General features: G+C 58.9%; 9 protein-coding genes across 10 annotated transcripts; all 9 read left to right on the top strand.

The window, feature by feature from the left end:
• Positions 1 to 7770: 7770 nt before the first annotated feature.
• On the top strand, positions 7771 to 11786 carry LOC138918875 (ral guanine nucleotide dissociation stimulator-like). The gene is made up of 6 exons (XM_070242446.1): positions 7771 to 7970; positions 8377 to 8487; positions 9426 to 9619; positions 10266 to 10325; positions 11025 to 11218; positions 11483 to 11786. Exons 1-6 carry the CDS (start codon positions 7833 to 7835, stop codon positions 11644 to 11646), a joined length of 861 nt encoding a protein of 286 aa, XP_070098547.1. The 5' UTR covers positions 7771 to 7832; the 3' UTR covers positions 11647 to 11786.
• A 2213-nt stretch (positions 11787 to 13999) lies between these two features.
• On the top strand, positions 14000 to 18015 carry LOC138918874 (ral guanine nucleotide dissociation stimulator-like). The gene is made up of 6 exons (XM_070242444.1): positions 14000 to 14199; positions 14606 to 14716; positions 15655 to 15848; positions 16495 to 16554; positions 17254 to 17447; positions 17712 to 18015. Exons 1-6 carry the CDS (start codon positions 14062 to 14064, stop codon positions 17873 to 17875), a joined length of 861 nt encoding a protein of 286 aa, XP_070098545.1. The 5' UTR covers positions 14000 to 14061; the 3' UTR covers positions 17876 to 18015.
• Positions 18016 to 20225: 2210 nt separating this feature from the next.
• LOC138918873 (ral guanine nucleotide dissociation stimulator-like) lies at positions 20226 to 24256 on the top strand. Its single transcript, XM_070242443.1, has 6 exons — positions 20226 to 20440; positions 20847 to 20957; positions 21896 to 22089; positions 22736 to 22795; positions 23495 to 23688; positions 23953 to 24256. Exons 1-6 carry the CDS (start codon positions 20303 to 20305, stop codon positions 24114 to 24116), a joined length of 861 nt encoding a protein of 286 aa, XP_070098544.1. The 5' UTR covers positions 20226 to 20302; the 3' UTR covers positions 24117 to 24256.
• Positions 24257 to 26486: 2230 nt separating this feature from the next.
• LOC138918872 (ral guanine nucleotide dissociation stimulator-like) lies at positions 26487 to 30511 on the top strand. Its single transcript, XM_070242442.1, has 6 exons — positions 26487 to 26695; positions 27102 to 27212; positions 28151 to 28344; positions 28991 to 29050; positions 29750 to 29943; positions 30208 to 30511. Exons 1-6 carry the CDS (start codon positions 26558 to 26560, stop codon positions 30369 to 30371), a joined length of 861 nt encoding a protein of 286 aa, XP_070098543.1. The 5' UTR covers positions 26487 to 26557; the 3' UTR covers positions 30372 to 30511.
• Positions 30512 to 32738: 2227 nt separating this feature from the next.
• Positions 32739 to 36752, top strand: LOC138918871 (ral guanine nucleotide dissociation stimulator-like). The gene is made up of 6 exons (XM_070242441.1): positions 32739 to 32936; positions 33343 to 33453; positions 34392 to 34585; positions 35232 to 35291; positions 35991 to 36184; positions 36449 to 36752. The coding sequence occupies exons 1-6, from the start codon at positions 32799 to 32801 to the stop codon at positions 36610 to 36612; spliced, it is 861 nt and encodes a 286-aa protein (XP_070098542.1). The 5' UTR covers positions 32739 to 32798; the 3' UTR covers positions 36613 to 36752.
• A 2225-nt stretch (positions 36753 to 38977) lies between these two features.
• Positions 38978 to 42990, top strand: LOC138918870 (ral guanine nucleotide dissociation stimulator-like). The gene is made up of 6 exons (XM_070242440.1): positions 38978 to 39177; positions 39584 to 39694; positions 40633 to 40826; positions 41473 to 41532; positions 42232 to 42425; positions 42690 to 42990. Exons 1-6 carry the CDS (start codon positions 39040 to 39042, stop codon positions 42851 to 42853), a joined length of 861 nt encoding a protein of 286 aa, XP_070098541.1. The 5' UTR covers positions 38978 to 39039; the 3' UTR covers positions 42854 to 42990.
• A 2234-nt stretch (positions 42991 to 45224) lies between these two features.
• Positions 45225 to 49241, top strand: LOC138918869 (ral guanine nucleotide dissociation stimulator-like). Its single transcript, XM_070242439.1, has 6 exons — positions 45225 to 45424; positions 45831 to 45941; positions 46881 to 47074; positions 47721 to 47780; positions 48480 to 48673; positions 48938 to 49241. Exons 1-6 carry the CDS (start codon positions 45287 to 45289, stop codon positions 49099 to 49101), a joined length of 861 nt encoding a protein of 286 aa, XP_070098540.1. The 5' UTR covers positions 45225 to 45286; the 3' UTR covers positions 49102 to 49241.
• A 2226-nt stretch (positions 49242 to 51467) lies between these two features.
• Positions 51468 to 55515, top strand: LOC138918868 (ral guanine nucleotide dissociation stimulator-like). Its single transcript, XM_070242438.1, has 6 exons — positions 51468 to 51698; positions 52105 to 52215; positions 53155 to 53348; positions 53995 to 54054; positions 54754 to 54947; positions 55212 to 55515. Exons 1-6 carry the CDS (start codon positions 51561 to 51563, stop codon positions 55373 to 55375), a joined length of 861 nt encoding a protein of 286 aa, XP_070098539.1. The 5' UTR covers positions 51468 to 51560; the 3' UTR covers positions 55376 to 55515.
• A 2228-nt stretch (positions 55516 to 57743) lies between these two features.
• Positions 57744 to 61776, top strand: LOC138918867 (ral guanine nucleotide dissociation stimulator-like). Of its 2 annotated transcripts, XM_070242435.1 has the most exons (6): positions 57744 to 57958; positions 58365 to 58475; positions 59415 to 59608; positions 60255 to 60314; positions 61015 to 61208; positions 61473 to 61776. In XM_070242435.1, exons 1-6 carry the CDS (start codon positions 57821 to 57823, stop codon positions 61634 to 61636), a joined length of 861 nt encoding a protein of 286 aa, XP_070098536.1. In that variant the 5' UTR covers positions 57744 to 57820; the 3' UTR covers positions 61637 to 61776. The 2 variants fall into 2 exon arrangements, with proteins under 2 accessions (XP_070098536.1, XP_070098537.1); XM_070242436.1 differs by lacking the exon at positions 60255 to 60314 and having other exon boundaries at positions 57759 to 57958.
• Positions 61777 to 63425: the final 1649 nt, after the last annotated feature.

Below are 63425 nucleotides of genomic sequence, written 5' to 3'. Positions count from 1 at the left end.
TGGCCAGCTTTTCAGAGCTCTTCATTGAGCTCTGGTGCGGGGGCGTGTGTGTGTGTGTGTTTGTGTGTGAGGGCGGTGTGGGTGTGTGGGTGTGTGAGGGTGTGGTGCGGGAAGGAGCCTGGGGCTGTTCCTTCCTGGTACCTGATGCCCCACAGTGGGCTGTGAGTAGTCACACCTATCCCCTTGCGCGTTCTCAGGGACCACTGACCACATCCAAATCTCAGTAGTGACACGGCATCGCTTTGCCGTCCTCTGTGGAATCGCTCCAGTCAGTCCACACTCAAGAGGAGGGGATTACAGCAGGAGGTCTAGACCAGGAAGTCCTGATCCCAGGTGGCCAGTGACGGGAGAAGGAGAAGACCCCAGAACTTCAATGCCTTGCCCAGAATCCCAGATGAGGAAGAAGGCGGAGCCAGGGAGGAAGCCAGCTCTGCGTCCTCAAGGCTGGGGCTCTGGCTGCACACAGGCATTCCCAGGGGCCTCTGGAGAAGGCTGTGTTGGTGGAAGTGCATACAGATCTGGAGATGGCATGGGGGTGAGGGGGAGTATTCGGCAGTGTACACGGGCATTTGGTCAGTTCTTGTTTGAGGAGGAGCCCAGGTCCGGGGCACCCTGGATTGTAGCCCTGCCCACATCACACCCACGGTGGAGGCAGTGGCGGCCACTTTTCTGCTGAGCTCAGGCCTATGCAGTCCTGAATTGAATCTCTCACTGGAACATTGGGAAACTGAGGCCCCTAGAGGGGTAGGGAATGGCCCTCGACAGGGTGAGTCCAATGGGTAAGTGTGTGTTCTGACCTTCTAGGGCAAGACTGGGACCCCACGCGGAGGCTTGGCTTCTGAAATTAGGAACCCTGAGACCTTGAGAAGCTCTTGCCAATCCCTCCCTTTTGTGGGAGCTGTTTTCTTCTTGGCCTCCACAACCTGAGCACACAACACGCGGACGCACACAAACACACACACACACGCGCATGCACACACACACAAACACACACACACACACACACACATTGACCTTGGATGCAAGGATGGACTCTAGGCTGGGATCCGAAGAGAAGCAGACACAGGGCAAGTGGCAAGAGGAAGAAACACGAGGTGGGAGGCATTGCCTGCAAGTGACACCCGCCTGCAGTTTGAGAGGTATCGTCCTCTAAGGTAGGACACACGCCAGAGGACATGTCTAGCAAGTCCACGCTCCGGTCCTCCCCAGTGTGCAGACAGGAGGCCGACAGGCCCTGAGAGACACAACGGCTTATGCAGGATCCAGAAGAGGTAAGGAAGAGGACTTGTTTCTGCGTCAGTCTCAAAGCTGGGACCTCGGCCGCACCCAGACCCTCTAGGGAGCCTGTGAGACGGGTGTGTTGGTGTTCCTGGGTACGCCTACGACGTCGCATGGAGAAGGGGGGTGAGCAAGGCCATGGCCAGAGGACTGTTTGCATGGGTGGTATCTGAGGGGGGCACTCAGGTAAGGGCACTGCAGGAAATGAGGTCACTTCCTTGACAACAGACCCCAACAGACTTGGAACCCCCGCAACTAGGCAGCCACGTGCGCAAAGCCAGCTCACTTGGCTGGAGACTCTTGATAGAGAAACATGTTCTCCTGCTTTCTCCCGCCTGACCAGGGCTCTGGTTCCCAGAAAGCCCGGAGGGAGAACCTTTGGAGACGTTGTGGACGCTGGCTCAGCTCCCACGCCCCCCACCGCTGGACCTTTGGCAGGAGGTCCTCTCAGGTAACATGAGGAAGCCTAGAGGAGCCCAATCGAGGCCAGACCAGCTCCCCGAGCCCTCCCAGGGCAGCCCTCATCCCGTCCTCGTGAGTGTGGGGGCCAGAGGGACGTGTGGGCAGGATCTGCCCTTGGCCGCAGAAGGTTGGTGGGCTGGCAATAACCTGCTTTTCCCGTCACGTTCCCAAGGCAGGACAGGGCTGGCAGGACTGAAAGGGGACCCCTAAGCTGCCTCCTCATTCCAGGCCCTCAGGCTGCCGTGTGTTTCCCTCCTCGGTGGAGGTCTGTGTGGACCGTGGGGCGGGGCATGTGTGTCCAGAGTGGAGAGAGTCACAGAGGTGTGAGAGCCAGCAAAGACAGCCAGTCGGGTCTCTGAGGCTTGCCGCCTGGCTGCCGGGCACTGTCTTTCCAGAGCGTCACTCAGGAGACGGGCCAGCAGCTGAACCACGACGCCCTCGACTCCACCACCCTGCAGGAAGGGAAGGTGCCCCACGCTGCCAAGCGAGGCCAGGGCCGGCTCAGGGTGAGTGCAGGTGCTGGGGAGACCCAAGCCCCAGGGCCCCAAGACAGCACTGAGGACCCCAGGTCTTCGAAGGCCCTGAGACAGCCCCGGGGCTCCTGCCTGGAGCCCTGCTCCCAAAGGAATCTGAATCCCCATCTCTTCCCCCGACCTTGCCCTGCGGGCCCAGCCCCCGTCTTGGCCAGAGGAGACGGCCCTGTCCACAGAGGTGTAGCAGAGCAGAGACATTTCTAGCCCATCAGCTCACGGGCGTTCAAGAGTCCTTTTGCGTTCTGTAGAGATTTTCCTGTTTGAACTCCCATCCTCACGTGTCCATGTGGCCTGGCAATCCTTCCCCACCTTCTCCCAGTCGGACGCAGCATCCTGATGGATAGGCATGCTTTTTGCCCAACAGGACATGGGGCTCACAGGGTTCTTTCTGGTCCTCTGCCTTTGCTGTCCAGAGGAACACGTCCACGTGGCCTCTCGAGGTCAGGGCGTCGGGCCTCAGCAGGCTGCCCAACTTTCCAGAAGGGAGACCCATTAGCCCAGTGACTCAGCCCTTCACTGAACCCGCACCTTCTGTTGCCATTTCCACAGCACCGCCCTGATCACCCTGCCTGTCCTCCCGTCCTCATCCCTCCCAGCCCACGAAAAGCCTCTGTGTTCTCCTGTCTCGAATGGGCAGTTGGTCAGCCACCCCAGGGTTGATGCTCTTCATCCAGGGAGGGGCTGTCACTCCTCTGCCAGCACAAAGACCTAGGAGACCAAGAGGTTTAATCCTTCTCCACCTCACATCCTACTTGGAATCCCGAGAATTCTTCCCTGCCCTGGGCAATGATGCCCACTTCCGGCCACAAGTCACCGCGGGCTTGGGCATTCGGTGCGACCTCCAGTCCCCGGCACTCCTGGGGCCCGCGGTGCGGCCTCTGATGGCAAGCGGCCCCTCTGTCTGACCCCAGGCTGAAAATCCATCCCCAGCGAAGAGCAAAGCGTCCCGCCTGGTGTGGACCGTCCAGGCTGGAAGGCGGCAGAAGCGAGTGGAGCACCTGGTGCCCGCCTTCCTGGAGGGCGACACCGCCTACGTCCACAGCTTCCTGTGCACGTATAGAGGTTTTGCCACCACACGACAGGTGCTGGAGCTTCTGTTTCAAAGGTGCGTGCCGTGCCCCTCCGCAGCACTGTGGGCATTCAGCCACCTACTAGCTGTGAGGCTGGGGATGTCACGGCACCTCCCCGAGCCTCGGTTTGCTCCTTGCAAGGCGGGCTGAAGAGAGGATCAGCCTCCAGGGGAGATTGTAGGGACTCAGGCAGGTGCTGCCTGCAAAGGCTTCTCGAGAAGCCTAACCCTCTGGGAGGGTCGACTGGAGCGGAGGGGCTGTGGTTGTGCTCATTGAGGATATTCCTCTTGCCTAAGGCGAAGCCTCCGCCTCGTCCCTCAGCGTGCCCGTGGCCTTCACTGAGTTGTTGTCTTCCCTTTGGAAAAGGAGATGGCAGAGCTCTTCTAGGTCTCTGACCTGGGTGAAGCCAGAGCAGCGATCCCTGGGCTGAGCCGAGGCCCCCGACCCACTCAAGCAGGAGTGAGGGGCCGGTTGGAGCTCCTTCCTTCATCACGCACACACAGAGGTCCCCACTAGGTGCAGAAAGTTTTCTAGGCACTGACCAGAATCCCGTGCGCAGAGCAGGCGACAGCCATGCCCTCCAGGGCTCCATTCTCCTTGGGAGTGAGACAGCGCCGCTAGGCTTCTCACGCAGGCCTGATCCACAGTCCAGTCCATGCGACGTCCTCCTGTGTCTTCTAGATACGGTTGTGTCCTTGCCTATGGCGATGAGGACGGCGGACCCCTAGACCAACTCAAAAAGTGAGTGGGCTTTGGAATCCCCAGGAGGGCGCCCAGCGTCCACACTTGGAGGGCAGTTGCCTGCAGCGTCCCGCTCACTCATCTGCTAGAAGCTCCCCAGCGGGTGCTCAGCTCCTGCTCAGGGGGCTCAGGGAGTGCTCCGGGGCCACATAAGCCCCTCCCTGGTCGAGATACGGGGCAGGGGAGCATGACCCTCATGGGACACCTGGTGAATCAGGCAGCACTTGGCCCAGGAGGGAAAGTTGGAGGCAAGAGGAGGGCCCTGGGAAGCATGGGCGGGAGACAATGTCCGTTGTTCCCTCACTGGTCAGATGTTCTGGGAGCACCTCCTGTGTGCCAGGGAGGGCAATGAAAAGAGGAGACTGCACCGCTCGCTGCCCTCACGCAGCTGACGTTCCAGTGGGCAGTGGGCGGAGAGATGCTCCAAGCAGTGTGTCAGGCTTCCCTGAGGCCTAGGAGAGGTGACGCCACCACGGCACAGGGCTCCCCCTTCCAAAGGCGTTTTCCTAGCCCCTCCTTGGTGCCCTGGCCTAGCTCTGCCAAGACTGCCAGATTGGAGGTGGCCGCCAAGTAGGACTGGCCCCTGGACAGCCAGGAGCGGGAGGCCCAGGAGCCCAGGCCCGCACAGGGATGCCCGGGAGGCCAGCGTGCAAGGAAAGGACCCTTCTCTGACTCTGCTGCCCACCTGTCCGTCCTCAGGGCCATCTCCTTCATTCTGGGCGCCTGGCTCCGATGGTACCCTGAGGATTTTATCCAGCCCCCAGATGTTCCCAGCCTGGAACTGCTCTTGGCCTACATCGGTCTCAATATGCCCGGCTCGGAGCTGGAGCACCGCGCCCGCGTTCTTCTTTCCCGGCTGGAGCAGCCTGAGCACACTGATGCCAAGACTGAGGGTGAGGAGGACTCGGGTGTGTGACGTGGGCGTGTGCAGAGGGGATGGCGCTGCGCCCCCCGGAGCAGAGTGTCCAGAGGCTGGGGTTCGGCTGGGAGCAAGGGGCGGGCTCAGATCACTCTTGCCAGGGACTCGAGTCTGGGAAGACTTTCGGGGGCGTGGTGCTTGGACTGAGACTGCTGGATTGGCGGCAGAGGGTCCCTTTCTTTGGAATGACTCGGGCGGGCAGTCATGTTGGTGGCGTTTTCTCTTCTTCCATCTCCAGCTGCAGCTCCACCGAAAGATGCGGAAGACCCTGAAGATCCGGCACCGTCTCTCCCTCTCGGGCCCAGCCCAGCTCAGAGCCGCACAGGCATCTTGCGAGCCACAGCCGGCTCAAGACCTTCAGCAAGCACTGGCAGCATCCCAGCCACTACCCTCAGCTCCTGAGCTGCAGCCCCAGAGAATCCTCGCCTTCCCCTAGCCATGGCGTGGGTTTTAAAGTTTTGTTGTTGGTTTTTCTTTACTTAACCTTTCCCTGTATTTTATCTCGTCAGTTCAATAAAGTTTAGTTCTTGGGTTCTTTTCAATTGTTCGCTGAAGTGGCGTGAAGCAGACTCACAACGTCACACCAACGTCATCCGCATCTAGTACCCGCCCATTTTTGTCCAAGAGAAACCCTGTCCCTGGGAAGCAGTCAGTCTCCCTTCCTCCCACCGCAAGTCCTTGGTAGCCACTGAGTTTCCTTCTGTCGGACTCCGTGCGTTTCCCTCCTCCGGAGTTTGCATGGAAGTGCCAGCCTTCCAGAGGTGGCCTCCTGTGCCTGGCTGGGTCTGGTCTGAGGTGAGTGACTCCGGATGTTTGAAATTGAGATAGCGGTTTTCATTAAGAAGAAAAATCCCCCGGAGATCAAAGATTCTGTCTCAAAGAGGATGCCCCGCTATTCCCTCTTTTCACTTCCTGGGGATGGGGACCCATTGGAGGTGTGACACCAGAGCTGGAAACAGCGAGGGAAATGTCGGGGCCAGGGAGACCCCTTTCAAATCTTTCGCTTTCCTGGATGGGCCCTGGTAACGTTTTCAAAATGTGCAAATTTCAAAAATATTCTCATCGCATATGAAACACTGGCGTTTATAAGAAGCGTATCGTGGAGTAAAATATATTCCCCAAAGTTTTAACGTTTGAGATAGATAATTAATGTTAATTTGGTAAAAGAATGACTTAAAGATGAGTCATAAGAAACGATGCCCTCGTTCTACCAAGAAACAACTGCCCAGAACAAGGGGTGGCCAGCTTTTCAGAGCTCTTCATTGAGCTCTGGTGCGGGGGCGTGTGTGTGTGTGTGTTTGTGTGTGAGGGCGGTGTGGGTGTGTGGGTGTGTGAGGGTGTGGTGCGGGAAGGAGCCTGGGGCTGTTCCTTCCTGGTACCTGATGCCCCACAGTGGGCTGTGAGTAGTCACACCTATCCCCTTGCGCGTTCTCAGGGACCACTGACCACATCCAAATCTCAGTAGTGACACGGCATCGCTTTGCCGTCCTCTGTGGAATCGCTCCAGTCAGTCCACACTCAAGAGGAGGGGATTACAGCAGGAGGTCTAGACCAGGAAGTCCTGATCCCAGGTGGCCAGTGACGGGAGAAGGAGAAGACCCCAGAACTTCAATGCCTTGCCCAGAATCCCAGATGAGGAAGAAGGCGGAGCCAGGGAGGAAGCCAGCTCTGCGTCCTCAAGGCTGGGGCTCTGGCTGCACACAGGCATTCCCAGGGGCCTCTGGAGAAGGCTGTGTTGGTGGAAGTGCATACAGATCTGGAGATGGCATGGGGGTGAGGGGGAGTATTCGGCAGTGTACACGGGCATTTGGTCAGTTCTTGTTTGAGGAGGAGCCCAGGTCCGGGGCACCCTGGATTGTAGCCCTGCCCACATCACACCCACGGTGGAGGCAGTGGCGGCCACTTTTCTGCTGAGCTCAGGCCTATGCAGTCCTGAATTGAATCTCTCACTGGAACATTGGGAAACTGAGGCCCCTAGAGGGGTAGGGAATGGCCCTCGACAGGGTGAGTCCAATGGGTAAGTGTGTGTTCTGACCTTCTAGGGCAAGACTGGGACCCCACGCGGAGGCTTGGCTTCTGAAATTAGGAACCCTGAGACCTTGAGAAGCTCTTGCCAATCCCTCCCTTTTGTGGGAGCTGTTTTCTTCTTGGCCTCCACAACCTGAGCACACAACACGCGGACGCACACAAACACACACACACACGCGCATGCACACACACACAAACACACACACACACACACACACATTGACCTTGGATGCAAGGATGGACTCTAGGCTGGGATCCGAAGAGAAGCAGACACAGGGCAAGTGGCAAGAGGAAGAAACACGAGGTGGGAGGCATTGCCTGCAAGTGACACCCGCCTGCAGTTTGAGAGGTATCGTCCTCTAAGGTAGGACACACGCCAGAGGACATGTCTAGCAAGTCCACGCTCCGGTCCTCCCCAGTGTGCAGACAGGAGGCCGACAGGCCCTGAGAGACACAACGGCTTATGCAGGATCCAGAAGAGGTAAGGAAGAGGACTTGTTTCTGCGTCAGTCTCAAAGCTGGGACCTCGGCCGCACCCAGACCCTCTAGGGAGCCTGTGAGACGGGTGTGTTGGTGTTCCTGGGTACGCCTACGACGTCGCATGGAGAAGGGGGGTGAGCAAGGCCATGGCCAGAGGACTGTTTGCATGGGTGGTATCTGAGGGGGGCACTCAGGTAAGGGCACTGCAGGAAATGAGGTCACTTCCTTGACAACAGACCCCAACAGACTTGGAACCCCCGCAACTAGGCAGCCACGTGCGCAAAGCCAGCTCACTTGGCTGGAGACTCTTGATAGAGAAACATGTTCTCCTGCTTTCTCCCGCCTGACCAGGGCTCTGGTTCCCAGAAAGCCCGCAGGGAGAACCTTTGGAGACGTTGTGGACGCTGGCTCAGCTCCCACGCCCCCCACCGCTGGACCTTTGGCAGGAGGTCCTCTCAGGTAACATGAGGAAGCCTAGAGGAGCCCAATCGAGGCCAGACCAGCTCCCCGAGCCCTCCCAGGGCAGCCCTCATCCCGTCCTCGTGAGTGTGGGGGCCAGAGGGACGTGTGGGCAGGATCTGCCCTTGGCCGCAGAAGGTTGGTGGGCTGGCAATAACCTGCTTTTCCCGTCACGTTCCCAAGCCAGGACAGGGCTGGCAGGACTGAAAGGGGACCCCTAAGCTGCCTCCTCATTCCAGGCCCTCAGGCTGCCGTGTGTTTCCCTCCTCGGTGGAGGTCTGTGTGGACCGTGGGGCGGGGCATGTGTGTCCAGAGTGGAGAGAGTCACAGAGGTGTGAGAGCCAGCAAAGACAGCCAGTCGGGTCTCTGAGGCTTGCCGCCTGGCTGCCGGGCACTGTCTTTCCAGAGCGTCACTCAGGAGACGGGCCAGCAGCTGAGCCACGACGCCCTCGACTCCACCACCCTGCAGGAAGGGAAGGTGCCCCACGCTGCCAAGCGAGGCCAGGGCCGGCTCAGGGTGAGTGCAGGTGCTGGGGAGACCCAAGCCCCAGGGCCCCAAGACAGCACTGAGGACCCCAGGTCTTCGAAGGCCCTGAGACAGCCCCGGGGCTCCTGCCTGGAGCCCTGCTCCCAAAGGAATCTGAATCCCCATCTCTTCCCCCGACCTTGCCCTGCGGGCCCAGCCCCCGTCTTGGCCAGAGGAGACGGCCCTGTCCACAGAGGTGTAGCAGAGCAGAGACATTTCTAGCCCATCAGCTCACGGGCGTTCAAGAGTCCTTTTGCGTTCTGTAGAGATTTTCCTGTTTGAACTCCCATCCTCACGTGTCCATGTGGCCTGGCAATCCTTCCCCACCTTCTCCCAGTCGGACGCAGCATCCTGATGGATAGGCATGCTTTTTGCCCAACAGGACATGGGGCTCACAGGGTTCTTTCTGGTCCTCTGCCTTTGCTGTCCAGAGGAACACGTCCACGTGGCCTCTCGAGGTCAGGGCGTCGGGCCTCAGCAGGCTGCCCAACTTTCCAGAAGGGAGACCCATTAGCCCAGTGACTCAGCCCTTCACTGAACCCGCACCTTCTGTTGCCATTTCCACAGCACCGCCCTGATCACCCTGCCTGTCCTCCCGTCCTCATCCCTCCCAGCCCACGAAAAGCCTCTGTGTTCTCCTGTCTCGAATGGGCAGTTGGTCAGCCACCCCAGGGTTGATGCTCTTCATCCAGGGAGGGGCTGTCACTCCTCTGCCAGCACAAAGACCTAGGAGACCAAGAGGTTTAATCCTTCTCCACCTCACATCCTACTTGGAATCCCGAGAATTCTTCCCTGCCCTGGGCAATGATGCCCACTTCCGGCCACAAGTCACCGCGGGCTTGGGCATTCGGTGCGACCTCCAGTCCCCGGCACTCCTGGGGCCCGCGGTGCGGCCTCTGATGGCAAGCGGCCCCTCTGTCTGACCCCAGGCTGAAAATCCATCCCCAGCGAAGAGCAAAGCGTCCCGCCTGGTGTGGACCGTCCAGGCTGGAAGGCGGCAGAAGCGAGTGGAGCACCTGGTGCCCGCCTTCCTGGAGGGCGACACCGCCTACGTCCACAGCTTCCTGTGCACGTATAGAGGTTTTGCCACCACACGACAGGTGCTGGAGCTTCTGTTTCAAAGGTGCGTGCCGTGCCCCTCCGCAGCACTGTGGGCATTCAGCCACCTACTAGCTGTGAGGCTGGGGATGTCACGGCACCTCCCCGAGCCTCGGTTTGCTCCTTGCAAGGCGGGCTGAAGAGAGGATCAGCCTCCAGGGGAGATTGTAGGGACTCAGGCAGGTGCTGCCTGCAAAGGCTTCTCGAGAAGCCTAACCCTCTGGGAGGGTCGACTGGAGCGGAGGGGCTGTGGTTGTGCTCATTGAGGATATTCCTCTTGCCTAAGGCGAAGCCTCCGCCTCGTCCCTCAGCGTGCCCGTGGCCTTCACTGAGTTGTTGTCTTCCCTTTGGAAAAGGAGATGGCAGAGCTCTTCTAGGTCTCTGACCTGGGTGAAGCCAGAGCAGCGATCCCTGGGCTGAGCCGAGGCCCCCGACCCACTCAAGCAGGAGTGAGGGGCCGGTTGGAGCTCCTTCCTTCATCACGCACACACAGAGGTCCCCACTAGGTGCAGAAAGTTTTCTAGGCACTGACCAGAATCCCGTGCGCAGAGCAGGCGACAGCCATGCCCTCCAGGGCTCCATTCTCCTTGGGAGTGAGACAGCGCCGCTAGGCTTCTCACGCAGGCCTGATCCACAGTCCAGTCCATGCGACGTCCTCCTGTGTCTTCTAGATACGGTTGTGTCCTTGCCTATGGCGATGAGGACGGCGGACCCCTAGACCAACTCAAAAAGTGAGTGGGCTTTGGAATCCCCAGGAGGGCGCCCAGCGTCCACACTTGGAGGGCAGTTGCCTGCAGCGTCCCGCTCACTCATCTGCTAGAAGCTCCCCAGCGGGTGCTCAGCTCCTGCTCAGGGGGCTCAGGGAGTGCTCCGGGGCCACATAAGCCCCTCCCTGGTCGAGATACGGGGCAGGGGAGCATGACCCTCATGGGACACCTGGTGAATCAGGCAGCACTTGGCCCAGGAGGGAAAGTTGGAGGCAAGAGGAGGGCCCTGGGAAGCATGGGCGGGAGACAATGTCCGTTGTTCCCTCACTGGTCAGATGTTCTGGGAGCACCTCCTGTGTGCCAGGGAGGGCAATGAAAAGAGGAGACTGCACCGCTCGCTGCCCTCACGCAGCTGACGTTCCAGTGGGCAGTGGGCGGAGAGATGCTCCAAGCAGTGTGTCAGGCTTCCCTGAGGCCTAGGAGAGGTGACGCCACCACGGCACAGGGCTCCCCCTTCCAAAGGCGTTTTCCTAGCCCCTCCTTGGTGCCCTGGCCTAGCTCTGCCAAGACTGCCAGATTGGAGGTGGCCGCCAAGTAGGACTGGCCCCTGGACAGCCAGGAGCGGGAGGCCCAGGAGCCCAGGCCCGCACAGGGATGCCCGGGAGGCCAGCGTGCAAGGAAAGGACCCTTCTCTGACTCTGCTGCCCACCTGTCCGTCCTCAGGGCCATCTCCTTCATTCTGGGCGCCTGGCTCCGATGGTACCCTGAGGATTTTATCCAGCCCCCAGATGTTCCCAGCCTGGAACTGCTCTTGGCCTACATCGGTCTCAATATGCCCGGCTCGGAGCTGGAGCACCGCGCCCGCGTTCTTCTTTCCCGGCTGGAGCAGCCTGAGCACACTGATGCCAAGACTGAGGGTGAGGAGGACTCGGGTGTGTGACGTGGGCGTGTGCAGAGGGGATGGCGCTGCGCCCCCCGGAGCAGAGTGTCCAGAGGCTGGGGTTCGGCTGGAAGCAAGGGGCGGGCTCAGATCACTCTTGCCAGGGACTCGAGTCTGGGAAGACTTTCGGGGGCGTGGTGCTTGGACTGAGACTGCTGGATTGGCGGCAGAGGGTCCCTTTCTTTGGAATGACTCGGGCGGGCAGTCATGTTGGTGGCGTTTTCTCTTCTTCCATCTCCAGCTGCAGCTCCACCGAAAGACGCGGAAGACCCTGAAGATCCGGCACCGTCTCTCCCTCTCGGGCCCAGCCCAGCTCAGAGCCGCACAGGCATCTTGCGAGCCACAGCCGGCTCAAGACCTTCAGCAAGCACTGGCAGCATCCCAGCCACTACCCTCAGCTCCTGAGCTACAGCCCCAGAGAATCCTCGCCTTCCCCTAGCCATGGCGTGGGTTTTAAAGTTTTGTTGTTGGTTTTTCTTTACTTAACCTTTCCCTGTATTTTATCTCGTCAGTTCAATAAAGTTTAGTTCTTGGGTTCTTTTCAATTGTTCGCTGAAGTGGCGTGAAGCAGACTCACAACGTCACACCAACGTCATCCGCATCTAGTGCCCGCCCATTTTTGTCCAAGAGAAACCCTGTCCCTGGGAAGCAGTCAGTCTCCCTTCCTCCCACCGCAAGTCCCTGGTAGCCACTGAGTTTCCTTCTGTCGGACTCCGTGCGTTTCCCTCCTCCGGAGTTTGCATGGAAGTGCCAGCCTTCCAGAGGTGGCCTCCTGTGCCTGGCTGGGTCTGGTCTGAGGTGAGTGACTCCGGATGTTTGAAATTGAGATAGCGGTTTTCATTAAGAAGAAAAATCCCCCGGAGATCAAAGATTCCTAACCCCGCTATTCCCTCTTTTCACTTCCTGGGGATGGGGACCCATTGGAGGTGTGACACCAGAGCTGGAAACAGCGAGGGAAATGTCGGGGCCAGGGAGACCCCTTTCAAATCTTTCGCTTTCCTGGATGGGCCCTGGTAACGTTTTCAAAATGTGCAAATTTCAAAAATATTCTCATCGCATATGAAACACTGGCGTTTATAAGAAGCGTATCGTGGAGTAAAATATATTCCCCAAAGTTTTAACGTTTGAGATAGATAATTAATGTTAATTTGGTAAAAGAATGACTTAAAGATGAGTCATAAGAAACGATGCCCTCGTTCTACCAAGAAACAACTGCCCAGAACAAGGGGTGGCCAGCTTTTCAGAGCTCTTCATTGAGCTCTGGTGCGGGGGCGTGTGTGTGTGTGTGTTTGTGTGTGAGGGCGGTGTGGGTGTGTGGGTGTGTGAGGGTGTGGTGCGGGAAGGAGCCTGGGGCTGTTCCTTCCTGGTACCTGATGCCCCACAGTGGGCTGTGAGTAGTCACACCTATCCCCTTGCGCGTTCTCAGGGACCACTGACCACATCCAAATCTCAGTAGTGACACGGCATCGCTTTGCCGTCCTCTGTGGAATCGCTCCAGTCAGTCCACACTCAAGAGGAGGGGATTACAGCAGGAGGTCTAGACCAGGAAGTCCTGATCCCAGGTGGCCAGTGACGGGAGAAGGAGAAGACCCCAGAACTTCAATGCCTTGCCCAGAATCCCAGATGAGGAAGAAGGCGGAGCCAGGGAGGAAGCCAGCTCTGCGTCCTCAAGGCTGGGGCTCTGGCTGCACACAGGCATTCCCAGGGGCCTCTGGAGAAGGCTGTGTTGGTGGAAGTGCATACAGATCTGGAGATGGCATGGGGGTGAGGGGGAGTATTCGGCAGTGTACACGGGCATTTGGTCAGTTCTTGTTTGAGGAGGAGCCCAGGTCCGGGGCACCCTGGATTGTAGCCCTGCCCACATCACACCCACGGTGGAGGCAGTGGCGGCCACTTTTCTGCTGAGCTCAGGCCTATGCAGTCCTGAATTGAATCTCTCACTGGAACATTGGGAAACTGAGGCCCCTAGAGGGGTAGGGAATGGCCCTCGACAGGGTGAGTCCAATGGGTAAGTGTGTGTTCTGACCTTCTAGGGCAAGACTGGGACCCCACGCGGAGGCTTGGCTTCTGAAATTAGGAACCATGAGACCTTGAGAAGCTCTTGCCAATCCCTCCCTTTTGTGGGAGCTGTTTTCTTCTTGGCCTCCACAACCTGAGCACACAACACGCGGACGCACACAAACACACACACACACGCGCATGCACACACACACAAACACACACACACACACACACACATTGACCTTGGATGCAAGGATGGACTCTAGGCTGGGATCCGAAGAGAAGCAGACACAGGGCAAGTGGCAAGAGGAAGAAACACGAGGTGGGAGGCATTGCCTGCAAGTGACACCCGCCTGCAGTTTGAGAGGTATCGTCCTCTAAGGTAGGACACACGCCAGAGGACATGTCTAGCAAGTCCACGCTCCGGTCCTCCCCAGTGTGCAGACAGGAGGCCGACAGGCCCTGAGAGACACAACGGCTTATGCAGGATCCAGAAGAGGTAAGGAAGAGGACTTGTTTCTGCGTCAGTCTCAAAGCTGGGACCTCGGCCGCACCCAGACCCTCTAGGGAGCCTGTGAGACGGGTGTGTTGGTGTTCCTGGGTACGCCTACGACGTCGCATGGAGAAGGGGGGTGAGCAAGGCCATGGCCAGAGGACTGTTTGCATGGGTGGTATCTGAGGGGGGCACTCAGGTAAGGGCACTGCAGGAAATGAGGTCACTTCCTTGACAACAGACCCCAACAGACTTGGAACCCCCGCAACTAGGCAGCCACGTGCGCAAAGCCAGCTCACTTGGCTGGAGACTCTTGATAGAGAAACATGTTCTCCTGCTTTCTCCCGCCTGACCAGGGCTCTGGTTCCCAGAAAGCCCGCAGGGAGAACCTTTGGAGACGTTGTGGACGCTGGCTCAGCTCCCACGCCCCCCACCGCTGGACCTTTGGCAGGAGGTCCTCTCAGGTAACATGAGGAAGCCTAGAGGAGCCCAATCGAGGCCAGACCAGCTCCCCGAGCCCTCCCAGGGCAGCCCTCATCCCGTCCTCGTGAGTGTGGGGGCCAGAGGGACGTGTGGGCAGGATCTGCCCTTGGCCGCAGAAGGTTGGTGGGCTGGCAATAACCTGCTTTTCCCGTCACGTTCCCAAGCCAGGACAGGGCTGGCAGGACTGAAAGGGGACCCCTAAGCTGCCTCCTCATTCCAGGCCCTCAGGCTGCCGTGTGTTTCCCTCCTCGGTGGAGGTCTGTGTGGACCGTGGGGCGGGGCATGTGTGTCCAGAGTGGAGAGAGTCACAGAGGTGTGAGAGCCAGCAAAGACAGCCAGTCGGGTCTCTGAGGCTTGCCGCCTGGCTGCCGGGCACTGTCTTTCCAGAGCGTCACTCAGGAGACGGGCCAGCAGCTGAGCCACGACGCCCTCGACTCCACCACCCTGCAGGAAGGGAAGGTGCCCCACGCTGCCAAGCGAGGCCAGGGCCGGCTCAGGGTGAGTGCAGGTGCTGGGGAGACCCAAGCCCCAGGGCCCCAAGACAGCACTGAGGACCCCAGGTCTTCGAAGGCCCTGAGACAGCCCCGGGGCTCCTGCCTGGAGCCCTGCTCCCAAAGGAATCTGAATCCCCATCTCTTCCCCCGACCTTGCCCTGCGGGCCCAGCCCCCGTCTTGGCCAGAGGAGACGGCCCTGTCCACAGAGGTGTAGCAGAGCAGAGACATTTCTAGCCCATCAGCTCACGGGCGTTCAAGAGTCCTTTTGCGTTCTGTAGAGATTTTCCTGTTTGAACTCCCATCCTCACGTGTCCATGTGGCCTGGCAATCCTTCCCCACCTTCTCCCAGTCGGACGCAGCATCCTGATGGATAGGCATGCTTTTTGCCCAACAGGACATGGGGCTCACAGGGTTCTTTCTGGTCCTCTGCCTTTGCTGTCCAGAGGAACACGTCCACGTGGCCTCTCGAGGTCAGGGCGTCGGGCCTCAGCAGGCTGCCCAACTTTCCAGAAGGGAGACCCATTAGCCCAGTGACTCAGCCCTTCACTGAACCCGCACCTTCTGTTGCCATTTCCACAGCACCGCCCTGATCACCCTGCCTGTCCTCCCGTCCTCATCCCTCCCAGCCCACGAAAAGCCTCTGTGTTCTCCTGTCTCGAATGGGCAGTTGGTCAGCCACCCCAGGGTTGATGCTCTTCATCCAGGGAGGGGCTGTCACTCCTCTGCCAGCACAAAGACCTAGGAGACCAAGAGGTTTAATCCTTCTCCACCTCACATCCTACTTGGAATCCCGAGAATTCTTCCCTGCCCTGGGCAATGATGCCCACTTCCGGCCACAAGTCACCGCGGGCTTGGGCATTCGGTGCGACCTCCAGTCCCCGGCACTCCTGGGGCCCGCGGTGCGGCCTCTGATGGCAAGCGGCCCCTCTGTCTGACCCCAGGCTGAAAATCCATCCCCAGCGAAGAGCAAAGCGTCCCGCCTGGTGTGGACCGTCCAGGCTGGAAGGCGGCAGAAGCGAGTGGAGCACCTGGTGCCCGCCTTCCTGGAGGGCGACACCGCCTACGTCCACAGCTTCCTGTGCACGTATAGAGGTTTTGCCACCACACGACAGGTGCTGGAGCTTCTGTTTCAAAGGTGCGTGCCGTGCCCCTCCGCAGCACTGTGGGCATTCAGCCACCTACTAGCTGTGAGGCTGGGGATGTCACGGCACCTCCCCGAGCCTCGGTTTGCTCCTTGCAAGGCGGGCTGAAGAGAGGATCAGCCTCCAGGGGAGATTGTAGGGACTCAGGCAGGTGCTGCCTGCAAAGGCTTCTCGAGAAGCCTAACCCTCTGGGAGGGTCGACTGGAGCGGAGGGGCTGTGGTTGTGCTCATTGAGGATATTCCTCTTGCCTAAGGCGAAGCCTCCGCCTCGTCCCTCAGCGTGCCCGTGGCCTTCACTGAGTTGTTGTCTTCCCTTTGGAAAAGGAGATGGCAGAGCTCTTCTAGGTCTCTGACCTGGGTGAAGCCAGAGAAGCGATCCCTGGGCTGAGCCGAGGCCCCCGACCCACTCAAGCAGGAGTGAGGGGCCGGTTGGAGCTCCTTCCTTCATCACGCACACACAGAGGTCCCCACTAGGTGCAGAAAGTTTTCTAGGCACTGACCAGAATCCCGTGCGCAGAGCAGGCGACAGCCATGCCCTCCAGGGCTCCATTCTCCTTGGGAGTGAGACAGCGCCGCTAGGCTTCTCACGCAGGCCTGATCCACAGTCCAGTCCATGCGACGTCCTCCTGTGTCTTCTAGATACGGTTGTGTCCTTGCCTATGGCGATGAGGACGGCGGACCCCTAGACCAACTCAAAAAGTGAGTGGGCTTTGGAATCCCCAGGAGGGCGCCCAGCGTCCACACTTGGAGGGCAGTTGCCTGCAGCGTCCCGCTCACTCATCTGCTAGAAGCTCCCCAGCGGGTGCTCAGCTCCTGCTCAGGGGGCTCAGGGAGTGCTCCGGGGCCACATAAGCCCCTCCCTGGTCGAGATACGGGGCAGGGGAGCATGACCCTCATGGGACACCTGGTGAATCAGGCAGCACTTGGCCCAGGAGGGAAAGTTGGAGGCAAGAGGAGGGCCCTGGGAAGCATGGGCGGGAGACAATGTCCGTTGTTCCCTCACTGGTCAGATGTTCTGGGAGCACCTCCTGTGTGCCAGGGAGGGCAATGAAAAGAGGAGACTGCACCGCTCGCTGCCCTCACGCAGCTGACGTTCCAGTGGGCAGTGGGCGGAGAGATGCTCCAAGCAGTGTGTCAGGCTTCCCTGAGGCCTAGGAGAGGTGACGCCACCACGGCACAGGGCTCCCCCTTCCAAAGGCGTTTTCCTAGCCCCTCCTTGGTGCCCTGGCCTAGCTCTGCCAAGACTGCCAGATTGGAGGTGGCCGCCAAGTAGGACTGGCCCCTGGACAGCCAGGAGCGGGAGGCCCAGGAGCCCAGGCCCGCACAGGGATGCCCGGGAGGCCAGCGTGCAAGGAAAGGACCCTTCTCTGACTCTGCTGCCCACCTGTCCGTCCTCAGGGCCATCTCCTTCATTCTGGGCGCCTGGCTCCGATGGTACCCTGAGGATTTTATCCAGCCCCCAGATGTTCCCAGCCTGGAACTGCTCTTGGCCTACATCGGTCTCAATATGCCCGGCTCGGAGCTGGAGCACCGCGCCCGCGTTCTTCTTTCCCGGCTGGAGCAGCCTGAGCACACTGATGCCAAGACTGAGGGTGAGGAGGACTCGGGTGTGTGACGTGGGCGTGTGCAGAGGGGATGGCGCTGCGCCCCCCGGAGCAGAGTGTCCAGAGGCTGGGGTTCGGCTGGAAGCAAGGGGCGGGCTCAGATCACTCTTGCCAGGGACTCGAGTCTGGGAAGACTTTCGGGGGCGTGGTGCTTGGACTGAGACTGCTGGATTGGCGGCAGAGGGTCCCTTTCTTTGGAATGACTCGGGCGGGCAGTCATGTTGGTGGCGTTTTCTCTTCTTCCATCTCCAGCTGCAGCTCCACCGAAAGACGCGGAAGACCCTGAAGATCCGGCACCGTCTCTCCCTCTCGGGCCCAGCCCAGCTCAGAGCCGCACAGGCATCTTGCGAGCCACAGCCGGCTCAAGACCTTCAGCAAGCACTGGCAGCATCCCAGCCACTACCCTCAGCTCCTGAGCTACAGCCCCAGAGAATCCTCGCCTTCCCCTAGCCATGGCGTGGGTTTTAAAGTTTTGTTGTTGGTTTTTCTTTACTTAACCTTTCCCTGTATTTTATCTCGTCAGTTCAATAAAGTTTAGTTCTTGGGTTCTTTTCAATTGTTCGCTGAAGTGGCGTGAAGCAGACTCACAACGTCACACCAACGTCATCCGCATCTAGTGCCCGCCCATTTTTGTCCAAGAGAAACCCTGTCCCTGGGAAGCAGTCAGTCTCCCTTCCTCCCACCGCAAGTCCCTGGTAGCCACTGAGTTTCCTTCTGTCGGACTCCGTGCGTTTCCCTCCTCCGGAGTTTGCATGGAAGTGCCAGCCTTCCAGAGGTGGCCTCCTGTGCCTGGCTGGGTCTGGTCTGAGGTGAGTGACTCCGGATGTTTGAAATTGAGATAGCGGTTTTCATTAAGAAGAAAAATCCCCCGGAGATCAAAGATTCTGTCTCAAAGAGGATGCCCCGCTATTCCCTCTTTTCACTTCCTGGGGATGGGGACCCATTGGAGGTGTGACACCAGAGCTGGAAACAGCGAGGGAAATGTCGGGGCCAGGGAGACCCCTTTCAAATCTTTCGCTTTCCTGGATGGGCCCTGGTAACGTTTTCAAAATGTGCAAATTTCAAAAATATTCTCATCGCATATGAAACACTGGCGTTTATAAGAAGCGTATCGTGGAGTAAAATATATTCCCCAAAGTTTTAACGTTTGAGATAGATAATTAATGTTAATTTGGTAAAAGAATGACTTAAAGATGAGTCATAAGAAACGATGCCCTCGTTCTACCAAGAAACAACTGCCCAGAACAAGGGGTGGCCAGCTTTTCAGAGCTCTTCATTGAGCTCTGGTGCGGGGGCGTGTGTGTGTGTGTGTTTGTGTGTGAGGGCGGTGTGGGTGTGTGGGTGTGTGAGGGTGTGGTGCGGGAAGGAGCCTGGGGCTGTTCCTTCCTGGTACCTGATGCCCCACAGTGGGCTGTGAGTAGTCACACCTATCCCCTTGCGCGTTCTCAGGGACCACTGACCACATCCAAATCTCAGTAGTGACACGGCATCGCTTTGCCGTCCTCTGTGGAATCGCTCCAGTCAGTCCACACTCAAGAGGAGGGGATTACAGCAGGAGGTCTAGACCAGGAAGTCCTGATCCCAGGTGGCCAGTGACGGGAGAAGGAGAAGACCCCAGAACTTCAATGCCTTGCCCAGAATCCCAGATGAGGAAGAAGGCGGAGCCAGGGAGGAAGCCAGCTCTGCGTCCTCAAGGCTGGGGCTCTGGCTGCACACAGGCATTCCCAGGGGCCTCTGGAGAAGGCTGTGTTGGTGGAAGTGCATACAGATCTGGAGATGGCATGGGGGTGAGGGGGAGTATTCGGCAGTGTACACGGGCATTTGGTCAGTTCTTGTTTGAGGAGGAGCCCAGGTCCGGGGCACCCTGGATTGTAGCTCTGCCCACATCACACCCACGGTGGAGGCAGTGGCGGCCACTTTTCTGCTGAGCTCAGGCCTATGCAGTCCTGAATTGAATCTCTCACTGGAACATTGGGAAACTGAGGCCCCTAGAGGGGTAGGGAATGGCCCTCGACAGGGTGAGTCCAATGGGTAAGTGTGTGTTCTGACCTTCTAGGGCAAGACTGGGACCCCACGCGGAGGCTTGGCTTCTGAAATTAGGAACCCTGAGACCTTGAGAAGCTCTTGCCAATCCCTCCCTTTTGTGGGAGCTGTTTTCTTCTTGGCCTCCACAACCTGAGCACACAACACGCGGACGCACACAAACACACACACACATGCGCATGCACACACACACAAACACACACACACACACACACACATTGACCTTGGATGCAAGGATGGACTCTAGGCTGGGATCCGAAGAGAAGCAGACACAGGGCAAGTGGCAAGAGGAAGAAACACGAGGTGGGAGGCATTGCCTGCAAGTGACACCCGCCTGCAGTTTGAGAGGTATCGTCCTCTAAGGTAGGACACACGCCAGAGGACATGTCTAGCAAGTCCACGCTCCGGTCCTCCCCAGTGTGCAGACAGGAGGCCGACAGGCCCTGAGAGACACAACGGCTTATGCAGGATCCAGAAGAGGTAAGGAAGAGGACTTGTTTCTGCGTCAGTCTCAAAGCTGGGACCTCGGCCGCACCCAGACCCTCTAGGGAGCCTGTGAGACGGGTGTGTTGGTGTTCCTGGGTACGCCTACGACGTCGCATGGAGAAGGGGGGTGAGCAAGGCCATGGCCAGAGGACTGTTTGCATGGGTGGTATCTGAGGGGGGCACTCAGGTAAGGGCACTGCAGGAAATGAGGTCACTTCCTTGACAACAGACCCCAACAGACTTGGAACCCCCGCAACTAGGCAGCCACGTGCGCAAAGCCAGCTCACTTGGCTGGAGACTCTTGATAGAGAAACATGTTCTCCTGCTTTCTCCCGCCTGACCAGGGCTCTGGTTCCCAGAAAGCCCGGAGGGAGAACCTTTGGAGACGTTGTGGACGCTGGCTCAGCTCCCACGCCCCCCACCGCTGGACCTTTGGCAGGAGGTCCTCTCAGGTAACATGAGGAAGCCTAGAGGAGCCCAATCGAGGCCAGACCAGCTCCCCGAGCCCTCCCAGGGCAGCCCTCATCCCGTCCTCGTGAGTGTGGGGGCCAGAGGGACGTGTGGGCAGGATCTGCCCTTGGCCGCAGAAGGTTGGTGGGCTGGCAATAACCTGCTTTTCCCGTCACGTTCCCAAGCCAGGACAGGGCTGGCAGGACTGAAAGGGGACCCCTAAGCTGCCTCCTCATTCCAGGCCCTCAGGCTGCCGTGTGTTTCCCTCCTCGGTGGAGGTCTGTGTGGACCGTGGGGCGGGGCATGTGTGTCCAGAGTGGAGAGAGTCACAGAGGTGTGAGAGCCAGCAAAGACAGCCAGTCGGGTCTCTGAGGCTTGCCGCCTGGCTGCCGGGCACTGTCTTTCCAGAGCGTCACTCAGGAGACGGGCCAGCAGCTGAGCCACGACGCCCTCGACTCCACCACCCTGCAGGAAGGGAAGGTGCCCCACGCTGCCAAGCGAGGCCAGGGCCGGCTCAGGGTGAGTGCAGGTGCTGGGGAGACCCAAGCCCCAGGGCCCCAAGACAGCACTGAGGACCCCAGGTCTTCGAAGGCCCTGAGACAGCCCCGGGGCTCCTGCCTGGAGCCCTGCTCCCAAAGGAATCTGAATCCCCATCTCTTCCCCCGACCTTGCCCTGCGGGCCCAGCCCCCGTCTTGGCCAGAGGAGACGGCCCTGTCCACAGAGGTGTAGCAGAGCAGAGACATTTCTAGCCCATCAGCTCACGGGCGTTCAAGAGTCCTTTTGCGTTCTGTAGAGATTTTCCTGTTTGAACTCCCATCCTCACGTGTCCATGTGGCCTGGCAATCCTTCCCCACCTTCTCCCAGTCGGACGCAGCATCCTGATGGATAGGCATGCTTTTTGCCCAACAGGACATGGGGCTCACAGGGTTCTTTCTGGTCCTCTGCCTTTGCTGTCCAGAGGAACACGTCCACGTGGCCCCTCGAGGTCAGGGCGTCGGGCCTCAGCAGGCTGCCCAACTTTCCAGAAGGGAGACCCATTAGCCCAGTGACTCAGCCCTTCACTGAACCCGCACCTTCTGTTGCCATTTCCACAGCACCGCCCTGATCACCCTGCCTGTCCTCCCGTCCTCATCCCTCCCAGCCCACGAAAAGCCTCTGTGTTCTCCTGTCTCGAATGGGCAGTTGGTCAGCCACCCCAGGGTTGATGCTCTTCATCCAGGGAGGGGCTGTCACTCCTCTGCCAGCACAAAGACCTAGGAGACCAAGAGGTTTAATCCTTCTCCACCTCACATCCTACTTGGAATCCCGAGAATTCTTCCCTGCCCTGGGCAATGATGCCCACTTCCGGCCACAAGTCACCGCGGGCTTGGGCATTCGGTGCGACCTCCAGTCCCCGGCACTCCTGGGGCCCGCGGTGCGGCCTCTGATGGCAAGCGGCCCCTCTGTCTGACCCCAGGCTGAAAATCCATCCCCAGCGAAGAGCAAAGCGTCCCGCCTGGTGTGGACCGTCCAGGCTGGAAGGCGGCAGAAGCGAGTGGAGCACCTGGTGCCCGCCTTCCTGGAGGGCGACACCGCCTACGTCCACAGCTTCCTGTGCACGTATAGAGGTTTTGCCACCACACGACAGGTGCTGGAGCTTCTGTTTCAAAGGTGCGTGCCGTGCCCCTCCGCAGCACTGTGGGCATTCAGCCACCTACTAGCTGTGAGGCTGGGGATGTCACGGCACCTCCCCGAGCCTCGGTTTGCTCCTTGCAAGGCGGGCTGAAGAGAGGATCAGCCTCCAGGGGAGATTGTAGGGACTCAGGCAGGTGCTGCCTGCAAAGGCTTCTCGAGAAGCCTAACCCTCTGGGAGGGTCGACTGGAGCGGAGGGGCTGTGGTTGTGCTCATTGAGGATATTCCTCTTGCCTAAGGCGAAGCCTCCGCCTCGTCCCTCAGCGTGCCCGTGGCCTTCACTGAGTTGTTGTCTTCCCTTTGGAAAAGGAGATGGCAGAGCTCTTCTAGGTCTCTGACCTGGGTGAAGCCAGAGCAGCGATCCCTGGGCTGAGCCGAGGCCCCCGACCCACTCAAGCAGGAGTGAGGGGCCGGTTGGAGCTCCTTCCTTCATTACGCACACACAGAGGTCCCCACTAGGTGCAGAAAGTTTTCTAGGCACTGACCAGAATCCCGTGCGCAGAGCAGGCGACAGCCATGCCCTCCAGGGCTCCATTCTCCTTGGGAGTGAGACAGCGCCGCTAGGCTTCTCACGCAGGCCTGATCCACAGTCCAGTCCATGCGACGTCCTCCTGTGTCTTCTAGATACGGTTGTGTCCTTGCCTATGGCGATGAGGACGGCGGACCCCTAGACCAACTCAAAAAGTGAGTGGGCTTTGGAATCCCCAGGAGGGCGCCCAGCGTCCACACTTGGAGGGCAGTTGCCTGCAGCGTCCCGCTCCCTCATCTGCTAGAAGCTCCCCAGCGGGTGCTCAGCTCCTGCTCAGGGGGCTCAGGGAGTGCTCCGGGGCCACATAAGCCCCTCCCTGGTCGAGATACGGGGCAGGGGAGCATGACCCTCATGGGACACCTGGTGAATCAGGCAGCACTTGGCCCAGGAGGGAAAGTTGGAGGCAAGAGGAGGGCCCTGGGAAGCATGGGCGGGAGACAATGTCCGTTGTTCCCTCACTGGTCAGATGTTCTGGGAGCACCTCCTGTGTGCCAGGGAGGGCAATGAAAAGAGGAGACTGCACCGCTCGCTGCCCTCACGCAGCTGACGTTCCAGTGGGCAGTGGGCGGAGAGATGCTCCAAGCAGTGTGTCAGGCTTCCCTGAGGCCTAGGAGAGGTGACGCCACCACGGCACAGGGCTCCCCCTTCCAAAGGCGTTTTCCTAGCCCCTCCTTGGTGCCCTGGCCTAGCTCTGCCAAGACTGCCAGATTGGAGGTGGCCGCCAAGTAGGACTGGCCCCTGGACAGCCAGGAGCGGGAGGCCCAGGAGCCCAGGCCCGCACAGGGATGCCCGGGAGGCCAGCGTGCAAGGAAAGGACCCTTCTCTGACTCTGCTGCCCACCTGTCCGTCCTCAGGGCCATCTCCTTCATTCTGGGCGCCTGGCTCCGATGGTACCCTGAGGATTTTATCCAGCCCCCAGATGTTCCCAGCCTGGAACTGCTCTTGGCCTACATCGGTCTCAATATGCCCGGCTCGGAGCTGGAGCACCGCGCCCGCGTTCTTCTTTCCCGGCTGGAGCAGCCTGAGCACACTGATGCCAAGACTGAGGGTGAGGAGGACTCGGGTGTGTGACGTGGGCGTGTGCAGAGGGGATGGCGCTGCGCCCCCCGGAGCAGAGTGTCCAGAGGCTGGGGTTCGGCTGGGAGCAAGGGGCGGGCTCAGATCACTCTTGCCAGGGACTCGAGTCTGGGAAGACTTTCGGGGGCGTGGTGCTTGGACTGAGACTGCTGGATTGGCGGCAGAGGGTCCCTTTCTTTGGAATGACTTGGGCGGGCAGTCATGTTGGTGGCGTTTTCTCTTCTTCCATCTCCAGCTGCAGCTCCACCGAAAGACGCGGAAGACCCTGAAGATCCGGCACCGTATCTCTCTCTCGGGCCCAGCCCAGCTCAGAGCCGCACAGGCATCTTGCGAGCCACAGCCGGCTCAAGACCTTCAGCAAGCACTGGCAGCATCCCAGCCACTACCCTCAGCTCCTGAGCTGCAGCCCCAGAGAATCCTCGCCTTCCCCTAGCCATGGCGTGGGTTTTAAAGTTTTGTTTTTGGTTTTTCTTTACTTAACCTTTCCCTGTATTTTATCTCGTCAGTTCAATAAAGTTTAGTTCTTGGGTTCTTTTCAATTGTTCGCTGAAGTGGCGTGAAGCAGACTCACAACGTCACACCAACGTCATCCGCATCTAGTACCCGCCCATTTTTGTCCAAGAGAAACCCTGTCCCTGGGAAGCAGTCAGTCTCCCTTCCTCCCACCGCAAGTCCCTGATAGCCACTGAGTTTCCTTCTGTCGGACTCCGTGCGTTTCCCTCCTCCGGAGTTTGCATGGAAGTGCCAGCCTTCCAGAGGTGGCCTCCTGTGCCTGGCTGGGTCTGGTCTGAGGTGAGTGACTCCGGATGTTTGAAATTGAGATAGCGGTTTTCATTAAGAAGAAAAATCCCCCGGAGATCAAAGATTCTGTCTCAAAGAGGATGCCCCGCTATTCCCTCTTTTCACTTCCTGGGGATGGGGACCCATTGGAGGTGTGACACCAGAGCTGGAAACAGCGAGGGAAATGTCGGGGCCAGGGAGACCCCTTTCAAATCTTTCGCTTTCCTGGATGGGCCCTGGTAACGTTTTCAAAATGTGCAAATTTCAAAAATATTCTCATCGCATATGAAACACTGGCGTTTATAAGAAGCGTATCGTGGAGTAAAATATATTCCCCAAAGTTTTAACGTTTGAGATAGATAATTAATGTTAATTTGGTAAAAGGATGACTTAAAGATGAGTCATAAGAAACGATGCCCTCGTTCTACCAAGAAACAACTGCCCAGAACAAGGGGTGGCCAGCTTTTCAGAGCTCTTCATTGAGCTCTGGTGCGGGGGCGTGTGTGTGTGTGTGTGAGTGTGTGTGTGTTTGTGTGTGAGGGCGGTGTGGGTGTGTGGGTGTGTGAGGGTGTGGTGCGGGAAGGAGCCTGGGGCTGTTCCTTCCTGGTACCTGATGCCCCACAGTGGGCTGTGAGTAGTCACACCTATCCCCTTGCGCGTTCTCAGGGACCACTGACCACATCCAAATCTCAGTAGTGACACGGCATCGCTTTGCCGTCCTCTGTGGAATCGCTCCAGTCAGTCCACACTCAAGAGGAGGGGATTACAGCAGGAGGTCTAGACCAGGAAGTCCTGATCCCAGGTGGCCAGTGACGGGAGAAGGAGAAGACCCCAGAACTTCAATGCCTTGCCCAGAATCCCAGATGAGGAAGAAGGCGGAGCCAGGGAGGAAGCCAGCTCTGCGTCCTCAAGGCTGGGGCTCTGGCTGCACACAGGCATTCCCAGGGGCCTCTGGAGAAGGCTGTGTTGGTGGAAGTGCATACAGATCTGGAGATGGCATGGGGGTGAGGGGGAGTATTCGGCAGTGTACACGGGCATTTGGTCAGTTCTTGTTTGAGGAGGAGCCCAGGTCCGGGGCACCCTGGATTGTAGCCCTGCCCACATCACACCCACGGTGGAGGCAGTGGCGGCCACTTTTCTGCTGAGCTCAGGCCTATGCAGTCCTGAATTGAATCTCTCACTGGAACATTGGGAAACTGAGGCCCCTAGAGGGGTAGGGAATGGCCCTCGACAGGGTGAGTCCAATGGGTAAGTGTGTGTTCTGACCTTCTAGGGCAAGACTGGGACCCCACGCGGAGGCTTGGCTTCTGAAATTAGGAACCCTGAGACCTTGAGAAGCTCTTGCCAATCCCTCCCTTTTGTGGGAGCTGTTTTCTTCTTGGCCTCCACAACCTGAGCACACAACACGCGGACGCACACAAACACACACACACACGCGCATGCACACACACACAAACACACACACACACACACACACATTGACCTTGGATGCAAGGATGGACTCTAGGCTGGGATCCGAAGAGAAGCAGACACAGGGCAAGTGGCAAGAGGAAGAAACACGAGGTGGGAGGCATTGCCTGCAAGTGACACCCGCCTGCAGTTTGAGAGGTATCGTCCTCTAAGGTAGGACACACGCCAGAGGACATGTCTAGCAAGTCCACGCTCCGGTCCTCCCCAGTGTGCAGACAGGAGGCCGACAGGCCCTGAGAGACACAACGGCTTATGCAGGATCCAGAAGAGGTAAGGAAGAGGACTTGTTTCTGCGTCAGTCTCAAAGCTGGGACCTCGGCCGCACCCAGACCCTCTAGGGAGCCTGTGAGACGGGTGTGTTGGTGTTCCTGGGTACGCCTACGACGTCGCATGGAGAAGGGGGGTGAGCAAGGCCATGGCCAGAGGACTGTTTGCATGGGTGGTATCTGAGGGGGGCACTCAGGTAAGGGCACTGCAGGAAATGAGGTCACTTCCTTGACAACAGACCCCAACAGACTTGGAACCCCCGCAACTAGGCAGCCACGTGCGCAAAGCCAGCTCACTTGGCTGGAGACTCTTGATAGAGAAACATGTTCTCCTGCTTTCTCCCGCCTGACCAGGGCTCTGGTTCCCAGAAAGCCCGCAGGGAGAACCTTTGGAGACGTTGTGGACGCTGGCTCAGCTCCCACGCCCCCCACCGCTGGACCTTTGGCAGGAGGTCCTCTCAGGTAACATGAGGAAGCCTAGAGCAGCCCAATCGAGGCCAGACCAGCTCCCCGAGCCCTCCCAGGGCAGCCCTCATCCCGTCCTCGTGAGTGTGGGGGCCAGAGGGACGTGTGGGCAGGATCTGCCCTTGGCCGCAGAAGGTTGGTGGGCTGGCAATAACCTGCTTTTCCCGTCACGTTCCCAAGCCAGGACAGGGCTGGCAGGACTGAAAGGGGACCCCTAAGCTGCCTCCTCATTCCAGGCCCTCAGGCTGCCGTGTGTTTCCCTCCTCGGTGGAGGTCTGTGTGGACCGTGGGGCGGGGCATGTGTGTCCAGAGTGGAGAGAGTCACAGAGGTGTGAGAGCCAGCAAAGACAGCCAGTCGGGTCTCTGAGGCTTGCCGCCTGGCTGCCGGGCACTGTCTTTCCAGAGCGTCACTCAGGAGACGGGCCAGCAGCTGAGCCACGACGCCCTCGACTCCACCACCCTGCAGGAAGGGAAGGTGCCCCACGCTGCCAAGCGAGGCCAGGGCCGGCTCAGGGTGAGTGCAGGTGCTGGGGAGACCCAAGCCCCAGGGCCCCAAGACAGCACTGAGGACCCCAGGTCTTCGAAGGCCCTGAGACAGCCCCGGGGCTCCTGCCTGGAGCCCTGCTCCCAAAGGAATCTGAATCCCCATCTCTTCCCCCGACCTTGCCCTGCGGGCCCAGCCCCCGTCTTGGCCAGAGGAGACGGCCCTGTCCACAGAGGTGTAGCAGAGCAGAGACATTTCTAGCCCATCAGCTCACGGGCGTTCAAGAGTCCTTTTGCGTTCTGTAGAGATTTTCCTGTTTGAACTCCCATCCTCACGTGTCCATGTGGCCTGGCAATCCTTCCCCACCTTCTCCCAGTCGGACGCAGCATCCTGATGGATAGGCATGCTTTTTGCCCAACAGGACATGGGGCTCACAGGGTTCTTTCTGGTCCTCTGCCTTTGCTGTCCAGAGGAACACGTCCACGTGGCCTCTCGAGGTCAGGGCGTCGGGCCTCAGCAGGCTGCCCAACTTTCCAGAAGGGAGACCCATTAGCCCAGTGACTCAGCCCTTCACTGAACCCGCACCTTCTGTTGCCATTTCCACAGCACCGCCCTGATCACCCTGCCTGTCCTCCCGTCCTCATCCCTCCCAGCCCACGAAAAGCCTCTGTGTTCTCCTGTCTCGAATGGGCAGTTGGTCAGCCACCCCAGGGTTGATGCTCTTCATCCAGGGAGGGGCTGTCACTCCTCTGCCAGCACAAAGACCTAGGAGACCAAGAGGTTTAATCCTTCTCCACCTCACATCCTACTTGGAATCCCGAGAATTCTTCCCTGCCCTGGGCAATGATGCCCACTTCCGGCCACAAGTCACCGCGGGCTTGGGCATTCGGTGCGACCTCCAGTCCCCGGCACTCCTGGGGCCCGCGGTGCGGCCTCTGATGGCAAGCGGCCCCTCTGTCTGACCCCAGGCTGAAAATCCATCCCCAGCGAAGAGCAAAGCGTCCCGCCTGGTGTGGACCGTCCAGGCTGGAAGGCGGCAGAAGCGAGTGGAGCACCTGGTGCCCGCCTTCCTGGAGGGCGACACCGCCTACGTCCACAGCTTCCTGTGCACGTATAGAGGTTTTGCCACCACACGACAGGTGCTGGAGCTTCTGTTTCAAAGGTGCGTGCCGTGCCCCTCCGCAGCACTGTGGGCATTCAGCCACCTACTAGCTGTGAGGCTGGGGATGTCACGGCACCTCCCCGAGCCTCGGTTTGCTCCTTGCAAGGCGGGCTGAAGAGAGGATCAGCCTCCAGGGGAGATTGTAGGGACTCAGGCAGGTGCTGCCTGCAAAGGCTTCTCGAGAAGCCTAACCCTCTGGGAGGGTCGACTGGAGCGGAGGGGCTGTGGTTGTGCTCATTGAGGATATTCCTCTTGCCTAAGGCGAAGCCTCCGCCTCGTCCCTCAGCGTGCCCGTGGCCTTCACTGAGTTGTTGTCTTCCCTTTGGAAAAGGAGATGGCAGAGCTCTTCTAGGTCTCTGACCTGGGTGAAGCCAGAGCAGCGATCCCTGGGCTGAGCCGAGGCCCCCGACCCACTCAAGCAGGAGTGAGGGGCCGGTTGGAGCTCCTTCCTTCATCACGCACACACAGAGGTCCCCACTAGGTGCAGAAAGTTTTCTAGGCACTGACCAGAATCCCGTGCGCAGAGCAGGCGACAGCCATGCCCTCCAGGGCTCCATTCTCCTTGGGAGTGAGACAGCGCCGCTAGGCTTCTCACGCAGGCCTGATCCACAGTCCAGTCCATGCGACGTCCTCCTGTGTCTTCTAGATACGGTTGTGTCCTTGCCTATGGCGATGAGGACGGCGGACCCCTAGACCAACTCAAAAAGTGAGTGGGCTTTGGAATCCCTAGGAGGGCGCCCAGCGTCCACACTTGGAGGGCAGTTGCCTGCAGCGTCCCGCTCACTCATCTGCTAGAAGCTCCCCAGCGGGTGCTCAGCTCCTGCTCAGGGGGCTCAGGGAGTGCTCCGGGGCCACATAAGCCCCTCCCTGGTCGAGATACGGGGCAGGGGAGCATGACCCTCATGGGACACCTGGTGAATCAGGCAGCACTTGGCCCAGGAGGGAAAGTTGGAGGCAAGAGGAGGGCCCTGGGAAGCATGGGCGGGAGACAATGTCCGTTGTTCCCTCACTGGTCAGATGTTCTGGGAGCACCTCCTGTGTGCCAGGGAGGGCAATGAAAAGAGGAGACTGCACCGCTCGCTGCCCTCACGCAGCTGACGTTCCAGTGGGCAGTGGGCGGAGAGATGCTCCAAGCAGTGTGTCAGGCTTCCCTGAGGCCTAGGAGAGGTGACGCCACCACGGCACAGGGCTCCCCCTTCCAAAGGCGTTTTCCTAGCCCCTCCTTGGTGCCCTGGCCTAGCTCTGCCAAGACTGCCAGATTGGAGGTGGCCGCCAAGTAGGACTGGCCCCTGGACAGCCAGGAGCGGGAGGCCCAGGAGCCCAGGCCCGCACAGGGATGCCCGGGAGGCCAGCGTGCAAGGAAAGGACCCTTCTCTGACTCTGCTGCCCACCTGTCCGTCCTCAGGGCCATCTCCTTCATTCTGGGCGCCTGGCTCCGATGGTACCCTGAGGATTTTATCCAGCCCCCAGATGTTCCCAGCCTGGAACTGCTCTTGGCCTACATCGGTCTCAATATGCCCGGCTCGGAGCTGGAGCACCGCGCCCGCGTTCTTCTTTCCCGGCTGGAGCAGCCTGAGCACACTGATGCCAAGACTGAGGGTGAGGAGGACTCGGGTGTGTGACGTGGGCGTGTGCAGAGGGGATGGCGCTGCGCCCCCCGGAGCAGAGTGTCCAGAGGCTGGGGTTCGGCTGGGAGCAAGGGGCGGGCTCAGATCACTCTTGCCAGGGACTCGAGTCTGGGAAGACTTTCGGGGGCGTGGTGCTTGGACTGAGACTGCTGGATTGGCGGCAGAGGGTCCCTTTCTTTGGAATGACTTGGGCGGGCAGTCATGTTGGTGGCGTTTTCTCTTCTTCCATCTCCAGCTGCAGCTCCACCGAAAGACGCGGAAGACCCTGAAGATCCGGCACCGTCTCTCCCTCTCGGGCCCAGCCCAGCTCAGAGCCGCACAGGCATCTTGCGAGCCACAGCCGGCTCAAGACCTTCAGCAAGCACTGGCAGCATCCCAGCCACTACCCTCAGCTCCTGAGCTGCAGCCCCAGAGAATCCTCGCCTTCCCCTAGCCATGGCGTGGGTTTTAAAGTTTTGTTTTTGGTTTTTCTTTACTTAACCTTTCCCTGTATTTTATCTCGTCAGTTCAATAAAGTTTAGTTCTTGGGTTCTTTTCAATTGTTCGCTGAAGTGGCGTGAAGCAGACTCACAACGTCACACCAACGTCATCCGCATCTAGTACCCGCCCATTTTTGTCCAAGAGAAACCCTGTCCCTGGGAAGCAGTCAGTCTCCCTTCCTCCCACCGCAAGTCCCTGATAGCCACTGAGTTTCCTTCTGTCGGACTCCGTGCGTTTCCCTCCTCCGGAGTTTGCATGGAAGTGCCAGCCTTCCAGAGGTGGCCTCCTGTGCCTGGCTGGGTCTGGTCTGAGGTGAGTGACTCCGGATGTTTGAAATTGAGATAGCGGTTTTCATTAAGAAGAAAAATCCCCCGGAGATCAAAGATTCTGTCTCAAAGAGGATGCCCCGCTATTCCCTCTTTTCACTTCCTGGGGATGGGGACCCATTGGAGGTGTGACACCAGAGCTGGAAACAGCGAGGGAAATGTCGGGGCCAGGGAGACCCCTTTCAAATCTTTCGCTTTCCTGGATGGGCCCTGGTAACGTTTTCAAAATGTGCAAATTTCAAAAATATTCTCATCGCATATGAAACACTGGCGTTTATAAGAAGCGTATCGTGGAGTAAAATATATTCCCCAAAGTTTTAACGTTTGAGATAGATAATTAATGTTAATTTGGTAAAAGAATGACTTAAAGATGAGTCATAAGAAACGATGCCCTCGTTCTACCAAGAAACAACTGCCCAGAACAAGGGGTGGCCAGCTTTTCAGAGCTCTTCATTGAGCTCTGGTGCGGGGGCGTGTGTGTGTGTGTGTTTGTGTGTGAGGGCGGTGTGGGTGTGTGGGTGTGTGAGGGTGTGGTGCGGGAAGGAGCCTGGGGCTGTTCCTTCCTGGTACCTGATGCCCCACAGTGGGCTGTGAGTAGTCACACCTATCCCCTTGCGCGTTCTCAGGGACCACTGACCACATCCAAATCTCAGTAGTGACACGGCATCGCTTTGCCGTCCTCTGTGGAATCGCTCCAGTCAGTCCACACTCAAGAGGAGGGGATTACAGCAGGAGGTCTAGACCAGGAAGTCCTGATCCCAGGTGGCCAGTGACGGGAGAAGGAGAAGACCCCAGAACTTCAATGCCTTGCCCAGAATCCCAGATGAGGAAGAAGGCGGAGCCAGGGAGGAAGCCAGCTCTGCGTCCTCAAGGCTGGGGCTCTGGCTGCACACAGGCATTCCCAGGGGCCTCTGGAGAAGGCTGTGTTGGTGGAAGTGCATACAGATCTGGAGATGGCATGGGGGTGAGGGGGAGTATTCGGCAGTGTACACGGGCATTTGGTCAGTTCTTGTTTGAGGAGGAGCCCAGGTCCGGGGCACCCTGGATTGTAGCCCTGCCCACATCACACCCACGGTGGAGGCAGTGGCGGCCACTTTTCTGCTGAGCTCAGGCCTATGCAGTCCTGAATTGAATCTCTCACTGGAACATTGGGAAACTGAGGCCCCTAGAGGGGTAGGGAATGGCCCTCGACAGGGTGAGTCCAATGGGTAAGTGTGTGTTCTGACCTTCTAGGGCAAGACTGGGACCCCACGCGGAGGCTTGGCTTCTGAAATTAGGAACCCTGAGACCTTGAGAAGCTCTTGCCAATCCCTCCCTTTTGTGGGAGCTGTTTTCTTCTTGGCCTCCACAACCTGAGCACACAACACGCGGACGCACACAAACACACACACACACGCGCATGCACACACACACAAACACACACACACACACACACACATTGACCTTGGATGCAAGGATGGACTCTAGGCTGGGATCCGAAGAGAAGCAGACACAGGGCAAGTGGCAAGAGGAAGAAACACGAGGTGGGAGGCATTGCCTGCAAGTGACACCCGCCTGCAGTTTGAGAGGTATCGTCCTCTAAGGTAGGACACACGCCAGAGGACATGTCTAGCAAGTCCACGCTCCGGTCCTCCCCAGTGTGCAGACAGGAGGCCGACAGGCCCTGAGAGACACAACGGCTTATGCAGGATCCAGAAGAGGTAAGGAAGAGGACTTGTTTCTGCGTCAGTCTCAAAGCTGGGACCTCGGCCGCACCCAGACCCTCTAGGGAGCCTGTGAGACGGGTGTGTTGGTGTTCCTGGGTACGCCTACGACGTCGCATGGAGAAGGGGGGTGAGCAAGGCCATGGCCAGAGGACTGTTTGCATGGGTGGTATCTGAGGGGGGCACTCAGGTAAGGGCACTGCAGGAAATGAGGTCACTTCCTTGACAACAGACCCCAACAGACTTGGAACCCCCGCAACTAGGCAGCCACGTGCGCAAAGCCAGCTCACTTGGCTGGAGACTCTTGATAGAGAAACATGTTCTCCTGCTTTCTCCCGCCTGACCAGGGCTCTGGTTCCCAGAAAGCCCGCAGGGAGAACCTTTGGAGACGTTGTGGACGCTGGCTCAGCTCCCACGCCCCCCACCGCTGGACCTTTGGCAGGAGGTCCTCTCAGGTAACATGAGGAAGCCTAGAGCAGCCCAATCGAGGCCAGACCAGCTCCCCGAGCCCTCCCAGGGCAGCCCTCATCCCGTCCTCGTGAGTGTGGGGGCCAGAGGGACGTGTGGGCAGGATCTGCCCTTGGCCGCAGAAGGTTGGTGGGCTGGCAATAACCTGCTTTTCCCGTCACGTTCCCAAGCCAGGACAGGGCTGGCAGGACTGAAAGGGGACCCCTAAGCTGCCTCCTCATTCCAGGCCCTCAGGCTGCCGTGTGTTTCCCTCCTCGGTGGAGGTCTGTGTGGACCGTGGGGCGGGGCATGTGTGTCCAGAGTGGAGAGAGTCACAGAGGTGTGAGAGCCAGCAAAGACAGCCAGTCGGGTCTCTGAGGCTTGCCGCCTGGCTGCCGGGCACTGTCTTTCCAGAGCGTCACTCAGGAGACGGGCCAGCAGCTGAGCCACGACGCCCTCGACTCCACCACCCTGCAGGAAGGGAAGGTGCCCCACGCTGCCAAGCGAGGCCAGGGCCGGCTCAGGGTGAGTGCAGGTGCTGGGGAGACCCAAGCCCCAGGGCCCCAAGACAGCACTGAGGACCCCAGGTCTTCGAAGGCCCTGAGACAGCCCCGGGGCTCCTGCCTGGAGCCCTGCTCCCAAAGGAATCTGAATCCCCATCTCTTCCCCCGACCTTGCCCTGCGGGCCCAGCCCCCGTCTTGGCCAGAGGAGACGGCCCTGTCCACAGAGGTGTAGCAGAGCAGAGACATTTCTAGCCCATCAGCTCACGGGCGTTCAAGAGTCCTTTTGCGTTCTGTAGAGATTTTCCTGTTTGAACTCCCATCCTCACGTGTCCATGTGGCCTGGCAATCCTTCCCCACCTTCTCCCAGTCGGACGCAGCATCCTGATGGATAGGCATGCTTTTTGCCCAACAGGACATGGGGCTCACAGGGTTCTTTCTGGTCCTCTGCCTTTGCTGTCCAGAGGAACACGTCCACGTGGCCTCTCGAGGTCAGGGCGTCGGGCCTCAGCAGGCTGCCCAACTTTCCAGAAGGGAGACCCATTAGCCCAGTGACTCAGCCCTTCACTGAACCCGCACCTTCTGTTGCCATTTCCACAGCACCGCCCTGATCACCCTGCCTGTCCTCCCGTCCTCATCCCTCCCAGCCCACGAAAAGCCTCTGTGTTCTCCTGTCTCGAATGGGCAGTTGGTCAGCCACCCCAGGGTTGATGCTCTTCATCCAGGGAGGGGCTGTCACTCCTCTGCCAGCACAAAGACCTAGGAGACCAAGAGGTTTAATCCTTCTCCACCTCACATCCTACTTGGAATCCCGAGAATTCTTCCCTGCCCTGGGCAATGATGCCCACTTCCGGCCACAAGTCACCGCGGGCTTGGGCATTCGGTGCGACCTCCAGTCCCCGGCACTCCTGGGGCCCGCGGTGCGGCCTCTGATGGCAAGCGGCCCCTCTGTCTGACCCCAGGCTGAAAATCCATCCCCAGCGAAGAGCAAAGCGTCCCGCCTGGTGTGGACCGTCCAGGCTGGAAGGCGGCAGAAGCGAGTGGAGCACCTGGTGCCCGCCTTCCTGGAGGGCGACACCGCCTACGTCCACAGCTTCCTGTGCACGTATAGAGGTTTTGCCACCACACGACAGGTGCTGGAGCTTCTGTTTCAAAGGTGCGTGCCGTGCCCCTCCGCAGCACTGTGGGCATTCAGCCACCTACTAGCTGTGAGGCTGGGGATGTCACGGCACCTCCCCGAGCCTCGGTTTGCTCCTTGCAAGGCGGGCTGAAGAGAGGATCAGCCTCCAGGGGAGATTGTAGGGACTCAGGCAGGTGCTGCCTGCAAAGGCTTCTCGAGAAGCCTAACCCTCTGGGAGGGTCGACTGGAGCGGAGGGGCTGTGGTTGTGCTCATTGAGGATATTCCTCTTGCCTAAGGCGAAGCCTCCGCCTCGTCCCTCAGCGTGCCCGTGGCCTTCACTGAGTTGTTGTCTTCCCTTTGGAAAAGGAGATGGCAGAGCTCTTCTAGGTCTCTGACCTGGGTGAAGCCAGAGCAGCGATCCCTGGGCTGAGCCGAGGCCCCCGACCCACTCAAGCAGGAGTGAGGGGCCGGTTGGAGCTCCTTCCTTCATCACGCACACACAGAGGTCCCCACTAGGTGCAGAAAGTTTTCTAGGCACTGACCAGAATCCCGTGCGCAGAGCAGGCGACAGCCATGCCCTCCAGGGCTCCATTCTCCTTGGGAGTGAGACAGCGCCGCTAGGCTTCTCACGCAGGCCTGATCCACAGTCCAGTCCATGCGACGTCCTCCTGTGTCTTCTAGATACGGTTGTGTCCTTGCCTATGGCGATGAGGACGGCGGACCCCTAGACCAACTCAAAAAGTGAGTGGGCTTTGGAATCCCTAGGAGGGCGCCCAGCGTCCACACTTGGAGGGCAGTTGCCTGCAGCGTCCCGCTCACTCATCTGCTAGAAGCTCCCCAGCGGGTGCTCAGCTCCTGCTCAGGGGGCTCAGGGAGTGCTCCGGGGCCACATAAGCCCCTCCCTGGTCGAGATACGGGGCAGGGGAGCATGACCCTCATGGGACACCTGGTGAATCAGGCAGCACTTGGCCCAGGAGGGAAAGTTGGAGGCAAGAGGAGGGCCCTGGGAAGCATGGGCGGGAGACAATGTCCGTTGTTCCCTCACTGGTCAGATGTTCTGGGAGCACCTCCTGTGTGCCAGGGAGGGCAATGAAAAGAGGAGACTGCACCGCTCGCTGCCCTCACGCAGCTGACGTTCCAGTGGGCAGTGGGCGGAGAGATGCTCCAAGCAGTGTGTCAGGCTTCCCTGAGGCCTAGGAGAGGTGATGCCACCACGGCACAGGGCTCCCCCTTCCAAAGGCGTTTTCCTAGCCCCTCCTTGGTGCCCTGGCCTAGCTCTGCCAAGACTGCCAGATTGGAGGTGGCCGCCAAGTAGGACTGGCCCCTGGACAGCCAGGAGCGGGAGGCCCAGGAGCCCAGGCCCGCACAGGGATGCCCGGGAGGCCAGCGTGCAAGGAAAGGACCCTTCTCTGACTCTGCTGCCCACCTGTCCGTCCTCAGGGCCATCTCCTTCATTCTGGGCGCCTGGCTCCGATGGTACCCTGAGGATTTTATCCAGCCCCCAGATGTTCCCAGCCTGGAACTGCTCTTGGCCTACATCGGTCTCAATATGCCCGGCTCGGAGCTGGAGCACCGCGCCCGCGTTCTTCTTTCCCGGCTGGAGCAGCCTGAGCACACTGATGCCAAGACTGAGGGTGAGGAGGACTCGGGTGTGTGACGTGGGCGTGTGCAGAGGGGATGGCGCTGCGCCCCCCGGAGCAGAGTGTCCAGAGGCTGGGGTTCGGCTGGGAGCAAGGGGCGGGCTCAGATCACTCTTGCCAGGGACTCGACTCTGGGAAGACTTTCGGGGGCGTGGTGCTTGGACTGACACTGCTGGATTGGCGGCAGAGGGTCCCTTTCTTTGGAATGACTTGGGCGGGCAGTCATGTTGGTGGCGTTTTCTCTTCTTCCATCTCCAGCTGCAGCTCCACCGAAAGACGCGGAAGACCCTGAAGATCCGGCACCGTCTCTCCCTCTCGGGCCCAGCCCAGCTCAGAGCCGCACAGGCATCTTGCGAGCCACAGCCGGCTCAAGACCTTCAGCAAGCACTGGCAGCATCCCAGCCACTACCCTCAGCTCCTGAGCTGCAGCCCCAGAGAATACTCGCCTTCCCCTAGCCATGGCGTGGGTTTTAAAGTTTTGTTGTTGGTTTTTCTTTACTTAACCTTTCCCTGTATTTTATCTCGTCAGTTCAATAAAGTTTAGTTCTTGGGTTCTTTTCAATTGTTCGCTGAAGTGGCGTGAAGCAGACTCACAACGTCACACCAATGTCATCCGCATCTAGTACCCGCCCATTTTTGTCCAAGAGAAACCCTGTCCCTGGGAAGCAGTCAGTCTCCCTTCCTCCCACCGCAAGTCCCTGGTAGCCACTGAGTTTCCTTCTGTCGGACTCCGTGCGTTTCCCTCCTCCGGAGTTTGCATGGAAGTGCCAGCCTTCCAGAGGTGGCCTCCTGTGCCTGGCTGGGTCTGGTCTGAGGTGAGTGACTCCGGATGTTTGAAATTGAGATAGCGGTTTTCATTAAGAAGAAAAATCCCCCGGAGATCAAAGATTCTGTCTCAAAGAGGATGCCCCGCTATTCCCTCTTTTCACTTCCTGGGGATGGGGACCCATTGGAGGTGTGACACCAGAGCTGGAAACAGCGAGGGAAATGTCGGGGCCAGGGAGACCCCTTTCAAATCTTTCGCTTTCCTGGATGGGCCCTGGTAACGTTTTCAAAATGTGCAAATTTCAAAAATATTCTCATCGCATATGAAACACTGGCGTTTATAAGAAGCGTATCGTGGAGTAAAATATATTCCCCAAAGTTTTAACGTTTGAGATAGATAATTAATGTTAATTTGGTAAAAGAATGACTTAAAGATGAGTCATAAGAAACGATGCCCTCGTTCTACCAAGAAACAACTGCCCAGAACAAGGGGTGGCCAGCTTTTCAGAGCTCTTCATTGAGCTCTGGTGCGGGGGCGTGTGTGTGTGTGTGTTTGTGTGTGAGGGCGGTGTGGGTGTGTGGGTGTGTGAGGGTGTGGTGCGGGAAGGAGCCTGGGGCTGTTCCTTCCTGGTACCTGATGCCCCACAGTGGGCTGTGAGTAGTCACACCTATCCCCTTGCGCGTTCTCAGGGACCACTGACCACATCCAAATCTCAGTAGTGACACGGCATCGCTTTGCCGTCCTCTGTGGAATCGCTCCAGTCAGTCCACACTCAAGAGGAGGGGATTACAGCAGGAGGTCTAGACCAGGAAGTCCTGATCCCAGGTGGCCAGTGACGGGAGAAGGAGAAGACCCCAGAACTTCAATGCCTTGCCCAGAATCCCAGATGAGGAAGAAGGCGGAGCCAGGGAGGAAGCCAGCTCTGCGTCCTCAAGGCTGGGGCTCTGGCTGCACACAGGCATTCCCAGGGGCCTCTGGAGAAGGCTGTGTTGGTGGAAGTGCATACAGATCTGGAGATGGCATGGGGGTGAGGGGGAGTATTCGGCAGTGTACACGGGCATTTGGTCAGTTCTTGTTTGAGGAGGAGCCCAGGTCCGGGGCACCCTGGATTGTAGCCCTGCCCACATCACACCCACGGTGGAGGCAGTGGCGGCCACTTTTCTGCTGAGCTCAGGCCTATGCAGTCCTGAATTGAATCTCTCACTGGAACATTGGGAAACTGAGGCCCCTAGAGGGATAGGGAATGGCCCTCGACAGGGTGAGTCCAATGGGTAAGTGTGTGTTCTGACCTTCTAGGGCAAGACTGGGACCCCACGCGGAGGCTTGGCTTCTGAAATTAGGAACCCTGAGACCTTGAGAAGCTCTTGCCAATCCCTCCCTTTTGTGGGAGCTGTTTTCTTCTTGGCCTCCACAACCTGAGCACACAACACGCGGACGCACACAAACACACACACACACGCGCATGCACACACACACAAACACACACACACACACACACACATTGACCTTGGATGCAAGGATGGACTCTAGGCTGGGATCCGAAGAGAAGCAGACACAGGGCAAGTGGCAAGAGGAAGAAACACGAGGTGGGAGGCATTGCCTGCAAGTGACACCCGCCTGCAGTTTGAGAGGTATCGTCCTCTAAGGTAGGACACACGCCAGAGGACATGTCTAGCAAGTCCACGCTCCGGTCCTCCCCAGTGTGCAGACAGGAGGCCGACAGGCCCTGAGAGACACAACGGCTTATGCAGGATCCAGAAGAGGTAAGGAAGAGGACTTGTTTCTGCGTCAGTCTCAAAGCTGGGACCTCGGCCGCACCCAGACCCTCTAGGGAGCCTGTGAGACGGGTGTGTTGGTGTTCCTGGGTACGCCTACGACGTCGCATGGAGAAGGGGGGTGAGCAAGGCCATGGCCAGAGGACTGTTTGCATGGGTGGTATCTGAGGGGGGCACTCAGGTAAGGGCACTGCAGGAAATGAGGTCACTTCCTTGACAACAGACCCCAACAGACTTGGAACCCCCGCAACTAGGCAGCCACGTGCGCAAAGCCAGCTCACTTGGCTGGAGACTCTTGATAGAGAAACATGTTCTCCTGCTTTCTCCCGCCTGACCAGGGCTCTGGTTCCCAGAAAGCCCGGAGGGAGAACCTTTGGAGACGTTGTGGACGCTGGCTCAGCTCCCACGCCCCCCACCGCTGGACCTTTGGCAGGAGGTCCTCTCAGGTAACATGAGGAAGCCTAGAGCAGCCCAATCGAGGCCAGACCAGCTCCCCGAGCCCTCCCAGGGCAGCCCTCATCCCGTCCTCGTGAGTGTGGGGGCCAGAGGGACGTGTGGGCAGGATCTGCCCTTGGCCGCAGAAGGTTGGTGGGCTGGCAATAACCCGCTTTTCCCGTCACGTTCCCAAGCCAGGACAGGGCTGGCAGGACTGAAAGGGGACCCCTAAGCTGCCTCCTCATTCCAGGCCCTCAGGCTGCCATGTGTTTCCCTCCTCGGTGGAGGTCTGTGTGGACCGTGGGGCGGGGCATGTGTGTCCAGAGTGGAGAGAGTCACAGAGGTGTGAGAGCCAGCAAAGACAGCCAGTCGGGTCTCTGAGGCTTGCCGCCTGGCTGCCGGGCACTGTCTTTCCAGAGCGTCACTCAGGAGACGGGCCAGCAGCTGAGCCACGACGCCCTCGACTCCACCACCCTGCAGGAAGGGAAGGTGCCCCACGCTGCCAAGCGAGGCCAGGGCCGGCTCAGGGTGAGTGCAGGTGCTGGGGAGACCCAAGCCCCAGGGCCCCAAGACAGCACTGAGGACCCCAGGTCTTCGAAGGCCCTGAGACAGCCCCGGGGCTCCTGCCTGGAGCCCTGCTCCCAAAGGAATCTGAATCCCCATCTCTTCCCCCGACCTTGCCCTGCGGGCCCAGCCCCCGTCTTGGCCAGAGGAGACGGCCCTGTCCACAGAGGTGTAGCAGAGCAGAGACATTTCTAGCCCATCAGCTCACGGGCGTTCAAGAGTCCTTTTGCGTTCTGTAGAGATTTTCCTGTTTGAACTCCCATCCTCACGTGTCCATGTGGCCTGGCAATCCTTCCCCACCTTCTCCCAGTCGGACGCAGCATCCTGATGGATAGGCATGCTTTTTGCCCAACAGGACATGGGGCTCACAGGGTTCTTTCTGGTCCTCTGCCTTTGCTGTCCAGAGGAACACGTCCACGTGGCCTCTCGAGGTCAGGGCGTCGGGCCTCAGCAGGCTGCCCAACTTTCCAGAAGGGAGACCCATTAGCCCAGTGACTCAGCCCTTCACTGAACCCGCACCTTCTGTTGCCATTTCCACAGCACCGCCCTGATCACCCTGCCTGTCCTCCCGTCCTCATCCCTCCCAGCCCACGAAAAGCCTCTGTGTTCTCCTGTCTCGAATGGGCAGTTGGTCAGCCACCCCAGGGTTGATGCTCTTCATCCAGGGAGGGGCTGTCACTCCTCTGCCAGCACAAAGACCTAGGAGACCAAGAGGTTTAATCCTTCTCCACCTCACATCCTACTTGGAATCCCGAGAATTCTTCCCTGCCCTGGGCAATGATGCCCACTTCCGGCCACAAGTCACCGCGGGCTTGGGCATTCGGTGCGACCTCCAGTCCCCGGCACTCCTGGGGCCCGCGGTGCGGCCTCTGATGGCAAGCGGCCCCTCTGTCTGACCCCAGGCTGAAAATCCATCCCCAGCGAAGAGCAAAGCGTCCCGCCTGGTGTGGACCGTCCAGGCTGGAAGGCGGCAGAAGCGAGTGGAGCACCTGGTGCCCGCCTTCCTGGAGGGCGACACCGCCTACGTCCACAGCTTCCTGTGCACGTATAGAGGTTTTGCCACCACACGACAGGTGCTGGAGCTTCTGTTTCAAAGGTGCGTGCCGTGCCCCTCCGCAGCACTGTGGGCATTCAGCCACCTACTAGCTGTGAGGCTGGGGATGTCACGGCACCTCCCCGAGCCTCGGTTTGCTCCTCGCAAGGCGGGCTGAAGAGAGGATCAGCCTCCAGGGGAGATTGTAGGGACTCAGGCAGGTGCTGCCTGCAAAGGCTTCTCGAGAAGCCTAACCCTCTGGGAGGGTCGACTGGAGCGGAGGGGCTGTGGTTGTGCTCATTGAGGATATTCCTCTTGCCTAAGGCGAAGCCTCCGCCTCGTCCCTCAGCGTGCCCGTGGCCTTCACTGAGTTGTTGTCTTCCCTTTGGAAAAGGAGATGGCAGAGCTCTTCTAGGTCTCTGACCTGGGTGAAGCCAGAGCAGCGATCCCTGGGCTGAGCCGAGGCCCCCGACCCACTCAAGCAGGAGTGAGGGGCCGGTTGGAGCTCCTTCCTTCATCACGCACACACAGAGGTCCCCACTAGGTGCAGAAAGTTTTCTAGGCACTGACCAGAATCCCGTGCGCAGAGCAGGCGACAGCCATGCCCTCCAGGGCTCCATTCTCCTTGGGAGTGAGACAGCGCCGCTAGGCTTCTCACGCAGGCCTGATCCACAGTCCAGTCCATGCGACGTCCTCCTGTGTCTTCTAGATACGGTTGTGTCCTTGCCTATGGCGATGAGGACGGCGGACCCCTAGACCAACTCAAAAAGTGAGTGGGCTTTGGAATCCCTAGGAGGGCGCCCAGCGTCCACACTTGGAGGGCAGTTGCCTGCAGCGTCCCGCTCACTCATCTGCTAGAAGCTCCCCAGCGGGTGCTCAGCTCCTGCTCAGGGGGCTCAGGGAGTGCTCCGGGGCCACATAAGCCCCTCCCTGGTCGAGATACGGGGCAGGGGAGCATGACCCTCATGGGACACCTGGTGAATCAGGCAGCACTTGGCCCAGGAGGGAAAGTTGGAGGCAAGAGGAGGGCCCTGGGAAGCATGGGCGGGAGACAATGTCCGTTGTTCCCTCACTGGTCAGATGTTCTGGGAGCACCTCCTGTGTGCCAGGGAGGGCAATGAAAAGAGGAGACTGCACCGCTCGCTGCCCTCACGCAGCTGACGTTCCAGTGGGCAGTGGGCGGAGAGATGCTCCAAGCAGTGTGTCAGGCTTCCCTGAGGCCTAGGAGAGGTGACGCCACCACGGCACAGGGCTCCCCCTTCCAAAGGCGTTTTCCTAGCCCCTCCTTGGTGCCCTGGCCTAGCTCTGCCAAGACTGCCAGATTGGAGGTGGCCGCCAAGTAGGACTGGCCCCTGGACAGCCAGGAGCGGGAGGCCCAGGAGCCCAGGCCCGCACAGGGATGCCCGGGAGGCCAGCGTGCAAGGAAAGGACCCTTCTCTGACTCTGCTGCCCACCTGTCCGTCCTCAGGGCCATCTCCTTCATTCTGGGCGCCTGGCTCCGATGGTACCCTGAGGATTTTATCCAGCCCCCAGATGTTCCCAGCCTGGAACTGCTCTTGGCCTACATCGGTCTCAATATGCCCGGCTCGGAGCTGGAGCACCGCGCCCGCGTTCTTCTTTCCCGGCTGGAGCAGCCTGAGCACACTGATGCCAAGACTGAGGGTGAGGAGGACTCGGGTGTGTGACGTGGGCGTGTGCAGAGGGGATGGCGCTGCGCCCCCCGGAGCAGAGTGTCCAGAGGCTGGGGTTCGGCTGGGAGCAAGGGGCGGGCTCAGATCACTCTTGCCAGGGACTCGAGTCTGGGAAGACTTTCGGGGGCGTGGTGCTTGGACTGAGACTGCTGGATTGGCGGCAGAGGGTCCCTTTCTTTGGAATGACTTGGGCGGGCAGTCATGTTGGTGGCGTTTTCTCTTCTTCCATCTCCAGCTGCAGCTCCACCGAAAGACGCGGAAGACCCTGAAGATCCGGCACCGTCTCTCCCTCTCGGGCCCAGCCCAGCTCAGAGCCGCACAGGCATCTTGCGAGCCACAGCCGGCTCAAGACCTTCAGCAAGCACTGGCAGCATCCCAGCCACTACCCTCAGCTCCTGAGCTGCAGCCCCAGAGAATCCTCGCCTTCCCCTAGCCATGGCGTGGGTTTTAAAGTTTTGCTCTTGGCTTTTCTTTACTTAACCTTTCCCTGTATTTTATCTCGTCAGTTCAATAAAGTTTAGTTCTTGGGTTCTTTTCAATTGTTCGCTGAAGTGGCGTGAAGCAGACTCACAACGTCACACCAACGTCATCCGCATCTAGTACCCGCCCATTTTTGTCCAAGAGAAACCCTGTCCCTGGGAAGCAGTCAGTCTCCCTTCCTCCCACCGCAAGTCCTTGGTAGCCACTGAGTTTCCTTCTGTCGGACTCCGTGCGTTTCCCTCCTCCGGAGTTTGCATGGAAGTGCCAGCCTTCCAGAGGTGGCCTCCTGTGCCTGGCTGGGTCTGGTCTGAGGTGAGTGACTCCGGATGTTTGAAATTGAGATAGCGGTTTTCATTAAGAAGAAAAATCCCCCGGAGATCAAAGATTCTGTCTCAAAGAGGATGCCCCGCTATTCCCTCTTTTCACTTCCTGGGGATGGGGACCCATTGGAGGTGTGACACCAGAGCTGGAAACAGCGAGGGAAATGTCGGGGCCAGGGAGACCCCTTTCAAATCTTTCGCTTTCCTGGATGGGCCCTGGTAACGTTTTCAAAATGTGCAAATTTCAAAAATATTCTCATCGCATATGAAACACTGGCGTTTATAAGAAGCGTATCGTGGAGTAAAATATATTCCCCAAAGTTTTAACGTTTGAGATAGATAATTAATGTTAATTTGGTAAAAGAATGACTTAAAGATGAGTCATAAGAAACGATGCCCTCGTTCTACCAAGAAACAACTGCCCAGAACAAGGGGTGGCCAGCTTTTCAGAGCTCTTCATTGAGCTCTGGTGCGGGGGCGTGTGTGTGTGTGTGTTTGTGTGTGAGGGCGGTGTAGGTGTGTGGGTGTGTGAGGGTGTGGTGCGGGAAGGAGCCTGGGGCTGTTCCTTCCTGGTACCTGATGCCCCACAGTGGGCTGTGAGTAGTCACACCTATCCCCTTGCGCGTTCTCAGGGACCACTGACCACATCCAAATCTCAGTAGTGACACGGCATCGCTTTGCCGTCCTCTGTGGAATCGCTCCAGTCAGTCCACACTCAAGAGGAGGGGATTACAGCAGGAGGTCTAGACCAGGAAGTCCTGATCCCAGGTGGCCAGTGACGGGAGAAGGAGAAGACCCCAGAACTTCAATGCCTTGCTCAGAATCCCAGATGAGGAAGAAGGCGGAGCCAGGGAGGAAGCCAGCTCTGCGTCCTCAAGGCTGGGGCTCTGGCTGCACACAGGCATTCCCAGGGGCCTCTGGAGAAGGCTGTGTTGGTGGAAGTGCATACAGATCTGGAGATGGCATGGGGGTGAGGGGGAGTATTCGGCAGTGTACACGGGCGTTTGGTCAGTTCTTGTTTGAGGAGGAGCCCAGGTCCGGGGCACCCTGGATTGTAGCCCTGCCCACATCACACCCACGGTGGAGGCAGTGGCGGCCACTTTTCTGCTGAGCTCAGGCCTATGCAGTCCTGAATTGAATCTCTCACTGGAACATTGGGAAACTGAGGCCCCTAGAGGGGTAGGGAATGGCCCTCGACAGGGTGAGTCCAATGGGTAAGTGTGTGTTCTGACCTTCTAGGGCAAGACTGGGACCCCACGCGGAGGCTTGGCTTCTGAAATTAGGAACCATGAGACCTTGAGAAGCTCTTGCCAATCCCTCCCTTTTGTGGGAGCTGTTTTCTTCTTGGCCTCCACACCCTGAGCACACAACACGCGGACGCACACAAACACACACACACACGCGCATGCACACACACACAAACACACACACACACACACACACACACACATTGACCTTGGATGCAGGGATGGACTCTAGGGTGGGATCCGAAGAGAAGCAGACACAGGGCAAGTGGCAAGAGGAAGAAACACGAGGTGGGAGGCATTGCCTGCAAGTGACACCCGCCTGCAGTTTGAGAGGTATCGTCCTCTAAGGTAGGACACACGCCAGAGGACATGTCTAGCAAGTCCACGCTCCGGTCCTCCCCAGTGTGCAGACAGGAGGCCGACAGGCCCTGAGAGACACAACGGCTTATGCAGGATCCAGAAGAGGTAAGGAAGAGGACTTGTTTCTGCGTCAGTCTCAAAGCTGGGACCTCGGCCGCACCCAGACCCTCTAGGGAGCCTGTGAGACGGGTGTGTTGGTGTTCCTGGGTACGCCTACGACGTCGCATGGAGAAGGGGGGTGAGCAAGGCCATGGCCAGAGGACTGTTTGCATGGGTGGTATCTGAGGGGGGCACTCAGGTAAGGGCACTGCAGGAAATGAGGTCACTTCCTTGACAACAGACCCCAACAGACTTGGAACCCCCGCAACTAGGCAGCCACGTGCGCAAAGCCAGCTCACTTGGCTGGAGACTCTTGATAGAGAAACATGTTCTCCTGCTTTCTCCCGCCTGACCAGGGCTCTGGTTCCCAGAAAGCCCGCAGGGAGAACCTTTGGAGACGTTGTGGACGCTGGCTCAGCTCCCACGCCCCCCACCGCTGGACCTTTGGCAGGAGGTCCTCTCAGGTAACATGAGGAAGCCTAGAGCAGCCCAATCGAGGCCAGACCAGCTCCCCGAGCCCTCCCAGGGCAGCCCTCATCCCGTCCTCGTGAGTGTGGGGGCCAGAGGGACGTGTGGGCAGGATCTGCCCTTGGCCGCAGAAGGTTGGTGGGCTGGCAATAACCTGCTTTTCCCGTCACGTTCCCAAGCCAGGACAGGGCTGGCAGGACTGAAAGGGGACCCCTAAGCTGCCTCCTCATTCCAGGCCCTCAGGCTGCCGTGTGTTTCCCTCCTCGGTGGAGGTCTGTGTGGACCGTGGGGCGGGGCATGTGTGTCCAGAGTGGAGAGAGTCACAGAGGTGTGAGAGCCAGCAAAGACAGCCAGTCGGGTCTCTGAGGCTTGCCGCCTGGCTGCCGGGCACTGTCTTTCCAGAGCGTCACTCAGGAGACGGGCCAGCAGCTGAGCCACGACGCCCTCGACTCCACCACCCTGCAGGAAGGGAAGGTGCCCCACGCTGCCAAGCGAGGCCAGGGCCGGCTCAGGGTGAGTGCAGGTGCTGGGGAGACCCAAGCCCCAGGGCCCCAAGACAGCACTGAGGACCCCCAGGTCTTCGAAGGCCCTGAGACAGCCCCGGGGCTCCTGCCTGGAGCCCTGCTCCCAAAGGAATCTGAATCCCCATCTCTTCCCCCGACCTTGCCCTGCGGGCCCAGCCCCCGTCTTGGCCAGAGGAGACGGCCCTGTCCACAGAGGTGTAGCAGAGCAGAGACATTTCTAGCCCATCAGCTCACGGGCGTTCAAGAGTCCTTTTGCGTTCTGTAGAGATTTTCCTGTTTGAACTCCCATCCTCACGTGTCCATGTGGCCTGGCAATCCTTCCCCACCTTCTCCCAGTCGGACGCAGCATCCTGATGGATAGGCATGCTTTTTGCCCAACAGGACATGGGGCTCACAGGGTTCTTTCTGGTCCTCTGCCTTTGCTGTCCAGAGGAACACGTCCACGTGGCCTCTCGAGGTCAGGGCGTCGGGCCTCAGCAGGCTGCCCAACTTTCCAGAAGGGAGACCCATTAGCCCAGTGACTCAGCCCTTCACTGAACCCGCACCTTCTGTTGCCATTTCCACAGCACCGCCCTGATCACCCTGCCTGTCCTCCCGTCCTCATCCCTCCCAGCCCACGAAAAGCCTCTGTGTTCTCCTGTCTCGAATGGGCAGTTGGTCAGCCACCCCAGGGTTGATGCTCTTCATCCAGGGAGGGGCTGTCACTCCTCTGCCAGCACAAAGACCTAGGAGACCAAGAGGTTTAATCCTTCTCCACCTCACATCCTACTTGGAATCCCGAGAATTCTTCCCTGCCCTGGGCAATGATGCCCACTTCCGGCCACAAGTCACCGCGGGCTTGGGCATTCGGTGCGACCTCCAGTCCCCGGCACTCCTGGGGCCCGCGGTGCGGCCTCTGATGGCAAGCGGCCCCTCTGTCTGACCCCAGGCTGAAAATCCATCCCCAGCGAAGAGCAAAGCGTCCCGCCTGGGGTGGACCGTCCAGGCTGGAAGGCGGCAGAAGCGAGTGGAGCACCTGGTGCCCGCCTTCCTGGAGGGCGACACCGCCTACGTCCACAGCTTCCTGTGCACGTATAGAGGTTTTGCCACCACACGACAGGTGCTGGAGCTTCTGTTTCAAAGGTGCGTGCCGTGCCCCTCCGCAGCACTGTGGGCATTCAGCCACCTACTAGCTGTGAGGCTGGGGATGTCACGGCACCTCCCCGAGCCTCGGTTTGCTCCTTGCAAGGCGGGCTGAAGAGAGGATCAGCCTCCAGGGGAGATTGTAGGGACTCAGGCAGGTGCTGCCTGCAAAGGCTTCTCGAGAAGCCTAACCCTCTGGGAGGGTCGACTGGAGCGGAGGGGCTGTGGTTGTGCTCATTGAGGATATTCCTCTTGCCTAAGGCGAAGCCTCCGCCTCGTCCCTCAGCGTGCCCGTGGCCTTCACTGAGTTGTTGTCTTCCCTTTGGAAAAGGAGATGGCAGAGCTCTTCTAGGTCTCTGACCTGGGTGAAGCCAGAGCAGCGATCCCTGGGCTGAGCCGAGGCCCCCGACCCACTCAAGCAGGAGTGAGGGGCCGGTTGGAGCTCCTTCCTTCATCACGCACACACAGAGGTCCCCACTAGGTGCAGAAAGTTTTCTAGGCACTGACCAGAATCCCGTGCGCAGAGCAGGCGACAGCCATGCCCTCCAGGGCTCCATTCTCCTTGGGAGTGAGACAGCGCCGCTAGGCTTCTCACGCAGGCCTGATCCACAGTCCAGTCCATGCGACGTCCTCCTGTGTCTTCTAGATACGGTTGTGTCCTTGCCTATGGCGATGAGGACGGCGGACCCCTAGACCAACTCAAAAAGTGAGTGGGCTTTGGAATCCCCAGAAGGGCGCCCAGCGTCCACACTTGGAGGGCAGTTGCCTGCAGCGTCCCGCTCACTCATCTGCTAGAAGCTCCCCAGCGGGTGCTCAGCTCCTGCTCAGGGGGCTCAGGGAGTGCTCCGGGGCCACATAAGCCCCTCCCTGGTCGAGATACGGGGCAGGGGAGCATGACCCTCATGGGACACCTGGTGAATCAGGCAGCACTTGGCCCAGGAGGGAAAGTTGGAGGCAAGAGGAGGGCCCTGGGAAGCATGGGCGGGAGACAATGTCCGTTGTTCCCTCACTGGTCAGATGTTCTGGGAGCACCTCCTGTGTGCCAGGGAGGGCAATGAAAAGAGGAGACTGCACCGCTCGCTGCCCTCACGCAGCTGACGTTCCAGTGGGCAGTGGGCGGAGAGATGCTCCAAGCAGTGTGTCAGGCTTCCCTGAGGCCTAGGAGAGGTGACGCCACCACGGCACAGGGCTCCCCCTTCCAAAGGCGTTTTCCTAGCCCCTCCTTGGTGCCCTGGCCTAGCTCTGCCAAGACTGCCAGATTGGAGGTGGCCGCCAAGTAGGACTGGCCCCTGGACAGCCAGGAGCGGGAGGCCCAGGAGCCCAGGCCCGCACAGGGATGCCCGGGAGGCCAGCGTGCAAGGAAAGGACCCTTCTCTGACTCTGCTGCCCACCTGTCCGTCCTCAGGGCCATCTCCTTCATTCTGGGCGCCTGGCTCCGATGGTACCCTGAGGATTTTATCCAGCCCCCAGATGTTCCCAGCCTGGAACTGCTCTTGGCCTACATCGGTCTCAATATGCCCGGCTCGGAGATGGAGCACCGCGCCCGCGTTCTTCTTTCCCGGCTGGAGCAGCCTGAGCACACTGATGCCAAGACTGAGGGTGAGGAGGACTCGGGTGTGTGACGTGGGCGTGTGCAGAGGGGATGGCGCTGCGCCCCCCGGAGCAGAGTGTCCAGAGGCTGGGGTTCGGCTGGGAGCAAGGGGCGGGCTCAGATCACTCTTGCCAGGGACTCGAGTCTGGGAAGACTTTCGGGGACGTGGTGCTTGGACTGAGACTGCTGGATTGGCGGCAGAGGGTCCCTTTCTTTGGAATGACTTGGGCGGGCAGTCATGTTGGTGGCGTTTTCTCTTCTTCCATCTCCAGCTGCAGCTCCACCGAAAGACGCGGAGGACCCTGAAGATCCGGCACCGTCTCTCCCTCTCGGGCCCAGCCCAGCTCAGAGCCGCACAGGCATCTTGCGAGCCACAGCCGGCTCAAGACCTTCAGCAAGCACTGGCAGCATCCCAGCCACTACCCTCAGCTCCTGAGCTGCAGCCCCAGAGAATCCTCGCCTTCCCCTAGCCATGGCGTGGGTTTTAAAGTTTTGTTGTTGGTTTTTCTTTACTTAACCTTTCCCTGTATTTTATCTCGTCAGTTCAATAAAGTTTAGTTCTTGGGTTCTTTTCAATTGTTCGCTGAAGTGGCGTGAAGCAGACTCACAACGTCACACCAACGTCATCCGCATCTAGTACCCGCCCATTTTTGTCCAAGAGAAACCCTGTCCCTGGGAAGCAGTCAGTCTCCCTTCCTCCCACCGCAAGTCCCTGGTAGCCACTGAGTTTCCTTCTGTCGGACTTCGTGCGTTTCCCTCCTCCGGAGTTTGCATGGAAGTGCCAGCCTTCCAGAGGTGGCCTCCTGTGCCTGGCTGGGTCTGGTCTGAGGTGAGTGACTCCGGATGTTTGAAATTGAGATAGCGGTTTTCATTAAGAAGAAAAATCCCCCGGAGATCAAAGATTCTGTCTCAAAGAGGATGCCCCGCTATTCCCTCTTTTCACTTCCTGGGGATGGGGACCCATTGGAGGTGTGACACCAGAGCTGGAAACAGCGAGGGAAATGTCGGGGCCAGGGAGACCCCTTTCAAATCTTTCGCTTTCCTGGATGGGCCCTGGTAACGTTTTCAAAATGTGCAAATTTCAAAAATATTCTCATCGCATATGAAACACTGGCGTTTATAAGAAGCGTATCGTGGAGTAAAATATATTCCCCAAAGTTTTAACGTTTGAGATAGATAATTAATGTTAATTTGGTAAAAGAAGGACTTAAAGGTGAGTCATAAGAAACGATGCCCTCGTTCTACCAAGAAACAACTGCTCAGAACAAGGGGTGGCCAGCTTTTCAGAGCTCTTCATTGAGCTCTGGTGCGGGGGCGTGTGTGTGTGTGTGTGTGTGAGTGTGTGTGTGTTTGTGTGTGAGGGCGGTGTGGGTGTGTGGGTGTGTGGGTGTGTGAGGGTGTGGTGCGGGAAGGAGCCTGGGGCTGTTCCTTCCTGGTACCTGATGCCCCACAGTGGGCTGTGAGTAGTCACACCTATCCCCTTGCGCGTTCTCAGGGACCACTGACCACATCCAAATCTCAGTAGTGACACGGCATCGCTTTGCCGTCCTCTGTGGAATCGCTCCAGTCAGTCCACACTCAAGAGGAGGGGATTACAGCAGGAGGTCTAGACCAGGAAGTCCTGATCCCAGGTGGCCAGTGACGGGAGAAGGAGAAGACCCCAGAACTTCAATGCCTTGCCCAGAATCCCAGATGAGGAAGAAGGCGGAGCCAGGGAGGAAGCCAGCTCTGCGTCCTCAAGGCTGGGGCTCTGGCTGCACACAGGCATTCCCAGGGGCCTCTGGAGAAGGCTGTGTTGGTGGAAGTGCATACAGATCTGGAGATGGCATGGGGGTGAGGGGGAGTATTCGGCAGTGTACACGGGCGTTTGGTCAGTTCTTGTTTGAGGAGGAGCCCAGGTCCGGGGCACCCTGGATTGTAGCCCTGCCCACATCACACCCACGGTGGAGGCAGTGGCGGCCACTTTTCTGCTGAGCTCAGGCCTATGCAGTCCTGAATTGAATCTCTCACTGGAACATTGGGAAACTGAGGCCCCTAGAGGGGTAGGGAATGGCCCTCGACAGGGTGAGTCCAATGGGTAAGTGTGTGTTCTGACCTTCTAGGGCAAGACTGGGACCCCACGCGGAGGCTTGGCTTCTGAAATTAGGAACCATGAGACCTTGAGAAGCTCTTGCCAATCCCTCCCTTTTGTGGGAGCTGTTTTCTTCTTGGCCTCCACACCCTGAGCACACAACACGCGGACGCACACAAACACACACACACACGCGCATGCACACACACACAAACACACACACACACACACACACACACACATTGACCTTGGATGCAGGGATGGACTCTAGGGTGGGATCCGAAGAGAAGCAGACACAGGGCAAGTGGCAAGAGGAAGAAACACGAGGTGGGAGGCATTGCCTGCAAGTGACACCCGCCTGCAGTTTGAGAGGTATCGTCCTCTAAGGTAGGACACACGCCAGAGGACATGTCTAGCAAGTCCACGCTCCGGTCCTCCCCAGTGTGCAGACAGGAGGCCGACAGGCCCTGAGAGACACAACGGCTTATGCAGGATCCAGAAGAGGTAAGGAAGAGGACTTGTTTCTGCGTCAGTCTCAAAGCTGGGACCTCGGCCGCACCCAGACCCTCTAGGGAGCCTGTGAGACGGGTGTGTTGGTGTTCCTGGGTACGCCTACGACGTCGCATGGAGAAGGGGGGTGAGCAAGGCCATGGCCAGAGGACTGTTTGCATGGGTGGTATCTGAGGGGGGCACTCAGGTAAGGGCACTGCAGGAAATGAGGTCACTTCCTTGACAACAGACCCCAACAGACTTGGAACCCCCGCAACTAGGCAGCCACGTGCGCAAAGCCAGCTCACTTGGCTGGAGACTCTTGATAGAGAAACATGTTCTCCTGCTTTCTCCCGCCTGACCAGGGCTCTGGTTCCCAGAAAGCCCGGAGGGAGAACCTTTGGAGACGTTGTGGACGCTGGCTCAGCTCCCACGCCCCCCACCGCTGGACCTTTGGCAGGAGGTCCTCTCAGGTAACATGAGGAAGCCTAGAGGAGCCCAATCGAGGCCAGACCAGCTCCCCGAGCCCTCCCAGGGCAGCCCTCATCCCGTCCTCGTGAGTGTGGGGGCCAGAGGGACGTGTGGGCAGGATCTGCCCTTGGCCGCAGAAGGTTGGTGGGCTGGCAATAACCTGCTTTTCCCGTCACGTTCCCAAGCCAGGACAGGGCTGGCAGGACTGAAAGGGGACCCCTAAGCTGCCTCCTCATTCCAGGCCCTCAGGCTGCCGTGTGTTTCCCTCCTCGGTGGAGGTCTGTGTGGACCGTGGGGCGGGGCATGTGTGTCCAGAGTGGAGAGAGTCACAGAGGTGTGAGAGCCAGCAAAGACAGCCAGTCGGGTCTCTGAGGCTTGCCGCCTGGCTGCCGGGCACTGTCTTTCCAGAGCGTCACTCAGGAGACGGGCCAGCAGCTGAGCCACGACGCCCTCGACTCCACCACCCTGCAGGAAGGGAAGGTGCCCCACGCTGCCAAGCGAGGCCAGGGCCGGCTCAGGGTGAGTGCAGGTGCTGGGGAGACCCAAGCCCCAGGGCCCCAAGACAGCACTGAGGACCCCCAGGTCTTCGAAGGCCCTGAGACAGCCCCGGGGCTCCTGCCTGGAGCCCTGCTCCCAAAGGAATCTGAATCCCCATCTCTTCCCCCGACCTTGCCCTGCGGGCCCAGCCCCCGTCTTGGCCAGAGGAGACGGCCCTGTCCACAGAGGTGTAGCAGAGCAGAGACATTTCTAGCCCATCAGCTCACGGGCGTTCAAGAGTCCTTTTGCGTTCTGTAGAGATTTTCCTGTTTGAACTCCCATCCTCACGTGTCCATGTGGCCTGGCAATCCTTCCCCACCTTCTCCCAGTCGGACGCAGCATCCTGATGGATAGGCATGCTTTTTGCCCAACAGGACATGGGGCTCACAGGGTTCTTTCTGGTCCTCTGCCTTTGCTGTCCAGAGGAACACGTCCACGTGGCCTCTCGAGGTCAGGGCGTCGGGCCTCAGCAGGCTGCCCAACTTTCCAGAAGGGAGACCCATTAGCCCAGTGACTCAGCCCTTCACTGAACCCGCGCCTTCTGTTGCCATTTCCACAGCACCGCCCTGATCACCCTGCCTGTCCTCCCGTCCTCATCCCTCCCAGCCCACGAAAAGCCTCTGTGTTCTCCTGTCTCGAATGGGCAGTTGGTCAGCCACCCCAGGGTTGATGCTCTTCATCCAGGGAGGGGCTGTCACTCCTCTGCCAGCACAAAGACCTAGGAGACCAAGAGGTTTAATCCTTCTCCACCTCACATCCTACTTGGAATCCCGAGAATTCTTCCCTGCCCTGGGCAATGATGCCCACTTCCGGCCACAAGTCACCGCGGGCTTGGGCATTCGGTGCGACCTCCAGTCCCCGGCACTCCTGGGGCCCGCGGTGCGGCCTCTGATGGCAAGCGGCCCCTCTGTCTGACCCCAGGCTGAAAATCCATCCCCAGCGAAGAGCAAAGCGTCCCGCCTGGGGTGGACCGTCCAGGCTGGAAGGCGGCAGAAGCGAGTGGAGCACCTGGTGCCCGCCTTCCTGGAGGGCGACACCGCCTACGTCCACAGCTTCCTGTGCACGTATAGAGGTTTTGCCACCACACGACAGGTGCTGGAGCTTCTGTTTCAAAGGTGCGTGCCGTGCCCCTCCGCAGCACTGTGGGCATTCAGCCACCTACTAGCTGTGAGGCTGGGGATGTCACGGCACCTCCCCGAGCCTCGGTTTGCTCCTTGCAAGGCGGGCTGAAGAGAGGATCAGCCTCCAGGGGAGATTGTAGGGACTCAGGCAGGTGCTGCCTGCAAAGGCTTCTCGAGAAGCCTAACCCTCTGGGAGGGTCGACTGGAGCGGAGGGGCTGTGGTTGTGCTCATTGAGGATATTCCTCTTGCCTAAGGCGAAGCCTCCGCCTCGTCCCTCAGCGTGCCCGTGGCCTTCACTGAGTTGTTGTCTTCCCTTTGGAAAAGGAGATGGCAGAGCTCTTCTAGGTCTCTGACCTGGGTGAAGCCAGAGCAGCGATCCCTGGGCTGAGCCGAGGCCCCCGACCCACTCAAGCAGGAGTGAGGGGCCGGTTGGAGCTCCTTCCTTCATCACGCACACACAGAGGTCCCCACTAGGTGCAGAAAGTTTTCTAGGCACTGACCAGAATCCCGTGCGCAGAGCAGGCGACAGCCATGCCCTCCAGGGCTCCATTCTCCTTGGGAGTGAGACAGCGCCGCTAGGCTTCTCACGCAGGCCTGATCCACAGTCCAGTCCATGCGACGTCCTCCTGTGTCTTCTAGATACGGTTGTGTCCTTGCCTATGGCGATGAGGACGGCGGACCCCTAGACCAACTCAAAAAGTGAGTGGGCTTTGGAATCCCCAGAAGGGCGCCCAGCGTCCACACTTGGAGGGCAGTTGCCTGCAGCGTCCCGCTCACTCATCTGCTAGAAGCTCCCCAGCGGGTGCTCAGCTCCTGCTCAGGGGGCTCAGGGAGTGCTCCGGGGCCACATAAGCCCCTCCCTGGTCGAGATACGGGGCAGGGGAGCATGACCCTCATGGGACACCTGGTGAATCAGGCAGCACTTGGCCCAGGAGGGAAAGTTGGAGGCAAGAGGAGGGCCCTGGGAAGCATGGGCGGGAGACAATGTCCGTTGTTCCCTCACTGGTCAGATGTTCTGGGAGCACCTCCTGTGTGCCAGGGAGGGCAATGAAAAGAGGAGACTGCACCGCTCGCTGCCCTCACGCAGCTGACGTTCCAGTGGGCAGTGGGCGGAGAGATGCTCCAAGCAGTGTGTCAGGCTTCCCTGAGGCCTAGGAGAGGTGACGCCACCACGGCACAGGGCTCCCCCTTCCAAAGGCGTTTTCCTAGCCCCTCCTTGGTGCCCTGGCCTAGCTCTGCCAAGACTGCCAGATTGGAGGTGGCCGCCAAGTAGGACTGGCCCCTGGACAGCCAGGAGCGGGAGGCCCAGGAGCCCAGGCCCGCACAGGGATGCCCGGGAGGCCAGCGTGCAAGGAAAGGACCCTTCTCTGACTCTGCTGCCCACCTGTCCGTCCTCAGGGCCATCTCCTTCATTCTGGGCGCCTGGCTCCGATGGTACCCTGAGGATTTTATCCAGCCCCCAGATGTTCCCAGCCTGGAACTGCTCTTGGCCTACATCGGTCTCAATATGCCCGGCTCGGAGCTGGAGCACCGCGCCCGCGTTCTTCTTTCCCGGCTGGAGCAGCCTGAGCACACTGATGCCAAGACTGAGGGTGAGGAGGACTCGGGTGTGTGACGTGGGCGTGTGCAGAGGGGATGGCGCTGCGCCCCCCGGAGCAGAGTGTCCAGAGGCTGGGGTTCGGCTGGGAGCAAGGGGCGGGCTCAGATCACTCTTGCCAGGGACTCGAGTCTGGGAAGACTTTCGGGGACGTGGTGCTTGGACTGAGACTGCTGGATTGGCGGCAGAGGGTCCCTTTCTTTGGAATGACTTGGGCGGGCAGTCATGTTGGTGGCGTTTTCTCTTCTTCCATCTCCAGCTGCAGCTCCACCGAAAGACGCGGAGGACCCTGAAGATCCGGCACCGTCTCTCCCTCTCGGGCCCAGCCCAGCTCAGAGCCGCACAGGCATCTTGCGAGCCACAGCCGGCTCAAGACCTTCAGCAAGCACTGGCAGCATCCCAGCCACTACCCTCAGCTCCTGAGCTGCAGCCCCAGAGAATCCTCGCCTTCCCCTAGCCATGGCGTGGGTTTTAAAGTTTTGTTGTTGGTTTTTCTTTACTTAACCTTTCCCTGTATTTTATCTCGTCAGTTCAATAAAGTTTAGTTCTTGGGTTCTTTTCAATTGTTCGCTGAAGTGGCGTGAAGCAGACTCACAACGTCACACCAACGTCATCCGCATCTAGTACCCGCCCATTTTTGTCCAAGAGAAACCCTGTCCCTGGGAAGCAGTCAGTCTCCCTTCCTCCCACCGCAAGTCCCTGGTAGCCACTGAGTTTCCTTCTGTCGGACTTCGTGCGTTTCCCTCCTCCGGAGTTTGCATGGAAGTGCCAGCCTTCCAGAGGTGGCCTCCTGTGCCTGGCTGGGTCTGGTCTGAGGTGAGTGACTCCGGATGTTTGAAATTGAGATAGCGGTTTTCATTAAGAAGAAAAATCCCCCGGAGATCAAAGATTCTGTCTCAAAGAGGATGCCCCGCTATTCCCTCTTTTCACTTCCTGGGGATGGGGACCCATTGGAGGTGTGACACCAGAGCTGGAAACAGCGAGGGAAATGTCGGGGCCAGGGAGACCCCTTTCAAATCTTTCGCTTTCCTGGATGGGCCCTGGTAACGTTTTCAAAATGTGCAAATTTCAAAAATATTCTCATCGCATATGAAACACTGGCGTTTATAAGAAGCGTATCGTGGAGTAAAATATATTCCCCAAAGTTTTAACGTTTGAGATAGATAATTAATGTTAATTTGGTAAAAGAAGGACTTAAAGGTGAGTCATAAGAAACGATGCCCTCGTTCTACCAAGAAACAACTGCTCAGAACAAGGGGTGGCCAGCTTTTCAGAGCTCTTCATTGAGCTCTGGTGCGGGGGCGTGTGTGTGTGTGTGTGTGAGTGTGTGTGTGTTTGTGTGTGAGGGCGGTGTGGGTGTGTGGGTGTGTGAGGGTGTGGTGCGGGAAGGAGCCTGGGGCTGTTCCTTCCTGGTACCTGATGCCCCACAGTGGGCTGTGAGTAGTCACACCTATCCCCTTGCGCGTTCTCAGGGACCACTGACCACATCCAAATCTCAGTAGTGACACGGCATCGCTTTGCCGTCCTCTGTGGAATCGCTCCAGTCAGTCCACACTCAAGAGGAGGGGATTACAGCAGGAGGTCTAGACCAGGAAGTCCTGATCCCAGGTGGCCAGTGACGGGAGAAGGAGAAGACCCCAGAACTTCAATGCCTTGCCCAGAATCCCAGATGAGGAAGAAGGCGGAGCCAGGGAGGAAGCCAGCTCTGCGTCCTCAAGGCTGGGGCTCTGGCTGCACACAGGCATTCCCAGGGGCCTCTGGAGAAGGCTGTGTTGGTGGAAGTGCATACAGATCTGGAGATGGCATGGGGGTGAGGGGGAGTATTCGGCAGTGTACACGGGCGTTTGGTCAGTTCTTGTTTGAGGAGGAGCCCAGGTCCGGGGCACCCTGGATTGTAGCCCTGCCCACATCACACCCACGGTGGAGGCAGTGGCGGCCACTTTTCTGCTGAGCTCAGGCCTATGCAGTCCTGAATTGAATCTCTCACTGGAACATTGGGAAACTGAGGCCCCTAGAGGGGTAGGGAATGGCCCTCGACAGGGTGAGTCCAATGGGTAAGTGTGTGTTCTGACCTTCTAGGGCAAGACTGGGACCCCACGCGGAGGCTTGGCTTCTGAAATTAGGAACCATGAGACCTTGAGAAGCTCTTGCCAATCCCTCCCTTTTGTGGGAGCTGTTTTCTTCTTGGCCTCCACACCCTGAGCACACAACACGCGGACGCACACAAACACACACACACACGCGCATGCACACACACACAAACACACACACACACACACACACACATTGACCTTGGATGCAGGGATGGACTCTAGGGTGGGATCCGAAGAGAAGCAGACACAGGGCAAGTGGCAAGAGGAAGAAACACGAGGTGGGAGGCATTGCCTGCAAGTGACACCCGCCTGCAGTTTGAGAGGTATCGTCCTCTAAGGTAGGACACACGCCAGAGGACATGTCTAGCAAGTCCACGCTCCGGTCCTCCCCAGTGTGCAGACAGGAGGCCGACAGGCCCTGAGAGACACAACGGCTTATGCAGGATCCAGAAGAGGTAAGGAAGAGGACTTGTTTCTGCGTCAGTCTCAAAGCTGGGACCTCGGCCGCACCCAGACCCTCTAGGGAGCCTGTGAGACGGGTGTGTTGGTGTTCCTGGGTACGCCTACGACGTCGCATGGAGAAGGGGGGTGAGCAAGGCCATGGCCAGAGGACTGTTTGCATGGGTGGTATCTGAGGGGGGCACTCAGGTAAGGGCACTGCAGGAAATGAGGTCACTTCCTTGACAACAGACCCCAACAGACTTGGAACCCCCGCAACTAGGCAGCCACGTGCGCAAAGCCAGCTCACTTGGCTGGAGACTCTTGATAGAGAAACATGTTCTCCTGCTTTCTCCCGCCTGACCAGGGCTCTGGTTCCCAGAAAGCCCGCAGGGAGAACCTTTGGAGACGTTGTGGACGCTGGCTCAGCTCCCACGCCCCCCACCGCTGGACCTTTGGCAGGAGGTCCTCTCAGGTAACATGAGGAAGCCTAGAGCAGCCCAATCGAGGCCAGACCAGCTCCCCGAGCCCTCCCAGGGCAGCCCTCATCCCGTCCTCGTGAGTGTGGGGGCCAGAGGGACGTGTGGGCAGGATCTGCCCTTGGCCGCAGAAGGTTGGTGGGCTGGCAATAACCTGCTTTTCCCGTCACGTTCCCAAGCCAGGACAGGGCTGGCAGGACTGAAAGGGGACCCCTAAGCTGCCTCCTCATTCCAGGCCCTCAGGCTGCCGTGTGTTTCCCTCCTCGGTGGAGGTCTGTGTGGACCGTGGGGCGGGGTATGTGTGTCCAGAGTGGAGAGAGTCACAGAGGTGTGAGAGCCAGCAAAGACAGCCAGTCGGGTCTCTGAGGCTTGCCGCCTGGCTGCCGGGCACTGTCTTTCCAGAGCGTCACTCAGGAGACGGGCCAGCAGCTGAGCCACGACGCCCTCGACTCCACCACCCTGCAGGAAGGGAAGGTGCCCCACGCTGCCAAGCGAGGCCAGGGCCGGCTCAGGGTGAGTGCAGGTGCTGGGGAGACCCAAGCCCCAGGGCCCCAAGACAGCACTGAGGACCCCCAGGTCTTCGAAGGCCCTGAGACAGCCCCGGGGCTCCTGCCTGGAGCCCTGCTCCCAAAGGAATCTGAATCCCCATCTCTTCCCCCGACCTTGCCCTGCGGGCCCAGCCCCCGTCTTGGCCAGAGGAGACGGCCCTGTCCACAGAGGTGTAGCAGAGCAGAGACATTTCTAGCCCATCAGCTCACGGGCGTTCAAGAGTCCTTTTGCGTTCTGTAGAGATTTTCCTGTTTGAACTCCCATCCTCACGTGTCCATGTGGCCTGGCAATCCTTCCCCACCTTCTCCCAGTCGGACGCAGCATCCTGATGGATAGGCATGCTTTTTGCCCAACAGGACATGGGGCTCACAGGGTTCTTTCTGGTCCTCTGCCTTTGCTGTCCAGAGGAACACGTCCACGTGGCCTCTCGAGGTCAGGGCGTCGGGCCTCAGCAGGCTGCCCAACTTTCCAGAAGGGAGACCCATTAGCCCAGTGACTCAGCCCTTCACTGAACCCGCACCTTCTGTTGCCATTTCCACAGCACCGCCCTGATCACCCTGCCTGTCCTCCCGTCCTCATCCCTCCCAGCCCACGAAAAGCCTCTGTGTTCTCCTGTCTCGAATGGGCAGTTGGTCAGCCACCCCAGGGTTGATGCTCTTCATCCAGGGAGGGGCTGTCACTCCTCTGCCAGCACAAAGACCTAGGAGACCAAGAGGTTTAATCCTTCTCCACCTCACATCCTACTTGGAATCCCGAGAATTCTTCCCTGCCCTGGGCAATGATGCCCACTTCCGGCCACAAGTCACCGCGGGCTTGGGCATTCGGTGCGACCTCCAGTCCCCGGCACTCCTGGGGCCCGCGGTGCGGCCTCTGATGGCAAGCGGCCCCTCTGTCTGACCCCAGGCTGAAAATCCATCCCCAGCGAAGAGCAAAGCGTCCCGCCTGGGGTGGACCGTCCAGGCTGGAACGCGGCAGAAGCGAGTGGAGCACCTGGTGCCCGCCTTCCTGGAGGGCGACACCGCCTACGTCCACAGCTTCCTGTGCACGTATAGAGGTTTTGCCACCACACGACAGGTGCTGGAGCTTCTGTTTCAAAGGTGCGTGCCGTGCCCCTCCGCAGCACTGTGGGCATTCAGCCACCTACTAGCTGTGAGGCTGGGGATGTCACGGCACCTCCCCGAGCCTCGGTTTGCTCCTTGCAAGGCGGGCTGAAGAGAGGATCAGCCTCCAGGGGAGATTGTAGGGACTCAGGCAGGTGCTGCCTGCAAAGGCTTCTCGAGAAGCCTAACCCTCTGGGAGGGTCGACTGGAGCGGAGGGGCTGTGGTTGTGCTCATTGAGGATATTCCTCTTGCCTAAGGCGAAGCCTCCGCCTCGTCCCTCAGCGTGCCCGTGGCCTTCACTGAGTTGTTGTCTTCCCTTTGGAAAAGGAGATGGCAGAGCTCTTCTAGGTCTCTGACCTGGGTGAAGCCAGAGCAGCGATCCCTGGGCTGAGCCGAGGCCCCCGACCCACTCTAGCAGGAGTGAGGGGCCGGTTGGAGCTCCTTCCTTCATCACGCACACACAGTGGTCCCCACTAGGTGCAGAAAGTTTTCTAGGCACTGACCAGAATCCCGTGCGCAGAGCAGGCGACAGCCATGCCCTCCAGGGCTCCATTCTCCTTGGGAGTGAGACAGCGCCGCTAGGCTTCTCATGCAGGCCTGATCCACAGTCCAGTCCATGCGACGTCCTCCTGTGTCTTCTAGATACGGTTGTGTCCTTGCCTATGGCGATGAGGACGGCGGACCCCTAGACCAACTCAAAAAGTGAGTGGGCTTTGGAATCCCTAGGAGGGCGCCCAGCGTCCACACTTGGAGGGCAGTTGCCTGCAGCGTCCCGCTCACTCATCTGCTAGAAGCTCCCCAGCGGGTGCTCAGCTCCTGCTCAGGGGGCTCAGGGAGTGCTCCGGGGCCACATAAGCCCCTCCCTGGTCGAGATACGGGGCAGGGGAGCATGACCCTCATGGGACACCTGGTGAATCAGGCAGCACGTAGGCCCAGGAGGGAAAGTTGGAGGCAAGAGGAGGGCCCTGGGAAGCATGGGCGGGAGACAATGTCCGTTGTTCCCTCACTGGTCAGATGTTCTGGGAGCACCTCCTGTGTGCCAGGGAGGGCAATGAAAAGAGGAGACTGCACCGCTCGCTGCCCTCACGCAGCTGACGTTCCAGTGGGCAGTGGGCGGAGAGATGCTCCAAGCAGTGTGTCAGGCTTCCCTGAGGCCTAGGAGAGGTGACGCCACCACGGCACAGGGCTCCCCCTTCCAAAGGCGTTTTCCTAGCCCCTCCTTGGTGCCCTGGCCTAGCTCTGCCAAGACTGCCAGATTGGAGGTGGCCGCCAAGTAGGACTGGCCCCTGGACAGCCAGGAGCGGGAGGCCCAGGAGCCCAGGCCCGCACAGGGATGCCCGGGAGGCCAGCGTGCAAGGAAAGGACCCTTCTCTGACTCTGCTGCCCACCTGTCCGTCCTCAGGGCCATCTCCTTCATTCTGGGCGCCTGGCTCCGATGGTACCCTGAGGATTTTATCCAGCCCCCAGATGTTCCCAGCCTGGAACTGCTCTTGGCCTACATCGGTCTCAATATGCCCGGCTCGGAGCTGGAGCACCGCGCCCGCGTTCTTCTTTCCCGGCTGGAGCAGCCTGAGCACACTGATGCCAAGACTGAGGGTGAGGAGGACTCGGGTGTGTGACGTGGGCGTGTGCAGAGGGGATGGCGCTGCGCCCCCCGGAGCAGAGTGTCCAGAGGCTGGGGTTCGGCTGGGAGCAAGGGGCGAGCTCAGATCACTCTTGCCAGGGACTGGAGTCTGGGAAGACTTTCGGGGGCGTGGTGCTTGGACTGAGACTGCTGGATTGGCGGCAGAGGGTCCCTTTCTTTGGAATGACTTGGGCGGGCAGTCATGTTGGTGGCGTTTTCTCTTCTTCCATCTCCAGCTGCAGCTCCACCGAAAGACGCGGAAGACCCTGAAGATCCGGCACCGTCTCTCCCTCTCGGGCCCAGCCCAGCTCAGAGCCGCACAGGCATCTTGCGAGCCACAGCCGGCTCAAGACCTTCAGCAAGCACTGGCAGCATCCCAGCCACTACCCTCAGCTCCTGAGCTGCAGCCCCAGAGAATCCTCGCCTTCCCCTAGCCATGGCGTGGGTTTTAAAGTTTTGTTTTTGGTTTTTCTTTACTTAACCTTTCCCTGTATTTTATCTCGTCAGTTCAATAAAGTTTAGTTCTTGGGTTCTTTTCAATTGTTCGCTGAAGTGGCGTGAAGCAGACTCACAACGTCACACCAACGTCATCCGCATCTAGTACCCGCCCATTTTTGTCCAAGAGAAACCCTGTCCCTGGGAAGCAGTCAGTCTCCCTTCCTCCCACCGCAAGTCCCTGGTAGCCACTGAGTTTCCTTCTGTCGGACTCCGTGCGTTTCCCTCCTCCGGAGTTTGCATGGAAGTGCCAGCCTTCCAGAGGTGGCCTCCTGTGCCTGGCTGGGTCTGGTCTGAGGTGAGTGACTCCGGATGTTTGAAATTGAGATAGCGGTTTTCATTAAGAAGAAAAATCCCCCGCAGATCAAAGATTCTGTCTCAAAGAGGATGCCCCGCTATTCCCTCTTTTCACTTCCTGGGGATGGGGACCCATTGGAGGTGTGACACCAGAGCTGGAAACAGCGAGGGAAATGTCGGGGCCAGGGAGACCCCTTTCAAATCTTTCGCTTTCCTGGATGGGCCCTGGTAACGTTTTCAAAATGTGCAAATTTCAAAAATATTCTCATCGCATATGAAACACTGGCGTTTATAAGAAGCGTATCGTGGAGTAAAATATATTCCCCAAAGTTTTAACGTTTGAGATAGATAATTAATGTTAATTTGGTAAAAGAATGACTTAAAGATGAGTCATAAGAAACGATGCCCTCGTTCTACCAAGAAACAACTGCCCAGAACAAGGGGTGGCCAGCTTTTCAGAGCTCTTCATTGAGCTCTGGTGCGGGGGCGTGTGTGTGTGTTGCGTGAGAGTGTGTGTGTGCGTGTGTGTGTGTGTGAGGGCGGTGTGGGTGTGTGGGTGTGTGAGGGTGTGGTGCGGGAAGGAGCCTGGGGCTGTTCCTTCCTGGTACCTGATGCCCCACAGTGGGCTGTGAGTAGTCACACCTATCCCCTTGCGCGTTCTCAGGGACCACTGACCACATCCAAATCTCAGTAGTGACACGGCATCGCTTTGCCGTCCTCTGTGGAATCGCTCCAGTCAGTCCACACTCAAGAGGAGGGGATTACAGCAGGAGGTCTAGACCAGGAAGTCCTGATCCCAGGTGGCCAGTGACGGGAGAAGGAGAAGACCCCAGAACTTCAATGCCTTGCCCAGAATCCCAGATGAGGAAGAAGGCGGAGCCAGGGAGGAAGCCAGCTCTGCGTCCTCAAGGCTGGGGCTCTGGCTGCACACAGGCATTCCCAGGGGCCTCTGGAGAAGGCTGTGTTGGTGGAAGTGCATACAGATCTGGAGATGGCATGGGGGTGAGGGGGAGTATTCGGCAGTGTACACGGGCATTTGGTCAGTTCTTGTTTGAGGAGGAGCCCAGGTCTGGGGCACCCTGGATTGTAGCCCTGCCCACATCACACTCACGGTGGAGGCAGTGGCGGCCACTTTTCTGCTGAGCTCAGGCCTATGCAGTCCTGAATTGAATCTCTCACTGGAACATTGGGAAACTGAGGCCCCTAGAGGGGTAGGGAATGGCCCTCGACAGGGTGAGTCCAATGGGTAAGTGTGTGTTCTGACCTTCTAGGGCAAGACTGGGACCCCACGCGGAGGCTTGGCTTCTGAAATTAGGAACCATGAGACCTTGAGAAGCTCTTGCCAATCCCTCCCTTTTGTGGGAGCTGTTTTCTTCTTGGCCTCCACAACCTGAGCA

This window comes from Equus caballus, chromosome 19 (genome assembly GCF_041296265.1).
Source record: "Equus caballus isolate H_3958 breed thoroughbred chromosome 19, TB-T2T, whole genome shotgun sequence".
Classification (NCBI taxonomy): Eukaryota; Metazoa; Chordata; class Mammalia; order Perissodactyla; family Equidae; genus Equus; species Equus caballus.
This window is presented reverse-complemented; position numbering and strand designations above follow the sequence as displayed.

Bases quoted from the DNA above. Each gene is read 5' to 3' on its own strand.
- LOC138918875 (XM_070242446.1), top strand. From the start codon at position 7,833: ATGTTCTCCTGCTTTCTCCCGCCTGACCAGGGCTCTGGTTCCCAGAAA. The intron at 7,971-8,376 runs GTAACATGAGGA...CTGTCTTTCCAG, and splicing joins TTGGCAGGAGGTCCTCTCAG to AGCGTCACTCAGGAGACGGG. The intron at 9,620-10,265 runs GTGCGTGCCGTG...TGTGTCTTCTAG, and splicing joins CTGGAGCTTCTGTTTCAAAG to ATACGGTTGTGTCCTTGCCT.
- LOC138918874 (XM_070242444.1), top strand. From the start codon at position 14,062: ATGTTCTCCTGCTTTCTCCCGCCTGACCAGGGCTCTGGTTCCCAGAAA. The intron at 16,555-17,253 runs GTGAGTGGGCTT...GTCCGTCCTCAG, and splicing joins CCCCTAGACCAACTCAAAAA to GGCCATCTCCTTCATTCTGG. The intron at 17,448-17,711 runs GTGAGGAGGACT...TTCCATCTCCAG, and splicing joins CACTGATGCCAAGACTGAGG to CTGCAGCTCCACCGAAAGAC.
- LOC138918873 (XM_070242443.1), top strand. From the start codon at position 20,303: ATGTTCTCCTGCTTTCTCCCGCCTGACCAGGGCTCTGGTTCCCAGAAA. The intron at 22,796-23,494 runs GTGAGTGGGCTT...GTCCGTCCTCAG, and splicing joins CCCCTAGACCAACTCAAAAA to GGCCATCTCCTTCATTCTGG. The intron at 23,689-23,952 runs GTGAGGAGGACT...TTCCATCTCCAG, and splicing joins CACTGATGCCAAGACTGAGG to CTGCAGCTCCACCGAAAGAC.
- LOC138918872 (XM_070242442.1), top strand. From the start codon at position 26,558: ATGTTCTCCTGCTTTCTCCCGCCTGACCAGGGCTCTGGTTCCCAGAAA. The intron at 26,696-27,101 runs GTAACATGAGGA...CTGTCTTTCCAG, and splicing joins TTGGCAGGAGGTCCTCTCAG to AGCGTCACTCAGGAGACGGG. The intron at 29,051-29,749 runs GTGAGTGGGCTT...GTCCGTCCTCAG, and splicing joins CCCCTAGACCAACTCAAAAA to GGCCATCTCCTTCATTCTGG.
- LOC138918871 (XM_070242441.1), top strand. From the start codon at position 32,799: ATGTTCTCCTGCTTTCTCCCGCCTGACCAGGGCTCTGGTTCCCAGAAA. The intron at 32,937-33,342 runs GTAACATGAGGA...CTGTCTTTCCAG, and splicing joins TTGGCAGGAGGTCCTCTCAG to AGCGTCACTCAGGAGACGGG. The intron at 33,454-34,391 runs GTGAGTGCAGGT...GTCTGACCCCAG, and splicing joins GAGGCCAGGGCCGGCTCAGG to GCTGAAAATCCATCCCCAGC.
- LOC138918870 (XM_070242440.1), top strand. From the start codon at position 39,040: ATGTTCTCCTGCTTTCTCCCGCCTGACCAGGGCTCTGGTTCCCAGAAA. The intron at 39,695-40,632 runs GTGAGTGCAGGT...GTCTGACCCCAG, and splicing joins GAGGCCAGGGCCGGCTCAGG to GCTGAAAATCCATCCCCAGC. The intron at 40,827-41,472 runs GTGCGTGCCGTG...TGTGTCTTCTAG, and splicing joins CTGGAGCTTCTGTTTCAAAG to ATACGGTTGTGTCCTTGCCT.
- LOC138918869 (XM_070242439.1), top strand. From the start codon at position 45,287: ATGTTCTCCTGCTTTCTCCCGCCTGACCAGGGCTCTGGTTCCCAGAAA. The intron at 47,781-48,479 runs GTGAGTGGGCTT...GTCCGTCCTCAG, and splicing joins CCCCTAGACCAACTCAAAAA to GGCCATCTCCTTCATTCTGG. The intron at 48,674-48,937 runs GTGAGGAGGACT...TTCCATCTCCAG, and splicing joins CACTGATGCCAAGACTGAGG to CTGCAGCTCCACCGAAAGAC.
- LOC138918868 (XM_070242438.1), top strand. From the start codon at position 51,561: ATGTTCTCCTGCTTTCTCCCGCCTGACCAGGGCTCTGGTTCCCAGAAA. The intron at 52,216-53,154 runs GTGAGTGCAGGT...GTCTGACCCCAG, and splicing joins GAGGCCAGGGCCGGCTCAGG to GCTGAAAATCCATCCCCAGC. The intron at 53,349-53,994 runs GTGCGTGCCGTG...TGTGTCTTCTAG, and splicing joins CTGGAGCTTCTGTTTCAAAG to ATACGGTTGTGTCCTTGCCT.
- LOC138918867 (XM_070242435.1), top strand. From the start codon at position 57,821: ATGTTCTCCTGCTTTCTCCCGCCTGACCAGGGCTCTGGTTCCCAGAAA. The intron at 58,476-59,414 runs GTGAGTGCAGGT...GTCTGACCCCAG, and splicing joins GAGGCCAGGGCCGGCTCAGG to GCTGAAAATCCATCCCCAGC. The intron at 61,209-61,472 runs GTGAGGAGGACT...TTCCATCTCCAG, and splicing joins CACTGATGCCAAGACTGAGG to CTGCAGCTCCACCGAAAGAC.